Genomic DNA, 60,318 nt, shown 5'->3' on the forward strand with positions numbered 1-60,318 from the left:
TGTTCTTAACTGACTTGATTAGTTAAATAAATAAAAACCTTGACTAGCCTGCACAGAGCTCTGACCTCAACTCCATCAAGCACCTTTGCGATGAATTGGAAGGTTGACTGTGAGCCAAACTCACTTATGATCTTATGGCTTAATGGAAGAACATTTTCAACATCTAGTGGAAAGCTTTCCCAGAAGAGTGGAGGCTGTTGTAGCAGCAAAGAGGGGACCAACTCCATATGCCCATGATTTTAGAATGAGATGTTCGACAAGCAGGTGTCCACATACTTTGTCATGTAGTGTAACTCAATATACTGCAGACTGTCCTGACAGCCACAGTTAATGGTCCCTCCCTGTGCCAGATGGATCACGTGTGAATTCCAGAAGGCAGCTTGACTCGGAACTGGTTGGGATAGAATTATAACTGAACAACAGGATCGGCCTTGTCCCACTGAAGGCTTCATTTAGAAGTGTCAACAGTTTAAACATGCCAGTCCTGTTACAATAATTACCCCTAATAAACACAGTGGGGGTGTCATCTTAACCTTGTGCCTTTCGCTGACATAGTTCAAGCCATCATAGTAGTTTGCCTGTGATTGCTTTGCATCACTTGGTTTGACAAAGAAATGCTGCCTTTGTTCACATCAAATTATGATTTCAAGTGAGGTCAGGTGAGGTGAGTGCATTCAAATATATGCATGCTGCTAGGGTCCAGTCACTCTCATTGTTGTTGGTCATACTAATGTACGTAAATAATGGCTGTGGCTAGGTATGCAAACTCAGTGTGGATCACAATCTATACTGGTACATAGACCTTCCATAGACAATATCCAGCCTGGTCAGTATCCCATGTCAAAGTATATTGATATAGTTCACAGTAAATAGTCAATGGCTTTTTATTTTGCTAATTTAACAATTCAGAGCAAACTCTGGCACTGGAGAGCATGCAGGCTTATATAACAGCCCTATGACTCAGCTAATTATGGCCCAGACTAAATCCCATGCTACATTTTATTTTAACATGGTCTGTTAATGATGCACTGGAATAAAAGCTTGAAGGTCGACACCTCTGGACCTTGAGTTGGAGAAGCCTGAACTAGGGCCTACTGATCCTGGGAAAGGGAAATGCATCAACCAGATTTTCTGCATCATCTTCAGATTACTACAGAGTATTGTTGTTTGGCTGTGTTTGTCACTGACTGCTAATATCAAACTCTTGGTAAATCCTTACTTTTGAGAACATTTCCGGACTACTTCCGTCCAATGAGAGTAGTCCACATACTGAACATGCAAGGGGCAGTGTTGAGGCACTTTTGAACAAAACAGATGAGCACTACAGTGTGTTACCACTGAAGCTGAGAGGGTAGACCAACGCAAACCGAGGGTAGCGCAAGGATTGGACTGGGTGAATGCAGCCCTCAACAGTGGTGATTGCGGCATTCTTTTCCACCATTTTTGGGGAGATAAGAGGACACCCAAAGTAACGTGAACATTCGTCGAAGGGTCATGTTTCGTTCATAAGACTAACAATTTACTATTCGTGTCATCAGGCAGTTATCTGAATGCATATTTCATAGTTGGCAAGCTGTATTTTTTCTTCTGAAATTGTTGACTTTTAAAGAGACTGAGGCGGCTGAGTAACGTTAAACGAAATAAGGAGCCGATAGTCCACCATGGATAACGCTCACACAAAGAGTGTTGAAGAAGTTTATAGCGATTTTTCTGTCAACGAAAGCACAGGACTTGGTTTGGACCAGGTGAAACGTCAGAAGGAGAAATGGGGCTCGAACGGTACGTGATCCTCTAGCTACACTTTTACTACTGGTACCGGTATTTAAGCTAACTATATTTCACTCGCAAGGGAACGAGATCAGGGTTTCCCAAACTCGGTCCTTGGCACTCCCCTGGTACACGTTTTGGTTTTTGTCCAAGCACTACAGTTTGATTCAAATAATTAAAGTTTGGGTAACCCTTGTCTAGATAACGTACGGTCATTTGTTATGGTGCTTTCAAGGCAACGGGGGGAAAAAAATAGGTCAAATTATGACGTCAGTGATCTTCAGGTCTGAAAGTTGGAGCTCTAGAAAGAGGCCCGAGTTCCCGACTTGGAATTCTGTTGGATAACCGTTCAACACGAATTTTCCCAGATGGAGCTCGTTCTTTTCCCGAGTTCCCACTGGTCTGATATTTCCCAGTTCAGTTATTTTGAACGCGTCATTAGCTAAACGTCAGCACACACCCAGCTTGGTCATTGGTAGACGTCATTGTATACTACCTTGTGGGTTTCAATCTTACATTTACACATTTTACTGAACGAAGTAGTTACACGGGATAATTGTCCAATTAGTTCATTTCAAGGGTGTTTAAACCAGGTAGCAAGACCGCTGCGCTGACCTGTGCATTTGGTCAGGATAACCGCCCGCACAGGCCCATGTAGCTAGCTATAACGATGCTGGCTGGCTAACTATCGTTAGCTAAAACGAAAGCTCGTTTGTAGGATCCTGTGGTCTGTCGTTTTTCTAGATGGTTATTTAGTAGTATTCTGGTGGCACCACATATTATGACGTCATGTGTGTATTGTAATGAGGAAACCTTCAGAATAAAAGTCCGTATTGCAATGTGGGTAACTCATTCAAAAAGAATTAGCATTTTAGTCAATGGCAACTTATTTTGCCAACAAAAGAAGAAATAATTTATTAAAACAAATGTTTTAACTTCTTCATTATTGGTGTAAAAAAATAATAATAATATGTTGACACTTTGGGCTATAGAGAATTTTTCTACCTGTCTCAACTAAAGTGTATTGGAAAATGCTCGGTAGGATCTTAACTAACCAAATATATGTAGTTTTTGAAGGGAATGTGTCATACATATCCAGAAGCACTTCGTTCTCCACCCCATCCATAGCTGAGACCTGTTTTCTCTCTACAAGCCAATATGTACCCCATTTAAAGTCTATTACAGTGCATTATGATGGAGGTGGAGAACAAAGTGCTGCTGGATATGTATGACACAGTCCCCCTCCAAAACTACACACATTTGGTTAGCAAAGACCCTACTGAGTATTTTTCACCCCAGTGTATCTGAAACAGTTAGTAATGTTTTTCTCTCTCTCTCCACATCCCAATAAGTATTCCATATAGAGTGTTTTGCATTGCAGTAAATGGAGTTGGTGGAGTAAGGAGTTACCCCCACTCTGTATTATACCTGTTGCCCAGCATGAGACCAATTAAAGTTTTGCAGGCTCTATTAAGTAATTCCAATAACATGTGTTTTATGAAGTGCATTTCTTAAAATGTAGCCAACACAATGGCTTTCAACGTAGTACAATTTTATTTGTTACACGCGCCGAATACAACGGGTGTAGACTTTACCGTGAAATACTTACTTACGAGCCCTTTCCCAACAATACCGAGTTTTTGTAAAAGGAATTTTAACACAAAATAACAAAGCTATATACAAGGGGTATGAGGTAATTGAGATGATATGTACATGTATGTAGGGGTAAAAGTGACTAAGCACTGAGGATGGATAATAAACAGCAGCGTATGTGAAAGTGTGTGTGGGGGTAGAAGCTGTCCAGTAGGCTTGGCACTCTGGTGTAGCTTGCTGTGTGGTAGCCAGGAGAACAGTCTATGACTTGGGTGACTGGAGTCTTTGACAATTTCTAGAGCCTTCCTCTGACACCGCCTGGTATAGAGGTCCTGGATGGCATGGAGCTCGGCCCCAGTGATGTACTGGGCCGTACGTATTATCCTCTATAATGTCTTGCGGTCAGATACCAAACAGTTGCCATACAAAGCGGTGATGCAGCCAGTCAAGATGCTCTCAGTAATGCAGCTGTAGAACTTTTTGATGTGCGGACCCATGACAAATCTTTTCAGTCCCCTGAGGTGAGAACAGTGTTGTCGTGCCATCTTCACGACTGTGTTGGTGTGTTTGGGCAATAATAGGTCCTTAGGGACGTGAACACAGAGGAACCTTCAACCCACTCCACCACAGCCCTGTCGATGTGAATGGGGGTGTGCTCGGCCCTCGGTTTTCTGTAGTCCACATACCTTTAATTTGTGTAAACTTTCAAAATAAAAGTTTTATTTTTACGGTTCCTGACCAATTGTGCTATTTTGTATTTTTTGTTGTTGTTGCTGATCTTAACTAATTTTTTAAAACATGAGCAAAAAGAGCTTCTGGACATCAGAACAGTGATCACTAACCTCGATTTGGATGAAGATTTGTACTTCAATGAGTCAGCGGCGAAGGACATACTGCTCATCCCAGACCAGGCCCAAATCACAGACACTCGTAAAAGGAAGAAGCAGCGTTCTAGAGGTTGACGTGCGGGATACCTGACGAGACTGCGTCGGCAAGTGGATAAACCGCTTCTACCCTCCGTTGTATTGGCGAACGTGCAGTCACTGGAGAATACACTGGGCAAGCTCCATCAAGACTATCCTATCAATGTGAGCTGAAGAACTGTAATATCATGTGTTCTCAGGACATGGTTGGACATGGAAAATATAAATCGAGTAGTTTTTTTCCACAGACGACGCAATCTCTACTGCACTCCACACTGCCCTTTCCCACCTGGACTTCCTGACCCCAGGTGGCGAGGGTAGGCGGCAACAACATCCGCCACGCTGACCCTCAACGCAAGGGCCGCTCAGGGATGCGTGCTTAGTCCCTTACTGTACTCCCTGGCCGGGCACAACCGATGACATGACGGTGGTAGGCCTGATCACCGACGATAATGAGACCGCATATAGGGAGGAGGTCAGAGATATATACACAAGATTATATATTGGATGTCTGACAACTTTCAAGGTGACCTCTGAGAAGATGGGTTAAAAAGAATCCCTACACCACCATGAATTCAAACATTGAGTGGGCAATGTTCTTACCCTCTATGCTTTTGCTACCGTTAATGACTCAGCCAAACTCAAGGCTGTGGTTTCACGCAGTGAATGCAATTAAATGAAGTCCCTGTTTTTCAAATTCCTGGTGGCAATCTAAACCAGGACATAGGGGGTTAGTGGGAGTCATTGGGGTCGGTGGTAGTCAAAGCCGAGGGGAGATCAACAAATTGCAATGCCATGTCATGATTGATTGTCAGAATGTAAGAACATTACTAAGCCATTTTCCCTAATGGTGTGTTCTCTTTTCCCTGATGCACTTTGGATTGGACCATCTCAGAGCTACCTGCTGAAGAAGGTAACACTTGTTAAAAATAGTTGGTTGTAAAAATTAAACCTAATTCTGATGTTTTCTCCAATTATTTGCAAAAGAGCTGATCTGATTGGTCAAAAGGCCAATTTAGTGAAAAAATATCCAGAATGAGCTGCCTGTGTAAACGCAGCCTATGTGATGCATCATTTTTGTATTGATTTCATGTAATTTAACACCTTTCATTCTACAGGGAAGTCTCTATGGGAGCTTGTTGTTGAACAGTTTGAAGATTTACTTGTAAGAATTCTTCTGCTGGCAGCTTGTATATCTTTTGTAAGTATATCACCTGGACAATTAATTTTTCTTCTTCCTGAGACGGGGTTGAGGGCACACTACATTTGGTGCTGCTTCTGCTTGCCATGGGTCAGTTTTCCCCCTTTTAATAGGCTAGCCCTTGATATCAATCAACCAACATTTTACATTAGACAAGTATAGATTGATGTCTGTATTAGAAGCATGTCACTCTGGGGAATTTAGTCACAGTATTCTTGCCGTCACCGTAAAGGTTTAAATTAATATACTTTTGAATGCATTTGATTGCTTTGATTTATTATGTAGCTGTGTCAATCCTCTTATAAGCAAACACCTAAATCATCTGATCTTATGCTTGCTGTCTGGAGTTGCTGAAAAAAGCTAATGAGTAGGAGTGGGCTGTCTAATGGAAAGGGAAAGTTTGTTTGGCCTCTTGGCATGAGGTGTGGACAGCAAGTGCAAATGTCTTCTGTTTTTATGCCTCTGCTGAGGTTACATTCATAGATTAGGTGGCTAAACAGCTGAGAAGGCTAGCTACACCTGAGGAATGGTGACAACAGCAGTTGCTTGAATCGAGTTGCTATCACCATGTGTCTAACAAGACATTTGAGTCGTCTTTAGCGTAATCACTTCTATCAGGGTCCTCACTGGTAGTTTGCCTTTCGCCTCGTGTTTTGACATTTAACATTACATCGTTATTAGTAGTAAGTTGCCTATACACAAGCTAAATGGTTTGCAGTGATCTAGCCTAAATTCCATAGTCCTACAGTATTATCAGTGTACTGCTACATCTGTTTACTATTCATGTTCTTAGGTAGTGGACAGACGGATGTTTTTGCATTGGAAAATATAATGTCAGATACCATGCACATTGATTTGATGAGATGTGGTCTTTTTGAGGCCAATATGGAGGGTTCAAGAGCTGGAATCTATCATCCCTGGTGTGTGTGTGTGTGTGTGTGTTATAGAGGAGCTGGTATGTAGTGTGCCCAGCCGTGCGATATGAAGGTGTCAGTGGCTGCTGTCCGGGAGACAGGGCACCACTGAAGACCAAATTTGGGCTCTTACCTTCAGTGGGAGGGCACACGCCAGATGAATGCACCATGCCCTTCACTCCCATACTTTTGGTCGGTGGTCAGATCTGATTGTGGGAGTAATAGGCTAAAAGACAGTGAAATAAACTGGTGCAGCAGGTTGTTCATGATGGTGTCTGTGTTATGCAGCATTGTCTCATTGAAGTGAATTTGTGTGCTCTTATTCTCAGCAGTTAAGAGGGACATTATTCAAATTAGTCCCACTCCCAGAAGAGTGTTTTTATCTCCTGTTTGTGAGAGAGGAGGAGTGCTGAGTTGGAGAAGAGCTTTACTAAATGCACAATGCGTGGGTTGTGATTGATTACAGAAGCAGTGGTCCTCCTAGTAACTGGTTTAATGTTTGTGGGGGGTTGGTTTGAGGTGGTAAGATGGTTGTCTGTTGGTTTCAACTGCTCATATTTGATATGCATACTGTGTATGATACTGAGGGCCATTGATTAATTTAGCCAAATGTACTGTTATGTGATCTGCTGACAATGATACAGCATTACAAATCCAGGCCATCTTTTATAAACTTTGTATCCTTACTATATTTTCTGTGTTTGATTGACAGTTTTGTAGTGCAAATGCAATTTATGTGCAAAATTTACCATAAACCTCAATTAAATCTGGCAGCATGATTTAATTAAATTCTGGTTCAATAATCACCTCCTTATATTGCACATTGTTGAAGAAAAGTTTCAAATTAAATCATGTTGCTAGATTAAAATTAGGTTAATGGTTAATTTTGCACTTATTAGCTCAAAGCTTTTACATTTAAAAAAAATAAATGTGACTGCCACTGCTAAGTTAATTAGTCCTTTCAGATTGTGTACTTCTACCATGTTTGGGTCCACTGGCAGGCATGGATGAAGTTTGTCTGTTTTTTTAACAGCTATGCTTTCTCCATGACTTTTAGCACAACCTTATTTCACAACATACTTCAATCATAGCTTTCTTAACACGATTATTTAAATTCATAGTTGTAAGTATCCAGGGGGAATAATGTTGGTACGTGCTCCTGTACTCTGTGCAATAATGGATCATCTCGTTGTCTTGTTTACCGTTAGGTCTTGGCCTTATTCGAGGATGGAGAAGAAACAATCACAGCCTTTGTGGAGCCTTTTGTAATCTTACTCATTCTTATAGCCAATGCCATAGTGGGTGTGTGGCAGGTGAGCAACTCACATTACGTCATTTTGACCTCTTTTACAGTATCTTGAATGTCCGTGTGGAGCTGCAATGACAAGTATTTAGAAACTCTTGTTTTGCTTGTATGCTGCTAGCTAGTGACTATAGGCAAAACAGGCCACCATTAAAAAGTTACAGGTAGGAGTATCCACAAATCTCAAACATTCTGCATGCTGGTCACATGTCCACTTTACGCTTAACTCTTATTAATGTCATGCTTTTCAATAGAAAGTAAATGGGCAGAGGAAGGAAATGGGTCATTGACAACATTTGCGACAGTTTAGATGAGACCAAAGTGACAACCCCCCTCGCCCAGCCTTGACATGTCTGTTGCTTTGTTGATTATACACAATGGTCTCTTAGCCATTCTCTAATCCATATTTGCAGTTTTTGCAAAGAAAACTCAGCCTGTAGCAACACAAAAAGCCTATATGCTGCCTTAGGATTTATTAATTCAGTCTAAACTCATGCATATTTCTGGCCTGCGTGTTTTCGCCCAGGAGAACTAGGCTACATTTCCTCAGCTGTCTGTCAACATAGATGGCATGTTTGTGAGCAAATGACCTTGAACATTTGAATCTAATCCATAAAGCATTTATGCGCAGCCAAAGAATGAGCATAAAATATTGTCAATCACTCTGTTTCAAACAACAAGTTCATAGTTGTCTTTCTTACTCAGTTTTGATGCCCAATTTCTAGTGTCAGTTAGAATGTCTGTCACACTGGTTGACTTTGCCTACACTGTCAGGGAGCTCCTAGGAGGAATTTCCAAACCACTGTGTGCCATGGAGTAGACTCTAACATCTGTCCCTGTAGCCCTAAATTACCATGCTCAATAGACAATTATAGGCTCTTTATTAACTTATATCAATCAGTAAAATGTAATTCATAAATCCCTTTTCACATAAACTGTTTTCACTAAGTGCTATACAGATTCCCAGCCTAAAACTCCAAAGAGCAAGCAATGCAGAAGCACTTATATGTTGAAGCTGGTCAGGAAATTTGGACTTTAGAACCAAGCATTCTATTCCTCCAATTTATTGAGTAAACACAAACGTGACATTGGCACAGTGTGTGGATTTTCTTATTTAGCTGCTGTTCTCATAAATGTGACATTCCCTATGACGCAGTGTTAACAACTTACACTTCTGTTTTCTTAAGCATAATCAGTACAGAAATTGACTATTTTCAGAGTGTAAAATATGCAAAGGGAATCCCCTGGTCCTTGTCATGCACGATCTCTAAAATATTTCGTGCTGTCTATGACTTTGTGGTTACATTTTTACAGCCACATCCATCAGAGTTAATGAAACAAAGTGGCATGGTTAGGCTGTTGAAGTGACATATTGTGCCATTTAAAGAAGTCCCGTATCTGTAGTTTGTGGGATGGTGAAAAGTCAAATAGGCTTATTTGATTTGAATTGGCTTCTAAAATGTCATCAGATCATCTATTTCGGTATGTAATATGTAACCAAACAGTCAACGTTTCTAATCTACACAGGAACGCAATGCTGAGGATGCCATTGAAGCCCTTAAAGAGTACGAGCCTGAGATGGGCAAGGTCTACCGCCAGGACAGGAAGACCGTTCAGAGGATCAAGGCTAAAGAAATCGTGCCTGGAGACATCGTGGAGGTTGCTGGTAAGTTGGCCCTGTCTTTCTCAGTGCTGTAGGATGCATTAAACCCACATCATTTTTGGTGATTCAGTAATTTGGCTTATGAATAACCATTATTTAAGATTGAAGCAAAAACAGTTGTTAGTCTTCGTTAGGAAAAAAAGGACACTCCTTCTAATCTATTTTCACTTAAACCAGCATAGTTTTACACCTCACTCGGGTACATTTAATTTTTAACTGGACTCGTGAATCCAGGCATGGTTAGGCTTCCATTTTAACAGAGAAATCTAATTTAAATTGCCCTCTCCCCCAGTCCCACTGCAGAGGTGACACCCTACATGAGAGGTGTATTTTGGGATGTTTCTATTAACCCATTGTCCCAAAGGACTAGGCACTAGTGGTGCTAAGGACCTCTCGAAACACATGAGCATGTTTCCTAGGGTGCTAAACTCACGAAGGTACACGGCACACCACCTTGACAAGGCTCCCATTGTGTTCAACCATAGCACCATGCTAGCACATTCCCATTGGAGCCGGTAAACTGAACCTCGGAGTGGCTCATCTCTCACGTTTCCTCAATGCAGCTCATGAAAGAGCCTGGTATGACTCACCCAAAGTCGGTGACTTTAGCAGCGAGAGAGACGTTTCTGATTGATTTTCAGAGGAATTGTGTCCTGAAAAAGCATGTGGCAGCAGGGGATGGACATAGATGTAGTCAACTGATGTGCAGTAAAATACTGGAGTCCTTGAAGCGCTAATGTTATCATGATACTTGGTTTAACCCTAAACCACTGAGGTGATACTGGGTTTTTCTGTGCATAGTGGTGGGTTTTATTTTTAGCCTGTCTAGATTATGGAATCATGATTTATTTATAGCAGACAGTGACGGTAGTTCCTTTCTGGGGAAAAGTGATGCTGTGTATGACGTGGGACTCCTAACTCACCTTGAGAAGGGCATCGGCAGCACAGTGCATTTGCTGCTTGCTCGTTTCTATGAAACCTATTGTTTTAGAGTGACGGAACATTTGGTTTGGGGGTTAATGTTTAACAATACCTTCATGATGGTATGGTTATCAAAGTGGATCCTGGATGTATTAGTGTGTGTTCTGTATATTTGCCTTCATTTGTTGCACAGAAATCCTTGGCTGGTCATTGCTGTGTAAAAATATGATTGAGTATAGCCGTCATTAGTTGTGTAGAGTGAAGGTCGTTTATGGTTTTGCTGTATGTTTACTCAGGAAAATGGCTAACAGCCTTGCTTGGAAACCAGACTCTCTTCAAGGGAACAGTTGGCAAAGCAGATATTGTCAGAGTGATGCATTGTGGAGGCTGTCAGGTGGAGATTGAGAATGTCACCTAAGCTTAGAGAGCACATTGGGGAAATCCTGCAGAGCCTTTTCAGATTGGTTTCTGTGAGGCTCCTTTCTGAATGTTTGCCCAAATCCCCAGTGTGACCCCCTGCCATGCAGGAAGGCTGGTCATGACGCAGATGCCAGCTTACTGCTGAGGCAGAGGACGCAGGCTGCGCTGACTGGCTGAGCTGTGAGCAGAATACTAAACGGGCCAATCTCTGGCCCTGCATGTTAGGGTACCGCTGTGTGCCCTGACACAGCCAGCCTCCCGCTCCACTTGTCGATGTGTTTATTACACATAGCTAGTAGTCATCAACATAATGTGTCTATAGCCTGAGTTGTTGCAGTTCCACAGGACTGAGGAGAGTCAGGTCTGGTCTGGTCCCTGGCTGGTGTATGTTCAGTACAGTAAGGGCCCAGATACTGATGGGGCAAGTCTGTGTGGGGTGGGATGGGGGGGGGGGGTCTCAGCTGCTTCTATTGTTTGGACAGCAAGATGACCTTGTAGGGAAGTCTGTGTCAGTGGTGGATCGCGATCTCACCCCCGCCCACCTCCAAGCCCAACACACAGAGACCCTACCCATCACCACTCTCCATGGCCTGGGATTCCAGACACTCAGCATGGCATTTTGTGTGGCCTGCTGTGGGGTCTTTTGGCAAGTGTCTGGTCCAACCAGGTATTTGCTGTCCCCAGCTTGTCTGCAGGCGGCACAATGGCTGTCTGGGACTTAGATGAATAAGGTGGAGGGATCTGTATGTTACTGCATCAGCATCCTCTTTTCAAGTTCAATCTGCTGTTCATTTAGCCCTGGGCCCGGTTTCCCGATAGTGATGGAACTTAGGGAGTGTTTTAACAATGCACCTTTCCTACAAGGGCTGAAGATGTAACATGCATTTCCATAAACACCCCGTAGAGAGTGTTTAATAAGTGAGTCATTGGAGCATGTAGCTACTGATAGTATCGAAAGATCAGATCAGCTTTCTCCATTCAAATCCTACCTTAGCATTAGAATTGTGCCACAATACTGATGACGAATAAGCTCCTAGAGATATTATCACCTATGGCTTCAAATATTGAGGTGGCTTATTCTAATGCTTAGCCTATAATAATGCACTAAATCAAGATTTGGCACAATTTTGCGCGCATGTTACGCATCATGAAATGTATTGAGGCAATTTTTATACAGTAGCCTACAATTAGCAAAATAGAACTCAATTGATTGAACATGAAATGTATTTAAATATTATTTAAATATATAGTGTCTTCAAAGTAATAGATTTTCTCACCAATCTACACACAATACACCATAACGACAAAGTGAAAACGTGTTTTTCAAAATAAAAATGCAAATTTATTAAAAAATAACAAATTTACATACAGTGGGACAAAAAAGTCTTTAGTCAACCACCAATTGTGCAAGTTCTCCCACTTAAAGATGAGAGAGGCCTGTAATTTATCATAGGTACACTTCAACTATGAAATCCAGAGAATCACATTGTAGGATTTTTTTAATGAATTCATTTGCAAATTATGGTGGAAAACTATTATTCACCAAATACTTATTTATCTCAGTACTTTGTTATATACCCTTTGTTGGCAATGACAGAGGTCAAATGTTTTCTGTTAGTCTTCACAAGGTTTTCACACACTTGCTGGTATTTTGGCCCATTCCTCCATGCAGATCTCCTCTAGAGCATTGACGTTTTGGGGCTGTTGCTGGGCAACACGGTCTTTCAACTCCCTCCAAAGATTTTCTATGGGGTTGAGATCTGGAGACTGGCTAGGCCACTCCAGGACCTTGAAATGCTTCTTACGAAGCCACTCCTTCGTTGCCCGGGCGGTGTGTTTGGGATCATTGTCATGCTGAAAGACCCAGCTACATTTCATCTTCAATACCCTTGCTGATGGAATGAGGTTTTCACTCAAAATCTCACGATACATGGCCCCATTCATTCTTTCCTTTACACGGATCAGTCGTCCTGGTCCCTTTGCAGAAAAACAGCCCCAAAGCATGATGTTTCCACCCCCATGCTTCACAGTAGGTATGGTGTTCTTTAGATGCAACTCGGCATTCTTTGTCCTCCAAACACGACGAGTTTTCACCGAGAAGTTATATTTTGGTTTCATTTGACCATATGACATTCTCCCAATCTTCTTCTGGATCATCCAAATGCTCTCTAGCAAACTTCAGACGGGCCTGGACATGTACTGGCTTAAGCAGGGGGACACTGGCGACGTAGAGTCCCTGGCGGCGTAGTGTGTTACTGATGGCAGGCTTTGTTACTTTGGTCCCAGCTCTCTGCGGGTCATTCACTAGGTCCCCCCGTGTGGTTCTGGGATTTTTGCTCACCTTTCTTATGATCATTTTGACCCCACGGGGTGAGATCTTGCGTGGAGCCCCAGATCGAGGGAGATTATCAGTGGTCTTGTATGTCTTCCATTTCCTAATAATTGCTCCCACCGTTGATTTCTTCAAAGCAAGCTGCTTACCTATTGCAGATTCAGTCTTCCCAGCCTGATGCAGGTCTACAATTTTGTTTCTGGTGTCCTTTGACAGCTCTTTGGTCTTGGCCATAGTGGAGTTTGGAGTGTGACTGTTTGAGGTTGTGGACAGGTGTCTTTTATACTGATAACAAGTTCAAACAGGTGCCATTAATACAGGTAACGAGTGGAGGACAAAGCACTGCTTAGAGAAAAAGTTACAGGTCTGTGAGAGCCAGAAATCTTGCTTGTTTGTAGGTGACCAAATACTTATTTTCCACCATAATTTGCAAATAAATTCATAAAAAAATCCTACAATGTGATTTTCTGGATTTTTTTTCTCTCATTTTGTCGGTCATAGTTGAAGTGTACCTATGATGAAAATTACAGGCCTCATCTTTTTAAGTGGGAGAACTTGCACAATTGGTGGCTGACTAAATACTTTTTTGCCCCACTAAGTGTTCACAGCCCTGAGTCAATACATGTTAGAATCCCCTTTTGACAGCGATTACAGCTGTGAGTCTTTGCACACCTGGATTGTACAATATTTGCACATAAATAATTATTCAAGCTGTCAAGTTGATTGTTGATCATTGCTAGACATAGATTTTCAAGCAGATTTAAGTTACAACTAACTCAGCCACTCAGGAACACGTTGAGGCTTCACTGTCTTCTTGGAAAGCAACTCCAATGTAGATTTGGCCTTGTGTTTTAGGTTTTTGTCCAGCTAAAAGGTTAATTTGGTCTGTTTTGAAAGCAGACTGAACCAGGTTTTTCTCTAGGATTTTGCTTAGCTCTATGCGGTTTCTTTTTTAACTCCCTAGTCCTTGCCGATTTACAAGCATACTTATAACATGATGCAGCGACCACTTTGCTTGAAAATATGAAGTGGTACTCGGTGATGTGTTGGATTTACCCCAAGTATAACGGTTTGTATTCAGGACATAGTTCATTTCTTTGTCACATTTTTTGCTGTTTTACTTCAGTGTTTTATTGCAAACAGGATGCATGTTTTGTAATATTTTTATTCTGTACGGGTGTCCTTTTCACTCTGTCATTTAGGTTAGTATTGTGGAGTAACTACAATGTTGGTCCATTCTCAGTTTTCTCCTATCACAGCCATTAAACTCTAAATGTTTTAAAGTCACCATTGGCCTCTGAGTGATTTCCTTCTTCTCTGGCAACTGAGTTAGGAAGGATGCCCGTATCTTTGTAGTGACTGGGTGTATTCATACACCATCCAAAGTGTAATTAATAACTTCACCATGCTCAAAGGGATATTCAATGTCTTGTTTTATTTTTACCCATCTACCAATAGCTGCCCTTTGAGTCATTAAAACCTCCCTGGACTTTGTGGTTGAATCTGTTTGAAATTCACTGCTTAACTGAGGGACCTTAAAGATAATTATGAGTGGGATACAGAGAGTCTACCAAATTGTTTTTACAAACCATTCAAATAAAAGTACTTGACAACAACAAAAAAACACAGATTATTTTAAATACTAGATACTCAAATACACATGTATTTGAACCCAGGTCTGGTATCAACCAACAGTTATTAAGCCACTGCAATTTTCTGAATGTTGTTTTTACATTGTCCTCACGTTCAAGTGGCAGCTAATCCTGAGGCATGTCCTGCATTGACTGCTGGGAATCTGCGCTATGCTGTCTGGTTCTAGAATTGTTGGAAAAGGGGAAGACATGCTGGTCTGACCCTGGAGAGACTCTTAAGCGGAGCCACTAACAAGGAAGAGGCTGACCTCCAGACAACGGGAAACATTAGTACCCTTCAAAGTTTCTTCTTTAAGAAAATTATTACTGTGGTCAGACTGTAGCATTGTACACAGCTTCTCATGGCCACATGTGGAACAGTGCATTAGAATATTAAGAAGACTGCTGTGTGGAGAGGGAAGGCAGGACGAGTTATCATCACCCTTTTCATGAAGCTACATAGAGGGTTTAATTACAACCTTTTCATGGTGTTAATGGCAACAGAACGCATTGGGACCGGACATCCAGAGAGGTCTTTAGCGATCCATTTCAACATCTGAATAAAAATCTTTGTCTCGTGTATGTGTCCCAGCATATAGAGGCCATAGAGAGTTTGAAGGCATGTTGACCCCTGACCTCTGTTCTTCCTTCCTATCTCCCAGCAGAACGCTGTTTGTCGGGCAGCATCTGGTCTACATCTCACACAGCATAAGCCGCTGGTCTTAATCTAGGTGTCACGTGGCTCCGTCGCAGTGTCCTGTTGCCACCGCAACCAAACCTGGCCCAGGACAGGACATGGTGGTCTGTTTGTAGTGTACTGTACTGTCCTACACACAGCCCTGTTCTGTTGGTTATGAGAGGAGACTGGAGATCTCAGTACACCCACTGAAAACAGGAAGTAGAGATTAAAGCCAGACACATCGTTGTTACTCCAACTAGCTTTAGGCTAGTGTTCATGGTCTCACATACTCTTTTTTTTTTTTTCCTTTTCTAATTTTCTCTGATTCATCTAATTCTTTGGCCTTTTGAATTGTTAGTGTACTGTACACTTGGTTAGTGGTGAACGCTTTCTAGACAAGAACAGCTGTTTAAGAGCACTTGGACAGTTCTAGGACGTAGTTCGCCGTCAAGTGCTTCTAAAATAGCCTAATCAGAATGAGCTATTTAAACCTTTTGTTGTAGCTGCCATAAGCACCTGCACCCTCAGGATTGTCCACAGAGAACCTGCCGTGTCATGCAGTCATACACAGCAGGGCCTGTGTCAGTCTGTCAGCGAAAGCAGTTGCTCTGTCTTCCTGGTGTGGCAGCCTGGCTTGGACCCACTCCACAGTTGTAAAGAAGGGCACCCCTGGAAGTCATGTCTGGCACCGGTTCACAGACTCTTGTGTCTGTGCCGCTTGTTGCTACGCGGCCTGTCTCAATCTCCTCGGCGTGGAGAATCACTTGTTGGCAAGCCTTGGGGTGAAAAGGTGTTCATGTTTGAGGAGACCTTTGGCCTGGTACCAAGTAGGATGTTGACTTAAAGGGATAGCTGATGTATTCACACACACTTCATCCAGAGCAGGCCTGCAGACCTGGCTAACTGCACCAGGACAATCTTACGTGTTTTGTACCCCCATAAGGACATCAAGTGTTATTGTAATTGGCTTTACTCCCTGTAGTCACCAGCGTTTCTTAAAACATTTGAATGTGTCTTGGGACAGGAAGTGTTGCGCAACCCTAAGGATGTGGCCGTTATGGGGGGAAACGTTTGACTGTGGTCATGTTTTCTTTCAGTTCAGCTTGGCGTCAGATTGTATTTTGAAACTCCTCCCAAATGTGTTATCTTTCTTTGGCCTGTAGATAATATTCTGTAACTGTTTGCCTTTGTCTGAATAGCTTTCAAGTGAGCCTGATGATAATTTGATGTTGCATCCCATCCAAGGCCAATCCATTGCATACTTCCCTCTGTGAGTTAGGTCTCCCGACCTTTTCAGAAGTGAAACGCATTGTTCCACATTTAGACAGTTGAAAGATGCCATTGAGCTCTCCACAATTATTTATGAGAAAAGTGGTCTGTCTCTCTCTCTCTCTCTCATGATTGGCCCATGTCCACTGATGGTCCAGAACTCCTGGCACCAGTGTCAGCATTAATACGGCCTGACACACACACCCAACTGCTCGCATCTCTCTCTTTCTCTCTCTCTGAGCCAAGGCCTTGTTGGTGTTGAGGCTTGTGTGTCTAGCTTTAATATGTGACAGCTTAGGGACACCCGCTTGTTAATTTGAAGGTTTGAAAACAAGGAGTTTGAGGTTAAAGCGTGTGCTAAGCGCCACTCCTGTTGCGTCAATGAGTTTTGGAAAATGGGGCTCCATGTCTGAGTGACAGCAGCTGGTATTATCTCCTCCACCTCTTCCTGTGCAGTAGGGAGGACAGGAAAGTAGCTGGCATTTAAACCAATCAATCAAATATTTTATAAAGCCTTTTTACATCAGCAGTTGTCACAAAGTGCTGAAACAGATACCCAGCCTAAACCCCCAAGAAGCAAGTAGTGCAGAAGCACAGTGGCTTGGAAAAACTCCCTAGAAAGGCAGGAGCCTAGAGGAACCAGGCTCTGATAGGTGGCCAGTCCTCTTCTGGCTGTGCCAGGTGGAGATTAGAACAATACATGGCCATTAAGGCCAGATCGTTTGGACAGCTCATTGGAGGAACATATTTAAATAGTTTTCCCATTTTTGGCTGTGCGTATTGTTCATCCCATGCTATTTTTCTCTCCTCTCAAGGGCACAGGGGGATCGGATTAGTTTACTGTCTGTTCAGTCCTGAAAAGGAATTCTGACATTCATGAACATGTTTCTCTTCCCTGGCTTCCACCAGTCTCCCTCAATCACCCAGATTGGCCATATTATTCCAATACTCACTGTGTGTCTTGAAAAGAAAGGGCATGATTGAAGGACATTGAATACATTTTAATACCATGTTAAGTCTCCAGGTCTGTGAGAGCCAATATATGTGTTTTTCAGTAGAACTGTGCCCTGCAGCGTTTATGTACTAATAGGTTGCAGAATCAGGTCACCACAATTCAGATGTGGCCCAAATTGTCTGTCTCTTTTGGGAAGGGCCTTTTTATGGCTCACCGGTCCTCTGTTTCCTCATGCTGCTCTGGCTCTCCTCTCTCCGCTACAATAGAAGCCCAGTACTCTGCCTCTGTGTGGCACAGCAACCAACCCTGAAATGAGCTATAGTCTGTCAGTTAACACTGATGCTGAATAAATGACTTGTCTATTTCAGAGAACGGCTGGGTGGTTTTCAAGGTCCAATAATCTAAGCACTCTGCAGGATCGGTATTTTTTTATAATGTTCTGCTTTTATTATTGGCTTTGACTTGAATATGACTTTGCACATCCACAACCAGTTTACTTGTCTTGAGACCTGTAACTGTATAGTATCTGTTGTGTGCTGCTACAATGACTCAACGTAATGGGCAGAAGTTATGGAGGTCATGTGAATTATCTGTCTAGTTTTCCCTGCTTGCAAAATGTGCAATGCATAATTGTCCGTCTATGATGTTTTTTTAATCTGTGTGCCTCTAATTCTGTCTTTATGTCTGGTTTCCCCTGCGCTAGTTGGAGACAAGGTTCCTGCAGACATCCGTCTTACATCCATCAAATCTACAACCCTGAGAGTAGATCAGTCCATCCTGACCGGTAAGACACACTGCTGTTTGCTGCACTGTGTTTTTCTATACCGAACAAACTTAGGCTACTCTACATCTCTAGTCAAAATAGACAAACTGTCTTACTCCAAAAGCATAACAAAACTCTCTTCCTGTGTAATGACATTGTATGCTAATTTCAGGTGTTCTACAGCTGTCTTTGCTGACAGTATGAGCTCCTCAGAGCCTGCAAGCATATTGTATGACTCACTTTTAATTGTCGTCTGCCACATGTTTATTTGCCTGTATTCCATGTAGGCAAACTTGAACTGTTTATTCCTCCTCCAGAACCAAGTTATTCCAAACTTCATATTGTGGGTCCTGTGTGGCTCAGTCGGTAGAGCATGGCGCTTGCAACGCTTGCAACGCCAAGCATCGTGGGTTCGATTCCCGCTGGGACCACCCATATGTAAAAGTAGTGGCCCCAGCCGACTTGTAAGTCGCTTTGGACAAAAGCGTCTGCTAAATGGGATATATTATATTTATATATTATTTGATTGGAGAGTCGTGTCCCTAACACATCACCTCCATAGACTGGTAATATTGTAATACGCGAGGAATGTAGGAGTCAGTTCAAACCCAACTGCTCAGCCCCATCTCACAACAAAAGTTTGTTTTACTTTAGCTTATCAAAATAAGACTTATTAATAATTGAATATCATGACACCGGTTAATTAACCGAGTTCATCTCCTCTGAGCCTAGAGCCAGGGTTTCCACTTGATCCACATTCTGATCAGAGGCTGTGCCCTGCACCATGCGCACCAAGAGCCATGAATGTTACACATTGATTGTGGAGTGGGAGTCTATGATTTGAAGTTGATAGAGTTTTTCCCCGAGGCTTTAGACACAGCCAAAGGGAAATCAGTGTGATACGTGACCTGCGCTGCTCTCTGCTGTGATTCCAGGTGAGTCTGTCTCTGTCATCAAGCACACGGACCCAGTGCCTGACCCTCGAGCTGTCAACCAGGACAAGAAGAACATGCTCTTCTCTGTAAGCAACACTCTTCTCTCTTCACTCCTTACTGCTCCTTGTAGCGGCTGTGTGATAATTGAACTCTCCAACATCAGCTCGTAGTTTGAGATTCTCCTTCAAGTAACTTGTTTCAGTCAAGCTCAATGGAGTTGAAGAACATGCTTGATGCAGGTATCCCTTAACTTTCCTAAACGTCATTAACAAATTATGCCAGCATCACTCAATATCAAAAATGTACTTAAAAATACAGACCCTGCTATTTTATTTTGGTTTGTAAATATAGTTAGAATATTCTATCTAGTCGGCTCCCCTCAAGCGTGTGTGATTTGTGTGGCCATAACGTTCAACCTTTGTGTTTTCAGGGCACCAACATCTCGTCTGGCAAGGCTATTGGTGTGGTGGTGGCCACGGGCGTGAACACTGAGATTGGTAAGATCCGTGATGAGATGGCAGCCACTGAGCAGGAGAAGACCCCCCTGCAGCAGAAGCTGGATGAGTTCGGGGAGCAGCTGTCCAAGGTCATCTCCCTGATCTGCATCGCTGTGTGGATGATCAACATCGGCCACTTCAACGACCCCGTCCACGGAGGCTCCTGGATCCGCGGCGCCGTCTACTACTTCAAGATCGCCGTGGCCCTGGCTGTGGCCGCCATCCCCGAGGGTCTGCCTGCTGTCATCACCACCTGCCTGGCCTTGGGCACCCGCCGCATGGCCAAGAAGAACGCCATCGTCCGCAGCCTACCCTCTGTGGAGACCCTGGGCTGCACCTCTGTCATCTGCTCCGACAAGACCGGCACCCTCACCACCAACCAGATGTCTGTCTGCAGGGTGAGTCTGGTTGGTTGTTTTACATGCTGACTGGACAGGGAAGTCTGCCTCTGTTGCGTTACCTTGCTGTGATACTGTTTCAGAATATGTGTATGTGTGCAGAAGGCTCTTTTGTAGTGGATAATCAAGAGTGAGATGTGTTACAAAGAGGTGGTGAGGCAGCGATGCGCTGCGGCTTTGATAGACAGTCAGCCATTAGGTGTTCATCCGCGGTGCTCTTGCATAACTGATCTTGCGTCAGCGCTCTGCGGAGCATCCAGTCCCTCCCACTTTCTGAGTGGCACCCCAACACACCTACAGCTCTTTCCCAGAGCAGAGAGACATTTCATTATTCATGAGCATGTTTATTCTCTTTTTGGTGAATATGCACAGATCTTTGGAACTGCTGACTCCACTCCTTTAAACTTTGACCTGTTGCATTATTTAGTAGGTCTATCAAATGTTTCTGGATGGGAGGTTCTTTATTTGGTAGCGGCCATTTATTTCCCATAATACATTTAGTTTGAACTAGCATTCCATGGGTCTCTGGTCTGTTTTAATGTATGTCCCTCTGTAGTCACTTCCTTTCACCTCTGGTGCAGACTGAAATTATTAGGGAAAATGGGATGTCTAGTTCGTTGCGCAACTAAATGCATTCAACTGAAATTTGTCTTCTAATTTTTAACCCAACCCTTCTGAATCAGAAACTTCAGGATTTTGACAACGAGGCTTTTTAAAAATCTACTTCCCTGGAGTCTGAACTCGTGGATACCATTTTTATGTCTCCGTGTCCAGTATGAAGTTAGAGTTAGCTCAATGGCTGGAAGTTTATGGGTATCTGGTAGCACAGGACTCTCCAACCCTGGTCCTAGAGAGCTTCCATCCTGTAGGTTTTCACTCCAACCCTAATCTATCAGACCTGACTCTAATAATTAGCTGGTTGATAAACTGAATCGGGTTAGTTACAACTGGGGTTGGACCTACAGGATGGTAGCACTCCCAGGAGCAGGGTTGGAGAGCCCTGTGCTAGCGGATACCCATAGACGTCCAGCCATTGTGCTAACGTACATTAGCATTGGATCACAAAACTACAACTTCCTTCATACTGGATGCATAACATAAAAATGGTATCATGAGTTCATCTGACTCTGGGGAAGAAAAAATAAAGTAATTTAAGTAATTAAAGTATCCCTTTAATCGATGTCCATGTCATCGGCGCCCAGGGAGCAGTTGTTGTTAGGATGCATGATGCCATAATACACTAGTAAATTATATCATATCCTACTGTACCTATCTCATTGTTTCCATGAAGTGATGATGACATTTGTTTAAGTAACACATGTTTTAGGCTGTGACGAGTTCTCCACTTTGCTTTCATCTATCCCAGTAGTTTGAGAATGGGATCTCTGGTGTAGAGGCTCGGAGCTGAAAGAGAACCATGCCTTTTTCAGGTTACTACCCAGTGTCCACCAATCAACCCCCATCTCCCATTTCATCTGTCAGTGATGCTTGGAAAATCTTCCACAAAATAGTTTGTGTTGAATTCACGGCTTAAGCCTAATGTATTCAGCGAGAGGATGTAATGCTATTTTCTAATCATGTGACGTCAGCAGGTTTCTCTGAAGTGTGGCCTCCAGCTGAAAAAGGACATGAATGATTTCCATCACTCTTCCTTCCTCCTTTCTCTCTGTCCGAGACTGCTGGCGTGTCCCAGCAGACTGGCTGTTGTGACGTGGTATTAGTTTGCACGTGCCTACTACTAGGCTTGGACCAGTCCAGTTCTTCCTGTGGGAAAAGGCCCAGCCCTCCAGGCTTCAGTGCACTCTTCTCTTTATGCTGGCTCCCTGACAGATGGCCTCCACTATTTACTTATGGACTAAACCAAACAAGCACTGCTCACTGCTAGACTCCTGCCTTAGCCCCCACACAGCCATAGGGCATCTAAATCCCTCCAGCCCAGAGAGTATGACACACACACACACAGTATAAGGGGTCTACTGCAGTGTTTCCTAACTCCAGTCCTCCAGAACCCCCAACAGCACACGTTTTTGTTGTAGCCCAGGACAAACTCTCATGATTCAGCTCATCCAGGGCTTGATTAGTTGACAAGTTTGTCTGGGGCTACAACAAAAATGTGTGCTGTCGGGGGTTCTGGAGTATAGTTGTGAGAGCTGATCTACAGCTATTATGTGGTGTTTGCTGCCATCTACAGTGTAAGTTAATAAACGGCCTCTAATGTAATGTTGTAACCATACATCTCTTATGACTGAAAATAACTTCTAGACATCAGGACTGCGATTACTCACCACAGACGAGCAGAATCCTCTTTTTCCTTCCACGACTCTGACAAGCCCGATGAAAAAGATACGCTGCTTCCTCGGGAACAGGCCCCGATCCACGTGAAGAGGAGGCTGAGAAAGAGGGGTCGAAGGTGCGCCTGCCTTCTGAGAATTCGCAGGCAATCAAATAAACCCCCACTTCTCTCCATTCTGCTAGCAAACGTGCAATCTTTGGACAATAAAATCAATGTGTTACACAGAAGATTGAACTACCAACGGGACATTAAAAACAAACATCTTATGCTTCACGGAGTAGTGGCTGAATGATGATGACAACATCAACATACAGCTGGCTGGTTATATGATGTAACAGCAGGACAGAACAGCGGCGTCTGGTAAGACGAGGGGCGGCGGTCTATGCATTTCTGTAAACAACAGCTGGTGCACGATGTCTAAAGGAAGTCTCGAGCTATTGCTCACCTGAGGTAGAGTATCTCATGATAAGCTGTAAACCACACTACCTACCGAGATAATTCTCATCTATATTCTTTAACTGTTTACATGCCACCACAGTCAGAGGCTGGCACTAAGACAGCATTGAATGAGCTGTATTCCGCCATAAGCAAACAAGAAAACACTCACCCAGAGGCGGCGCTCCTAGTAGCCTGGGGACTATAATGCAGGGAAACTTAAATCCGTTTGACCAAATTTCTATCAGCCTGTTAAATGTGCAACCAGAGGAAAAAGAACTCTGGACCACCTTTACTCCACACCCAGAGGTGCATACAAAGCTGGATCCTGGACTTCTTGATGGGCCGCCCCCAGATGGTAAGGGTAGGTAACAACACATCTGCCACGGTGATCCTCAACACGGGAGCCCCTCAGGGGTGTGCGTGCTCAGTCCCTTCCTGTACTCCCTGTTCACTCATGACTGCACGACTCCAACACCATCATTATATTTGCCGATGACACAGTAGTGGTAGGCCTGATCAACGATGAGACAGCCTATAGGGAGGAGAGCAGAGACCTGGCCGTGTGGTGCCAGGACAACAACCTCTCCCTCAACGTGATCAAGACAAAGGAGATGATTGTGGACTACAGGAAAGAGCACACACCCGTTTTCATTGACGGGGCTGCAGTGGAGCAGGTTGAGAGCTTCAAGTTCCTTGGTGTCTTCATCACCAACAAACTAACATGGTCCAAGCACACCAAGACAGTCGTGAAGAGGGCACAACAAAACCTATTCCCAATCAGAAGGTTCTACAGCTGCACCATCGAGAGCATCCTGGTTGCATCACTGCCTGATATGCCAACTGATCGGCCTCCGACTGCAAGGCACTACGGAGCGTAGTGCGAACGGCCCAGTATATCACTGGGGCCACGCTTCCTGCCATCCGGGACCTCTGTACCAGGCGGTGTCAGAGGAAGGCCCTAAAAATTGTCAGACTCCACCCTAGTCATAGTCTGTTATCTCTGCTTCCGCATGGCACGATGTACCAGAGCGCCAAGTCTAGGTCCAAGAGGCTTCTAAACAGCTTCTACCCCCAAGCAATAAGACTCTTGAACATCTAGTCAAATGGCTACCCAGACTATTTGCAGTGCCCCCCACCCCATCTGTTGTCATCTATGCACAGTCACTTTAATAACTCTACCTACATGTACATACTACCTCAAATAACCAGTGCCCCCGCACATTGACTCTGTATCGGTACCCCCCTGTATATAGTCTTGCTATTATTATTTCACTGCTGCTCTTTAATTACTTGTTACTTTTATCTCTTATTCTTATCTGTATTTTTTTAAACTGCATTGTTGGTTAGGGGCTCGTAAGTAAGCATTTGACTAATACAATTTGGTGTGAGATGATTAGTTTGTGTGTGAGTCAGCCCTAACTTTCCTTGTCTGTGTTGTGGCCTCCAGATGTTCATCATTGACCAGGCCGACGGGAACAGTTGCTCTCTGAATGAGTTCACCATCACTGGCTCTACTTACGCACCTGAAGGAGAAGTGTAAGTACCAAATACTCTCTTAACGCCAGTCCGTTTAACATACAATTATTTATTTACTTCCAATTACATGAAACGTTGGAGGGAGTTAATCTTGTCTCCTGGCCTGTGTGTCTCCCTCCAGGTACCAGGATGGCAGACTAGTGAAGTCCTCTGCGTATGATGGTCTAGTGGAGATTGCCACCATCTGTGCCCTGTGCAATGACTCCTCTCTGGACTTCAATGAGGTCTGTGTGCATACCTGACTGCCTATCTCCTCGTTAATATGGATGTTGAGTAGCGTTGACTGATTGGCTTATGTTTGTGTTGTCAGGCCAAAGGTGTGTATGAGAAGGTTGGCGAGGCTACAGAGACGGCTCTCACCTGCCTGGTGGAGAAGATGAATGCGTTTGACACCGATGTCAAAGGCCTGACCAAGATCGACAGGGCCAACGCCTGCAACTCTGTATGTACACTAACTTCAACCATTGAACAATTAAATGGTGTGGTACTCCACAGCTGGTTGTCAGCAGGTTTTCTGAGTGGTGTGTTGTCTGTCAGGTGATCATGCAACTGATGAAGAAGGAATTCACCCTGGAGTTCTCCAGAGACAGGAAGTCCATGTCTGTGTACTGCACCCCCAACAAGGCCCGCTCCTCACTTGGAAAGATGTTTGTCAAGGTATCCACACATTTTTATAAACTGCTATGTTTGACTCACATTGAACCGAGTGTTAGTGTTTTTAAGTCACCCATGTTTTGAATGTGTGTGTCAACCTTTGAAACACTTTAATCCCCACAGGGTGCCCCCGAGGGAGTTATTGACAGATGTACTCATGTCAGAGTGGGCACCTGCAAGGTTGCCATGACCCCGGGAATCAAAGAGAGGATCATGTCTACGATCCGTGGGTACGGGACTGGGCGTGACACCCTGCGCTGCCTGGCTCTGGCCACCCGGGACACCCCACCCAGGAAGGAGGACATGGTGCTGGTTGATTGTGCCCGCTTCGTTGATTATGAGGTGAGCACTACTCATCACCACTGCATAGAGTAGGAGTTGACAGGCATTTTGCTAAAAGGCATTTGTTATGTGTAGATACCATATCTAACTTATACTGCTGGATCCTATTAATATCATATGAAGACAAATATAAACGCAACATGTAAAGTGGTCCCATGTTTCTTGAGCAGAAATAAGAGGCCAGAAGTTTCCCATACACATAAAAAGCTTATTTCTTTCAAATTTTGTGCTCAAACTTGTTTACCTCCCTGTTGGTGAGAATTTCACCTTTGCCAAGATAATCCATCCACCTGACAGGTGTGGCATATCAAGAAGCTGATTAAACAGCATGATCATTACACAGGTGCACTTTGTGCTGGGGACAATAAAAGGCCACTTTAAAATGTGCAGTTTTGGCACACAACACAATGCCACAGAAATCTCAAGTTTTGAGAGTATGTAATTGGCATGCTGACTGCAGGAATGTCCACCATAGCTGTTGCCAGAGAATTTCATGTTAATTTCACTACCATAAGCCGCCTCCAACGTCATTTTAGAGAATTTGGCAGAACGTCCAGCCGGCCTCACAACCGCAGACCATATGTAACCTCGTCAGCCCAGGACCTCGTCAGCCCAGGACCTCGTCAGCCCAGGACCTCCACATCCGGCTTCGTCACCAGCGGTGTTGTCTGAGACCAGCCACCCGATGAAACTGGGTTTGCACAACCAAAGTATTTCTGTCAAAAACCGTCTGAAGGAATCTCAACTGCATGCTCGTCATCCTCACCAGGTTCTTAACCCAACTGTAGTTCGGCGTCACAACCGACCTCAGCGGCCAAATGCTCACTTTCGATGGAGAAGTGTGCTCTTCAAGTATTAATCCCGGTTTCAACTGTACCAGGCAGATAGCATGTATGGTGTCGTGTGGGCAAGCCGTTTGCTGATGTGAACAGAGTGCCCCGTAGTGGTGGTGGGGTTATGGTAAGGGCAGGCATAAGCTACAGACAATGAACACAATTGCATTTTATTGATGGTAATTTGAATGCACAGAGATATCGTGATGAGATCCTAAGGCCCATTGTCGTGCCATTCATCCGCCACCATTTCAGCATGATAAAGCACAGTTCAATGCCGCAAGGTTCTGTACACAATTCCTGGAAGCTGAAAATGTCCCAGTTCTTCCATGGCCTGTATACTCACCATTGAGTACGTTTGGAATGCTCTGGTTCGACATGTTCGACAGCGTATTCCAGTTCTCGCCAATATCCAGCAACTTCGCACAGCCATTTCATAGGCCACAATCAACAGCCTGATCAACTGTATTCGAAGGAGATGTGTTGTGCTGCGTGAGGCAAATGGTGGTCACACCAGATACTGACTGGTTTTCTGATCTGGGCCCTTACTTCTTTTTCAAACGGATCTGTGACCAACAGATATCTGTATTCCCAGTCATGTAAAATCCATAGATTAGGGCCTAATGAATTTATTTAAATTGACTGATTTCCTTAAATGAACTGTAACTCTATAAATCTTGTGGCATGTTTCTGTTTTTATATTTTTGTTCAGTGTAGCATAACTTTTGGATGTATTGTGCAAAGTTCTAGTAGGAAACCTGATGGTGACTCTGTTTTTGTGTTTCTCTGCCCAGTCTGACCTGACCTTCGTGGGCTGCGTTGGCATGCTGGACCCTCCCAGGACCGAGGTGGCTGCCTCCATCAAGCTGTGTCGCCTAGCCGGCATCCGCGTCATCATGATCACCGGCGACAACAAGGGCACTGCCGTGGCCATCTGCCGCCGTATCGGCATCCTGGGTGAGGAAGACGACGTGGACAAAATGGCGTTCACTGGCCGCGAGTTTGACGACCTGTCCCTTCAGGCCCAACGCGATGCTGTTATCAACGCCCGCTGCTTCGCCCGTGTCGAGCCCTCCCACAAGTCCAAGATCGTTGAGTTCCTGCAGGCCATGGACGAGATCACAGCCATGGTACACTGACCCCCCCCCACTCACATCCTTACTGTACATGCAAAGCTGTTATATCTATTACTGCTGTCTTGTAGCCTCCCATCCACCCTTAAGTATCTGTTGTTTCTCCCACAGACTGGTGATGGAGTGAACGATGCTCCTGCCTTGAAGAAGGCAGAGATTGGCATCGCCATGGGCTCTGGCACTGCCGTGGCCAAGTCGGCCTCTGAGATGGTCCTGGCCGATGACAACTTTTCTTCCATTGTGGCGGCTGTGGAGGAGGGCAGAGCCATCTACAACAACATGAAGCAGTTCATCCGCTACCTCATCTCCTCCAACGTGGGAGAGGTCGTCTGGTGAGTCTGTCATTTACGTACCTCCTCCTGCCAAAGTGATGTCTCTAGTGGTTTTATGGTGCTCCTGTGGAGGTTAATGATGTTTCTCTATGGGGGCAGTATCTTCCTGACGGCTGCTCTGGGCTTCCCTGAGGCTCTGATCCCCGTTCAGCTGCTGTGGGTCAACCTGGTGACAGATGGTCTCCCTGCCACCGCACTGGGCTTCAACCCCCCAGACCTGGACATCATGAACAAGCCCCCCCGCAGTGCCAAGGAGCCCCTCATCTCTGGATGGCTCTTCTTCAGATACCTGGCCATCGGCTGTGAGTTAATGGGACTGTTGTGCTTTGTTTCCAATTCTATATCAGATAGCTCAATCTTAACATTTTCTCAAGCTCACTGCTACTGGCATACCCTGCCACATACTGTTCTTGTACACATCTCTGCCTGTCCATTGTCTTCCAAGTTATAGAACTAGTCTGTCCCAGTCAGTCAGCTGTGTCTCTGTCCTCAGGCTATGTGGGAGCTGCCACAGTGGGAGCCGCTACCTGGTGGTTCGTGGCTGCTGAGGATGGCCCTATGATTTCTCTGTACCAGCTGGTGAGACTAACGCCTAGATGTCATCTTTACTGTCCAAATGGTGTTTTACCTCCCAGCCTTTCTTATGTCTCTCGTGTCTGACTCCTCCCCCCACAGAGCCACTTCCTGCAGTGTTCCCCTGACAACCCTGACTTCTCAGACCTGGAGTGTCATGTGTTTGAGTCCCCCTACCCCATGACCATGGCCCTGTCTGTGCTTGTAACCATTGAGATGTGCAATGCCCTTAACAGGTGAGTCTCCTGCAGTGACATGAGCTTTCTTTCATCCTCAAAAATCATTTGCATTCAGTGGAGGACAGCTCCAACTTTTGTAAGTACAAGAATAGAATATATAGTTTTGACTAATCTGATCCACAATGTGACCTTCTCCCAGCCTGTCAGAGAACCAGTCCCTGCTGCGTATGCCTCCCTGGGAGAACATCTGGCTGCTGGGGGCCATCTGCCTCTCCATGTCCCTCCACTTCCTCATCCTCTATGTGGAGCCACTGCCCGTAAGTCAGCTTTACTTATATCAACCAGGTCAATCTATAGGTTCCCCATGTTCACTCTCTTTCCATCCCTCATTCTCCTCCTCTATCTCTCCAGGTCATCTTCCAGATCACCCCTCTGGACCTGACCCAGTGGCTGGTGGTGCTGAAGATCTCCCTGCCCGTCATCCTGCTGGATGAGCTGCTAAAGTTCGTGGCCAGGAACTACCTGGAACCCGGTAACCAGCCAGAGTCTAAGTCAGCCAGCAAAGGCTGGTCCCTCTCTGCATGCACAGAGGGCATCTCCTGGCCCTTTGTGGGCATCACCCTCCCCCTGGTGCTGTGGCTCTACAGCATCGACACTAACGTGTCTGCCCTGTTCTGGTCCTGACTACACCACACAACCCTCTAAGTGCACCAGTGTGAGTGGAGATTAACACACGTCTAACAAAATCCCCCATTAACCAGGATCAACTACAACAACCACATCAACTGCAGTGAGAGCTCAAGTCAACATTTGTACCTGTGTTGATGACAGATGTAATCTGTGAGCCCTCTGCTGGTTCGTCTCCAGGACATTTTCACCATTCCGCTTTTTTATTCATATTTTTAATGCTTTTTGTTTGTCATTTGGCCATGTCTTTTAATTTAATATCAAGCTTTTGGTTGTTGTTTTTTTTGCTCCCCATTCTTTTTGAACGGGCATAAATAAAATCTGCTATTTAGGAGCTGTTCTGTGTACAGAGAATTAACACTATTTTATCAAAATTAAGATTTTTGTAGCTTTGGGAAGGCGGGGGGGGCAGCGCACAGAACTCAAAACGTTTCACTTGTTTTCAGTGTGAACTTTGACCTCTGAAGAACTTGTAGATAACTATGCTGTGCCATAACTGTAAGGACCATCATTTGCACTGAATCAGAAGTCTGTACCAAAACTGCATGTATTCTGCCCAGGCATGAATAACGGGGATTTCTTCACCAAATTAATGATTGTTCGTTCCCCTGTTTGCTTTTTGTTGTGTTTATTTCTGCTCTAGTCAGAGCACAGCTACCTCAATACTATTGATATCACAATTGATTACTACGTTTTCCTCAGTAAGCTTTTCATAAACATTGTCATATTGAGTGTTGAGGTATGTGCCATTTCGCTTGTGAATAAGGAAATCTAGAGCCCTCATTTGCCTTTTTATGTTGCTTTTTTAAAGTTAATCTGTGTTCTTTTGATGTTCCTTGAGGGCGGTTAGGAGAAATATGTAAATGTTACCTTAGTTCAATTCAAAGCAGTTTTTTGTAATATAGACAAGCCTGTCGTTAAACACGTTTACTTGAACACAATATATTCTGTCTTTTCATTAAGGTGAACTTTTTTATGTTTGGTCTTCATTTATGGACACTGTAGTGTCTTATTACAATAATTCTATAGATTAAATATTGTGCATATACTGTACTTTAATATGTATAAACACACCAAGTGGTGGATTTTCTTATCAGTTTAGCACAAGATGGATGCTTTGATGGGATTGTTGTGGTCAGCACTCCCTATTGGGGTGGATCACTAAGCAGACTGCTTTGGCCATAGTATATAGGCCCAATGCTAAAATGACTGGCTTGTAGAAGAGTCTGTACATATAACACAATAGTATCTATGTGTATAGAGTTTTAAAGATGCTCCATAACTTTTACACTAGTTTTACTTGAGCGTGTTTTAGAAACACTGTAGGTAATGGGTATTCCTAGAAAGCATGCTTTTCCCAATACCATGCCAGTAAATGCTTGAGTGTTCTTAAACTTAACGGCTATTTCTTTCAATCAGTGGTGCAAAGAATACCCAATTGTCATACTTGAGTAAAAGTGAAATACTACTTGAGTAAAGTCTTTTTGATTTTAAATACTCTTACTTTTGATATGTAAGTATCATTTAAAATGGCTTATTATGCAAACCAGATGGTACACTTGTTTTTATTTACAGATAGCCAGGGTCACACTCCAACACTCATTTACAAATGAAGCGTTTGTGTTTAGTGAGTCTGCCAGATCAGAGGCAGTAGGGTGTGTGAATTGGACCATTTTCTGTCCTACTAAGCTATCAAAACTTTAACGAGTATTTTGGGGTGTCAAGGAAAATGTATCGAGTAAAAAGTACATCATTTTCTTTAGGGATGTAGTGAAGTAAAAGTTGACAAATATAAATAGTAAAGTACAGATATATATATACACACACACACAAAAAAAAATGACTTTAGTACTTTAAAGTAATTTTGCTTAAGTACTTTACACCACTGAATGTCTTACTGCATTTATTCCCATCTTTTTGTTTGCACGTGGCATGGCCCTAGGTCATCTACTGCTTCATTTCCTACAGTCATGTCTAATGGCTTTCTGTTCACCATGCCTTTTTAAATTCCCAGTGAGAGAGACATGTCTGTTTGCATCTTTGCTTTTTTGACCTATGCCTTGTTTCTGTCTGTCCTATGATTGATTTGGTTTCTCCCTGTCTTTCTCTCTCCTCTCTCTGCAGCTAGTGCCGTGTAAGCCCGCTCCTCCTAGAAATCCCTTGTAGGAACTGCTTTAGTGTTGTGCATGTGTTTTGAGCAGCACATCTTCCAAGATCTGCATGTCAATAAAGAAGAGCTATCAAGACATGATTGATACATTTCATAAGCAATTACATGACAAAAAAAGGAATCAAATGGTATATATTTTTTAACTGAATGGGTATAAATGTTTTTGGAATCAAATGAACCAATCCCAGTTCCCTCCATCCTTACAACATGAAGAGCCATAGGCTGCGTTTACACATGACAGCCCATTTCTGGTCTTTTGCCCAATTATTGGCAAAAGTAGAAAAATATCAGAATTGGGTTGCCTGTGTAAATGCAGCCTTCAAACTAGACACAGAGTTCCTCTTATCTTAATGTACACTTCCATGATGCATGTCCTCTGAAGCAGCCATTTGATCAGATGTGTAATTAATGTATTGATAAATTAAATGGACAAAAGTACAAATGTTATCTTTTCCTAAGGAACTTTTTGGGGGGATGTGTAAAATAACCAAATAGACTTTTCTTTTCGCTGTAATGTGCAACATTTTTGAAGCATCTGGGAAGGCGAAGGTGTGGCGATAGATCCATTACCCTGAAAGGAAGTCAGTCGCTTCAATGGCACACGTGTGCCAAACTCATTTCAGAGCTGACGATTGTATAGTCATGACTTGTGGTTTCAGGTAAATAAAGCAATTCTACATTAATATGTTGCCGATCTTCTATATGCCAGATTGGAGATGTGTATTCATTTGAAGCTACCTTGCTTCTAGCCTAAATACAAGGCTGTTTTAGAGCAGTATTTCCCAACTCCAGTCCTTGTACCCTCAACGGTACACATTTTAGCCCCAGACAAGCAAACTTGATTCAACTTGTCAACTAATCATCAAGCCCTCAATTAATTGAATCACATGCGTTTGTCTGGGGGTACTGGAGGACAAGTTGACTAGAACTGTTACTCAAATCACTAATACACCACAAACTTCAATAAAATGTCAAGGCATGAGACCAGACGTCATGATTTTATATCTCCTACACACACACACACACACACACAGTTAAACATCTGCATTGGAAAACTAACATTACTTTGCAAAGAATGTGTCAAATTAAATGACCCCATGATTGACACATAGGTCTTAAGTTACCTGATTATTCAGAAGGGAAAGTATGTCACAAGTTTCACACCAATGTGTGTTAATACATGCAAATATTACAAACACAAAAAAACAATTTCAATGATTACTGGCTTCAGATTATCTTGTGTTAACCCAACAAACAAGGAAACTCCGGGGCCATGGCCCAACAATCCTAAATAACCTCATCCCCTTTACCCTTGGACCCCTGATGGGTATGAAATAGGTTAGTAACGTTCATTTTCACCTACCAACTAATCAGTGATCGCAAAGGGAAGGAGACGTGGAATGGCAGGTTATAATTTTGGGCTGCTGGGTTGTAAAATGCATCCTCCCCAAACCTCAGTGGCTGCTATGATGACGTCAATAACCCTGAGATGGGGGTTTATACACCTGTATCTTGTATACACCCATATAGAGTCCACCGGAACATTACATCAGGAACCCATGATGCCCATGTGTGGCATATTCCCCCAGCCCCCCGCTGTGCACCTGGCGTCTCTGCAGTGGGCCTGGGTCACTGCATGCCAAACCACTGCTCCTGGTCTGCCCACTGGGCTGCCTCACTGTCACTGCCTTCCAGCTCTCCATCCTCCCCGCTGCCCTCCATGTCATCTCCATCCAGCTCCACAGTGGCATCAGCAGGGCTCTCCTCCTTCTCCATCTTCTGCATTCCTTCCAGAGACTTCTGGTCATTCGGGTCCAGGCTGAAAGACAGATGGAGTCAGATGATAGAGAAGCATGTGCAGTCTCAAGATCGAAGTGCACCATTTACATATTTGAGAAAAGGTAGGCCTAAGAGCGACACTGCATTAACATTTCATGAGTTCTGTAAAACCCTGGACTTTGGTGTAACATTACCTAAGTGCTATGCTGTATTGGTCCATAGCCTCTTGGTAATCGTTGACCGCCACCAAGAAATCCCCCAGCATCCTGTGCAGCACACAGTCGCTCTGATTGGCCAAGGCATTACGGAGAAGAGCAATCCCTTCCTCGTATTTCTGTTCCCGACCTTAAATGGGAAAACAAAACACAATATCAACTCTTGTCCCCAACATCTTCGGTAAAAGAAAAATGACAAAATACAATGGTTATAAATCTCTACAGCAAAACAACTAATAGAACTTCAGGGTTTGCAACCAAGCCACATACTTAGCAGTTCTGCCTTCTTGACCACAGCCTTGGTGTAGTCAGGCCTCTGGGCTAGCGCCTTGTCCAGCAGGGTTTTGGCCTTTTCCTGGGTCACAGGGTCCTCCAGGCAGACTGTAGCCAGGATGGTCAGAGTCTGGGCATTCGCTCCCAGGGTCTTATAGATGTTATTGGCCATCCCCATTGCCTCTCGAATCCCATTGGATGCCAGGTAACAGTCAATCAGACCTGGGGACAGAGAAGGCTCATGACTAACTCAATACTAGTAACAAAACAAAAAACAACATCTGATGTTGCAGCTTTATGTGGGGGTTCAAGATGAAAACAGATGTTCATTACAATGATGCGATCAGAACAAGAAGGTCCCCTTGCCTTCATAGCAGTCCAGACGGCAGGGCGCAAGGCGCATGGCCTCTCTGAAGTGGATGATGGCCTCCTGCACTCGGCCCATGTTTCTCAGTGCTGCCCCTTTCAGGAGGAGGGCTTGCACACTGTTGCTGTTCAGCTGGATGGCCTTGGCACCCAGGTAGAGGGCCCGGGAGTAGCGCTTACTGTAGAAGCTGTGACATCTGAGCCACCAAAAACCAGATTGGTAGGAACATGTATTTAGCCACTGTGTTCTTGGGGACCTTCAATGCAGAAATGTTTTGGTACCCTTCCCCAGATCTGTGCCTCGGCACAATCCTGTCTCGTAGCTCTACAAACAATTATTTCGACCTCATGGCTTGGTTTTTGCTCCGACATGCCCTGTCAACTGTGGGACCTTATATAGACAGGTTTGTGCCTTTCCAAATCTTGTCCAATCAATTAAATTTACCACAGGTGGAGTTGTAGAAACATCTCAAGGATGATCAATGGAAACAGGATGCACCCAAGCTCAATTTTGAGTCTCATAGCAAAGGGTCTGAATCCTTATGTAAAACGGTATCTGTTTTTTTTCATACATTTGCAACAATTTCTAAAAACCTGTTTTTGCTTTGTCATTATGGGGGTATTGTGAATTGATGAGGTAAAAAAAATGTTTTTAATCCATTTTAGAATAAGGCTGTAACCTAACAAAATGTAGAAAAAGTCAAGGGGTCTGAATACTTTCCAAATGCACTGTATAGTGAGCAATATGTTTGGAACATCGAATTGCAATACATATACAATCATGAGAATCGCAACAGATATCGTATCAGCACCTAAGTATCGTGATTATCCTGGCAATTCCCAGCCGTATTACCCAGATATGACCCAGGGCTCTGCATGCTGGTCTGAGATGTTGAACAGCCTTCCTCCCAGGACCTCAACATCCTCCAGGTGCCCCTCACGTGCCATAAGGTAGCCATATACATCCATGCCTGACAGTAAGTAAAGACAACATAACTGAATTAGTTCAACTATAAATAAAAACCTAATAGTTAATGTCTTAGATAAGAATCGCTAGACTAGCTTAGTGAGTCCTAGGAAACTGATTTATTTAGTCAGTGATGGGTTTTCTGATGTCTGCTGTCCAGTACCTTTGATCAGATAAGGGTCCAGCATCTGGGCCTGCTCAAACTTCAGGATGGAGTTCTTTGTGTCGCCTGCCCTGAAGTACACATCTGCCAGGCTCACCAGCAGGTCCACATTGTCACGCATTAGAGACTTCTTCTCCAGGGAGCTGAGAAGGAGAATCAGGAAACAGAGAAACACAACACCCAGAATGAGAGCCATAGTTTAACAACACCCCGGAGATTATGATTCATGAAATGAATAACACTCCCATGGTGGGATGAGGAACTGGTCTGCTCACCGGATGGAGTTGATTGCTCTGTGGTTGTCCCCTGCATGTATGAAGGCATAGGATTTGATCCACACAGAGAGCCACTCCAGGTTGGGAAGACTCTGGATCACATCCATAGTCATGGACGCCACCTCAGCACCCTTCACTGACAGAGACAGGAGACCTACAACAGACACGAGTTAAAAGAACCCTTCAAAATGAAGAGCACAACAACATGGGATTTTGGCATGTCTGTGTGACGCACTACAGAAACATCCCAGTAACTAATCCACACCAATGATGGCATCCAGTGCCAAGGGACACTGTCTCAGGACCTCTTTGTAGCTTGTGACAGCAGAGCGTTCGTGTCCAGCCTTCCTGTACAGATTAGCCAGCATCATGTTGATCTGAGGAAAGAAACAAATATGCAATTCGGAAATTCCTCACAAGACTCTGGGCTGCTTTACTTGATTGAAATAGTCATAAAACGACACTGCAAGCTTGGGTGTCATTGAGAGAGGATGGGGCTTTCAGGAGGGGACCTCAAAACAGCAACCTACCTTTGGGGTTCTCTGTCTAGATGGAATCCCATCAAGCACTGCAATTGCATCCTTATCCAGCTTCAGGATGGTGTAGCACTCTGCAATCTTATACTTGACCTCAATCTCTGAGGGAAAACTCTGAAATAAAGAAAAATGGCATTTGGTCAATTCAGAAGGCATTGCACATTGTACACTATTACAAATAGTCTGTAGAGCAGCTCAGTCAAATGTGCATTATTTTTAACGAATGACATGGATGCCTGTTGCTACAGCCAGATATGTTGTAATTGACAGAGTTGGGAGCCTTCCACACCTGTGACTGCAAGGAGGATGCAGTTCCCCCTGTAGATGGCCGCACTTTAGAAGTTTTGCTGAGCACTTTCTTCTGCTGCAGTGCCATGTTGTACTTGCAAGCAGCATTACGGTACTCCTTGTCATGGAAGATGGCATCTGCATGATAAACCAGCAGCTGGTACTTCTGGGATGGTGAGAACAGTTCTCTGAAAGAACAGATGTGGTACATGCATCACCCTCTGGCATAGTATTTGTCTGACAATAACTATATGAAGTGGTCAAGGAAATTAGCAATCAACATACAAAATCTTTTCACAAATAGTCACATTATTAATCCAGATACAACTACACTGAACAAAAATATAAAATGCAACATCTAAAGTGCTGGTCCTATGTCTCATAAGCTGATCCCAGAAATGTTCCATATGCACAAAAAGCTTATTTCCCTCAAATTTTGTGCACAAATGTGTTTAAATCGCAATTGGTGAGCATTTTACCCATTGTCAAGATAATCTATTCACCTGACAGGTGTGGTGTATAAAAAAGAAAATCACTGAAAAACAGCATGATCATTACACAGGTGCACCTTGTGCTGGGCACAAAAGGCCGGTGCTGTTTTGTCATGCAACAATACCACAGATGTCTCAAGTTGAGGGAGCATGGATATGGCATGCTGACTGTAGGACTGTCCACCAGAGCTGTTTCCAGATAATTTAATGTTAATTCCACTACCATAAGCAACCTCCAACGTTGTAATAGAAAATTTGGCAGTCCATCCAACCGGCCTCACAACCACAGACCATGTGTAACCACACCTGCCCAGGATCCTCAGTGAGTTAACCTGGCTCCCAAGTGGGTGGGCCTCTGCCCAGTCATGTAAAATCCATAGATTATGGCCTAATGCATTTTTTTTCCTTCAATTTACTGATTTCCTTATATGAACTGCAACTCAACAAAATCTTTGCGTTCATATTCTTGTTCAGTGTACATTTACACCCATCTTAAGCTAGTTGGCTTGCTAGCTAGATATAAATACTACCAACTGCGTCCTTGTCAGCTTGGCTCGTGACGATAAGCATGCATTGATTAGGACATGTTATCAATTGTACAGAATTATATGCTTTTGAAGATGATCGAACGGAGTGAATAACTAATAACTAGTTAGGTAGCTAATACCTCAGAGAGATGTTCAGTAGCTAGCCAGCCAGCTAGCTAATACTATACTGTTACTTACGGATTGTTATTGCTCATTGTCAGCAGTAAACTACTAATTATCCGAACGTTTGAGTGAAGTCCCGCGGCGGCCATATCCCTCACATGATCTATGACGTTCATTTCGATGTAGTTTGATGGCTTGCTTTAAGATAAAAATCTAAAGTTTACGATTGCAGACAGGTAGTTTACTTGCTAGCTATCATCATAAACTGCGATGTATTAAATATGGCGCCGCAAGTTGAAGGACCATTCAATTATGTTTTTCTTTTATAAAAACATATCATTGCTACGTGTCATAAATATGACCGTTTTTTATCCTCTGTATAAATGACAAAAATGTAAGTAATACGTTTTAAAACCTTAAACGGACACAAAGTTGTCCTGTTCAAGGCGAATAGAGTACCACAGTTGTAATACCCTAGCGGTCAAACAGGAAAATTGTCAGGGTTGTCAGGTCCAACTAAAATGTCTAGCCCAATGAAATCTGAAAACTTGCCCCAAAAAGGGTTTCGCAGAAAGAGAGGTGTTGCCACATTTATCCAATAAATGTTTGTTTCCCCATAACGTTATCGAGCAAATTATGGATTTTTTTAATGACGTAGGCTATTAATTAAGCAAAATTCGGTTTTCTATCAAAATAATAATTCTTGCGAGTTTAAGAATGTCACAAGAGAAAAGATCAATCGCCCTTATTAAACTCTCCAGATCATTTTCCATCAATGGATGTCGATGTAACTTGTTTTGACTGCCATAATTAAGCAATAAGGCACGATGATGTGTGATATATGGCTAACATAGACCCTAGACCCACTCCAAAATACTTGTGCTTCTAGTTCCGACAGTGCAGTAATATCTAACAAGTAATATTTAACAATTACACAACATCAAATCAAATGTTATTGGTCACACACACATGGTTAGCAGATGTTAATGCGAGTGTAGCGAAATGCTTGTGCTTCTAGTTCCGACAGTGCAGTACTATCTAACACGTAAACTAACAATTCCCAACAACTACCTAATACACACAAATCTAAAGGGATGGAATAAGAATATGTACATAGAAATATATGGATGAGTGATGCCGAGCAGCATAGGCAAGGTGCAATAGATGGTATAAGGCACAGTATATACATATGAGTAATGTAAGATATGTTAACATTATTAAAGTGGCATTGTTTAAAGTGACTAGTGATCCATTTATTAGAGTGGCCAGTGATATGAGTCTCTGTGTAGGCAGCAGTCTCTCTGAGTTAGTGATTGCTGTTTCGTCTGATGGCCTTGAGATAGAAGCTGTTTTTCAGTCCCTCGGTCCAAGCTTTGATGCACCTGTACAGACCTCACCTTCTGGATGGTAGCGGGGAGAACAGACAGTGGCTCGGGTGGTTGTTGTCCTTGATGATCTTTTTGGCTTTGTTGTGACATCGGGTGCTGTAGTTGTCTTGGAGGACAGGTCGTTTGCCCCCGGTGATGCGCTGTGCAGACAGCACCACCCTCTGGGAGAGCCTTGCAGTTCAGGGAGGTGCAGTTGCCCTACCAGCTTGTGATACAGCCCAACAGGATGCTCTCGATTGTGCATCTGTAAATGTTTGTGAGGGTTTTGGGTGACAAGACAAATTTCTTCAGCCTTCTTAGGTAGAAGAGGCGCTGTTGCACCTTCACCACACTGTCTGTGTGAGTGGACCATTTCAGTTTGTCAGTGATGTGTACGCAGAGGAACTTGAAGCTTTCCACCGTCTCCACTGAGGTCCCGTCTATGTGGATAGGGGGGTGCACCCTCTGCTGTTTCCTGAAGTCCACGATCATCTCCTTTTGTTTTGTTGCCATTGAATGAGAGGTTATTTTCCTGTAACCAGATTCTCAGAGCCCTCACCCCCTCCCTGTAAGCTGTCTCGTCATTGTTGATAATCAAGTCTACTACTGTTGTGTCATCTGCGAACCACATTCTTACATATGTATTCCTCTCGTCTAGATGGGATAGGGTATAGTGCAGTGTGATGGTGATTGCATCGTCTGTGGATCTATTGGGCAGGTAAAAAATTGAAGTGGGTCTAGGGTGACAGGTAAGGAAGAGGTGATATGATCCTTGACTAGTCTCTCAAAGCACAAAGCACTTCATGATGACAGAAGTAAGTGCTACGAGGCTATAGTCATTTAGTTCAGTTACATTGGCCTTCTTGGGTACAGGAACAACGCTATCAATGTGGTCTGTGGTTGTGAGGCCGGTTGGACGTCTTGCCAAATTCTCTAAAATGACGTTGGAGGATTATGGTGGAGAAATTAACATTCAATTGTTTGGCAACAGCTCTGGTGGACATTCCTGCAGTCAGCTTGCAAAATGTATACTCATCTGTGGCATTGTGTTGTGTGACAAAACTGCACATTTTAGCTTTTTGTGCATATGGAACATTTCTGGAATCTTCTATTTCAGCTCATGAAACATGGGACCAACACTTTAAATGTTGCCTTTATATTTTGTTCAGAATAATATTTTTTTTTTCAAAAAGCAACACAGGCCTAATACCTGTAAAGTCACAAGTGACCATTTTTTGAAAATCATGGGACATATAATCTTTGGTTGCATGCTATTTTGGCCAGTCAGGTAGGTCTGGTCGGCCAAGCAGCTAGGTCTGGCGGCCAGGTAGTTAGGTTGGTCCGACTGGCCAAGATAGGAGAAAAATAATTTTCTGAAATGTCATTCGTGGTCTTATGCTTCCATCTATTGGAATTATTTAGCAATTGCATTTTTTGAACAATGTGTTGATCAGATCAAAAAGTTTCTTTACCTAAGGTCACTGAATAAAGTGTATTCCCTACTGAAGTAGTAATTGCCAAATATGAAATATTTGCTAGTTCATTTGATCACTTAAACCATAAAATAACAATTTATAGCATAATGGCATTTATAGCATAACAGCTTTGGTGAAGGAGGTTACGGATGTTCACATAACGAAGAAACAGGTGTCCCTTCCAGTAATGTGGAGTTGACATTGGACTTGATGCCAGTAAGGATGGTCTTTACGGAGACTGTAATACACTCCCTCCTTGATATAGAAATCCTTAGACTTCACTGCCTCTTCAATGGTAAGGTCCCTTGCACCATAGGGACACTTAACCTCCACCACTGCTGTGGTGCCCATCCGACACTCTGGTGAGGTACCCAGGATCCCAGACCCTGTGACCCAAAGCCCTGACTACTGCACATCCATCCCTGTAGCCATTTCGAATTCCTTGATGCCCTCCTCTTCGTTATCTGTGCCCCACTTTACAGACAACGCCCCATCCAAAGACAGTGAACACCTTGAAATGAATTTGTTGTAAGAAATGTCCTATATAAATCAAGTTTGATTTGATTGATGACATTACAGCTGTAGAATATTTAATCAACTGTAATTTTCACGAGGACAATTGCAGTTTTTCCATAAACTTAATTGAGAATTTAGGATTTTATCACTTGACATATTAATCATACAGTGGGAAGGATCCTATAAATCAAGACTGTGTGAACGCATGTACCACTCAGGATAAATAAATACTGTGCCTTTGAAGATCTGTCTCTGGTCATGAAAATACAATACAGGCTGGATGTCTAAACAAAGTCAATTTTGAATATATATATTTTTTATTCATTCTCATCAGACAGCATTCTAGTACTGAGTTATCACTCGTCAGTCTGGTATCTGGTTAATGATTATATAATTGATTAAGTGGCTCTTTCCTTTGTAGAATGTTGACCGCTGTATAGAAAACATTATTGCTATGACGCTCAAACTTAACTTAATAGCTAGACTCACTGACACAATAAACTTTATCCCTCATGCTGGCCCTGACCAAACGCAAACCGGTAAATTGCCCCTCTCCACATGGCCAGACTTTTAGTGGTCTTCTCCCCTTTTAATGTTCTTATGCTCATCCATGAAAAATGCCATAAGGTCTGGAAGACACCAACGTCACATACGGTGCAAACAATTATCTAGGCTAAGTAAAACAACCATTTGTTGATCTACTGCTCTGCTAACTAGCTAGCTAAAGTGTAGTTAGTGGCTAGCTAAAACAGAGAAAGGGGAGCAAATTCATGGCTTGGGCTAGATATGACATGCAGTAGCTTTCTGCAAGAATGTGTAGTCTTGCTGAGGTCTTTTCTGTTGCTTATTAGCATTTAGATTTTTGGGGGAGTAAATTGAGGCCAATCTATTGAGAATATTCTACCTGTTCGATAGAGAAATGCATGGCATTCAAAACGTCCGCCAGGGTAAATCTACACGAAACACAGACCTTATATGAAGTAGTTCTAAAATTCCCGATGCAAAAAATGAATGGGGAAAAAACGATTGGAACCATTACCGGGTTTTACCGCTAGGTTTTTATGGGTAGTATGACGCGTCCACTGTGCCGGTCTATTTGGCGAAGCATTTATTTTTGTTGAAGCCCACATACCATGACTGAACAATCAGCACTACTTCTTCGAAAGCAATTGGCAGGTAAACCAAAGATTAAAAGAAAGAAATAACTCCTAAGCTAGCCTAGCTAACTTTCCATGGCCGGGCTTCCTCGACGGCAGTCATGATTGTTTGTTTACATTACATTAGCGCTCCAATTATCTCGGCTGTAAAACACATTCTAGATATTTTTCCGCTAATTTATCATATTTGTTAAGATGACTGAATTCAACTTCACTAGCCCCATCTAACGTTATGCATTGAACAAGTCTAAACTGGCGAACTAAGGTTAGCTATCATTAGCATTTTGACTGTTAGTGAGAACGTCACCAGGCAGCGTTAGCTGGCTAATTTAGCTAGAAAATCAACCTTTTGTTACTGATTCGAGTTATGGTGGAAATAACTAGCGTTATCTAGCCTTAATCTAATCTTACACAAACCTCTGCTGTAAATAACAACCCGAGTTAGCGATTCACATGATCTGGCTTGCTATAGGCTACTACCTAGCTGACAAGATAACAAAGGAATAATCAGCCCCATACCCATTTGTCAGTGATGGGAAAATCACATAATTATTAGCCAGTTCACTGGTTCTGGCAATGGCATCACTGTAGCAAACTCCATGAGCTGTTAACAGCTAGCATATACACCAGGGATCATCAACTAGATTCAGCAGCGGGCCGATTTTTTTCTTGAGTGTATGTGGACACCCCTTCAAATTAGTGGATTCGGCTATTTCAGTCACACCCTTTGCTGACAGGTGTATAAAATCGAGCACACAGCCATGCAATCTCCATAGACAAACACTGGCAGTAGAATGGCAGAGCTCAGTGACTGTCAATGTGGCACCTGGAGCAGCACAGGTCAACTGTAAGTGCTGTTGTTGTGAAGTGGAAAGTCTAGGAGCAACAACGGCTCAGCCGCAAAGTGGTAGGTCACACAAGCTCACTGCGGGACCGCTGAAGGGCGTAAAAATCATCTGTCCTCAGTTGCAACACTCACTTCCGAGTACCAAATTGCCTATGGAAGCAACAACAACACAAGAACTGATCGTTGGGAGCTTCATGAAATGGGTTTCCATTGTTGAGCAACTGCACACAAGCCTAAGTTCACCATGCGCAATGTCAACAGGTCCCCGCCATTGGTCTCTGAAGCAGTGGAAACGTGTTCTCTGGAGTGATGAATCACACTTCACCATCTGGCAGTCCAACAGACAAATCTGGATTTGGCAGATGCCAGGAGAACGCTACTTACCCCAATGCATAGTGCCAACTGTAAAGTTTGGTGGCGGAGTAATAATGGTCTGGGGCTGTTTTTCATAGTTCGGGCAAGGCCCCTTAGTTCCAGTGAAGGGAAATCTTAATGCTACAGCATACACTGACATTCTAGACGATTCTGTGCTTCCAACTTTGTGGCAACAGTTTGGGGAAGGCCCTTTCCTGTTTCAGCATGACAATGCCCCCGTGGACAAAGTGAGGTCCATATAGAAATGGTTTGTTGAGATCGGTGTGGAAGAACTTGACTGGCTTGCACAGAGCCCTGACCTCAACCCCATCAAACATCTTTGGGATGAATTGGAACACCGACTGCGAGCCAAGCCTAATCGCCCAACATCAGTACCCGACCTCACTAATGCTCTTGTGACTGAATGGAAGCAAGTCTTCCCAGAAGAGTGGAGACTGTTATATCAGCAAAGGGGGGGACCAACTCCATATTAATGCCCATGATTTTGGAATGAGATGTTCAACAAGCAGATGTCCAAATACTTTTGGTCATGTAGTGTAATTACAAATAATTTGTAGACTGCAAATTGACAGCAAGTAGCCCAAATAGATATATTTGACATAAACATGATAATTTCAAACCCTGCTTACATTTGTATACGATCACATATGTCTTTCTATTATGTGTGGGAATATTTGGAACTGATTTCCTGGTGTGTTTATTTTTTTTGAGGGGGGGGCTCAAATAAAACCAACTCAGGGGGCACCAGTTGGGGATGCCTGATATACACGTTTTTAATTAAATTGTACACTAACCCCCTCCCTTTCTGTATTTTAGAAAACAGGTTGAACTTTTCTTTTCTTAGACATCATGCACATTATTTCAGCCAATGGATAGTCATGTGCACCTGATGTGGGCAACATACAGGCCACTTTTTCAATTGGCACCACAGACAATTAGGTACCTGTCACTCATTGTCTACACAGCATTCCACTTTTCTGTGTTTTTGTTACCTTGTGTCTTTCTATTTCAGAACTCAATAAGAACCCAGTGGAGGGCTTTTCAGCTGGCCTAATAGACGATGACGATATATACAAATGGGAGGTTGTCATCATAGGGCCACAAGACACCCTTTTGTAAGTTAAGACACAGGTTGCTATTCTGAAGAGGAGGAGTACATATTTTAAATGTACTCTCAGATGGGGATGACTGCTTTGCTTTCTCTGTTCTCTCTATTACAGCGAAGGAGGTTTTTTTAAAGCATACTTGACCTTTCCCTATGATTATCCTCTACGGCCTCCCAAGTTGAAGTTCATCACTGAAATCTGGCATCCTAATGGTAAACACACTGTTAACACTTTGAGCCCTACTAAACCTAGCACTGTAATATTTTATAATCATTAGTGGGATTTATGTGTCTCCTACCATGTTTGCTAATGTATATAATGACTTTTCATCTCTTTCTTAGTGGCAAAGAATGGCGATGTATGTATCTCAATTCTGCATGAGCCAGGAGAGGACAAGTTTGGCTATGAGAAGCCAGAGGAACGTTGGCTTCCAATCCACACTGTAGAGACGATTATGATCAGTGTCATTTCCATGCTGGCCGACCCAAACAGTGAATCGCCTGCTAATGTGGATGCTGCGGTGAGTTGTAATAATACATGTATTTAACACAGACTGTGTGTTACAGTAGCCAAGTACGTCCAGAACCTTTGTCAAAGTGACAAGGACAACTGTGCTCTTGAGATTTTTAAATGGAGTTTGCGCTGGTCCCACAGAAAGAGTGGAGGGAGGATCCAAATGGTGAATTCAAGAGGAAGGTGGCTTGCTGTGTACGGAAAAGCCAGGAGATGGCATTTGACTAGAACCCATACTCAATGGGTGAGTAAGCAACATACACCTAGAATCTGTGTTTCACCCAGTCTTGTTGCTATTGGAAGAAATGCAGTCAGTATTTTGTAATGTTCTGTTTTTCCTCTCTTCCATCCAGCTAAAGGACATGGGTTCAGAAGGAAAATAGTCCGTTCAGCAAAAGGCTTTAGCACCCCTTCTTTTGCCATTGAAGGGATTTGGTTGGTCAGACACTTTTTCTTTTCTTTCTTTTTTCTGAGAGGTCGTTGTTTTTCGTAAGAGGAATGAATTTGAGAAACCTACCAGTGAAAATTTCCCTCCATTTCCTAACTGGAATTCTAAATGTAAGTGAATTTATTTTGGAAAAAAATATAGATTAGATTTCAAGTTTAATAGTCACATGTACAGGGTTGCAATGATGTAAGATGTCACTACTGTAAATTAACATGCTTTTTTATCTGCTGCTTAACAGTTTTCTACTTCGTATCAGGTTTCTTATGCAATTTGTTTGTTGTGCTTGAAGAATTTAGAAGACGTGAAATTTCTTCTCGTTATTAGGTCCTCACCAAGTGTCCCATCCTCACAATCACCTTTACATAATGTCGGCCTGCCTGCAAAACCTTGTCAAACATGTTTTGGTCGTTCCACAGTCATTTGATCCCTCTTACCTAATGTTAGTTCTACTCTCTCGTGGTGGTTTTTCTCTCCCTGGAGGGTTTGTGAATGTGCTTGTTGACTGGGTCCTTTACCCAGATAATCACAATGTCTGCTACCAATCATGTCCCAGTCAAGTCTCTGAGGTCCTACTCACTCTGTTTTAATGAAACTTTCCGAACCAACCAAAAAGTTATGTTAAGACTTAAGCTATGATTATTCAGTGGATATACCGGTTTGCTGGTATCTGAATTTACCTCAATTTAAAAGGATTACACATTTGTTTTCAGGTTTTATGGATGTTTTATTTGTTCTTAGTCTAGTGTTATATGGGAGCTGTAAGTGACATAGAACTTGACCCTCTGAGGTTGTTTCTGGGTGATGGGTGGCACATTTGGCTTCTTGGTGCATGTGTATTTGATCAGATCTTGTACAATTCACAATTACCCCAATATTTATATTCTGATTTGTGTATTCAGATGATATGATTACAAAAGTCTCAAACTAAGGCAGTCTAATTTTTAGTTATGGGTGCAGCCTCTTGTGGACAACCTGTTTTTCTTTGCTCTAAGAACTATCAAAAGTCTCATAATAACTGCCATATACCATCTGTTTACTCTTGGTGAAACCAGGTGGTACATCACTGGGAGGCATGCAATTACACCATTCGTTAAAACAGTTCACAATATGCAGAAGGCATCTAGAGTTGTTTTGTCTTATTATATGGGATTTTGCTGTTGGTTTGTTGATCAAATCAAATTTTGTCACATGCGCCAAATACAACAGGTGTAGACCTGAAATGCTTACTTACAAACCCTTAACCAACAATGCAGTTAAGAAAAAGTGTTAAAGTATTTACTAAAATAAACTGAAGTAAATAAATAAAAATAACAAATAATTAAAGAGCAACAATAAAATAAAAGTAGCGAGGTTATATACAGGGGGTACCGGTACAGAGTCAATGTGAGGGGGCACAGGTTAGTCAAGGTAATTGAGGTAATATGTACATGTAGTTAGAGGTAAAGTGACTATGCATAGATAATAAGCAGAGAGTAGCAGCAGTGTAAAAATGGGGTGGGTTAGCTGTCCAAGAGTCTTATGGCTTGGGGGTAGAAGCTGTTAAGAAGCCTTTTGGACCTAGACTTGGTGCTCTGGTACCGCTTGCCCTGCGGTAGCGAGAGAACAGTCTATGGCTAGGGTGGCTGGAGTCTTTGGCAATTTTTAGGGCCTTCCTCTGACACTGTCTGGTATAGAGGTCCTGGGTGGCAGGAAGCTTTGACCTTCTATATCGCTTTGTGGTTGGGGCCCGAGCAGTTGCCATACAAGGTGGTGTTGCTCTCGATGGTGCAGCTGTAGAACTTTTTGAGGATCTTAGGACCCATGCCAAATCGTTTCAGTCTCCTGAGGGGGAATAGGCATTGTCGTGCCCTCTTCACGACTGTCTTGGTGTGTTTGGAGCATGACAGTTCATTAGTGATGTGGACACCAAGGAAGTGTCAACCTGCTCCACTACAGCCCTGTCGATGAGAATGGGGGCATGCTCAGTCCTCCTTTTCCTGTAGTCCACGATCATCTCCTTTGTCTTGATCACGTTGAGGGAGAGGTTGTTGTCCTGGCACCACACTGCCAGGTCTCTCACCTCCTCCCTATAGGCTGTCTCATCGTTGTCGGTGATCAGGCCTACCAATGTTGTGTCGTCGGCTAACTTAATGATGGAGTTGGAGTCGTGCTTAGCCATGCAGTCATGGGTGAAAAGGGAGTACAGGAAGGGACTGAGCACGCACACCCCTGAGGGGCACCGTGTTGAGGGTCACTGTGGCGGATGTGTTGTTACCTCCCCTTGCCACCTAGGGGCTGCCTGTCAGGAAGTCCAGAATCCAGTTGCAGAAGAGGTGTTTAGTCCCGGGGTCCTTAGCATAGTGATGAGCTTTGAGGGCACTATTGTGTTGAACTGTAGTCAATAAATAGCATTCTCACATAGGTTATCCTTTTTGTCCAGGTGGGAAAGAGCAGTGTGGAGTGCAATAGTGCGTCATCTGGGAGTTTTTCCTAGCCACCGTGCTTCTACACCTGCATTGCTTGTTGTTTGGGGTTTTAGGCTGGGTTTCTGTACAGCACTTTGTGACATCAGCTGATGTAAGAAGGGCTTTATTAATACATTTGATTGGTTGATCTGTTGGGGCGGTATGCAAATTTGAGTGGGTCTATGGTTTCTGGGATAATGGTGTTTATGTGAGCCACGACCAGCCTTTCAAAGCCCTTCATGACTACAGACGTGAGTGCTGCGGGTCGGTTGTCATTTAGGCAGGTTAAGTTGGTGTTCTTCGGCACAGGGACTATGGTGGTCTGCTTGAAACATATTGGTATTACATGTCAGTAAAGATACCTGCCAGTTGGTCAGTGCAAGTTCGCAGTACACGTCCTGGTAATCCATCTGACCCTGCGGCCTTGTGAATGCTGACCTGTTTAATGATCTTACGCACATCGGCTACGAAGAGTGTGATCACACAGTCATCCGGAACAGCGGGTACTCTCATGCATGCTTCAGTGTTGCTTGCCTCGAAGTGTGCATAAAAGTTATTTAGCTTGTCTGGTAGGCTTGTTTAACGGCTGTGCTTCCCTTCTGTAGTCCATAGTAGTTTGCAAGCCCTGCCACATCCGATGAGTGTCGGAGCCGGTGTAGTACGATTCGATCTTAGTCCTGTATTGACACTTTGCCTGTTTGATGGTTCGTCGGAGGGCACAGCGGGATTTCTTACAAGTGTCCGGGTTAGAGTCTCGCTCCTTGAATGTGGTAGCCTTTAGCTCAGTGTGAATGTTGCCTGTAATCCATGACTTCTGATTGGGGTATGTACGTACGGTCGCCGTGGGAACGACATCATCGATGCATTTATTAATTTAGCCAGTGACTGATGTGGTGTACTCCTCATGCCACCGGAAGAATCCCGGAACTGGTCAGATTTGCTAAATGGAGGGCGAGTCAGAGCTTTGTGCGCGTCTCTGTGTGTGGAAAAAGTTGGTCCAGAGGTTTTTTTTCCTCTGGTTGCACATGTGATATGCTGGTAGAAATTAGGTAAAACGGATTTAAGTTTCCCTGCATTAAAGTCTGCGGCCACTCGGAGTGCCACCACTGGATGAGCATTTTCTTGTTTGCTTATGGCCTAATACAGCTCGTTGAGGGCAGTCTTAGTGCCAGCATCGGTTTGTGGTGGTAAATAGGCAGCTACGAAAAATATAGATTAAAATTCTCTTGGTAAATAGTGTGGTCTACAGCTTATCATGAGATACTCTACCTCAGGGGAGCAAAACCTCAAGACTTCATTAATATTAGATCTCATGTACCAGCTGTTATTGACAAATAGACACAAACCGCTACACCTTCTCTAACCCAGAGGCAGCTGTTCTATCTTGCAAATGCACGGAAAACCCAGACAGCTATATGTTTTCCATGTCCTCATTGATATGTGAAAAGGAATGAAAATTCAAAGTAATCTGGAATCAGGTGTTATTGTGAATTAATATGGACAATTATGGTGCATGTTGATTTAAGATTATGCACAACAATCAATGTTTAAATTGTGTTGGGGGGCTTTGCCATATAGGCTTGATAATCCTACTTTGCTTTGATAGTGTTCTTTTCATTAGAGCCACCATAAAACCTACACCAAATCATCATCATCAATGTCATAGCCTTGACCAATACCTAAACTAACAACTAATGACACATACAATCATGTTTGCAGGTTTACTTGCTAACAAATTAGCTATGCTGGGATTGCATACAAATGCAGATATTCATATGATTGGATGTGACAAATGATGTAAAATGTATGGTACTGTGTAGGCTTTATGACTCATAAATGACCTTTTCCCTCTAGTTTTGCTAACATGACCACCTCAGACTGTTAATCACTGTATTTACAAAAGAGACTCAGTGCATTTAAAACATTGAAGCAATACACTCAGATAATCTCAATGGTGTTTATCCAAGTAATCCTGATATCTCACCTTATCCCTCATTTGTTGTTTTTACCACTTTGTTTATCCAATGTGTATTTGACATGAGCTCAATAAAATGTATTAACTGTCATATACTCTTGGTCTTTTTGTATTTTTGTTTGACCTATTTAGTTGTATTTATCTCGTGATAATCTAATCGGATGGCAAGATTACTTTATATAACCTCTTGTCAAGGCTGCTCTGAATCCGCCCAAAGGATTGAAATTCTCTCCTGGTCATGCGACCATGGCTCTGTCAGCTTGATACTTGTAACCGCTAATATTAAAATTGACCTTGATTTGTTACAGTGACCAGGAGAGAATGTCAGTACAAAGTCATGAAAAACAGGTTACATTTGTCTGATAAAACGCAGTGTTAGCTGCATTTTAGCAACAAGGTAGGCTTACAAAAATAGCTAATTTTATGCTTCTGTAATGAATGGTAATTAATTTAATTTATATGTATAGACCTGTTTTTAATGACTTATTCCAACTTTTGTAATATTGCCTTCAATGTAAACATCTCAGGTCAAGTTTCTATTATTTCATTGTTCTAGGTCTGCAGAGTCCAATAACATGTAGTATCATAGATATAGGTATGTATAGCCTACTGGTTGTTCAACTTATGCATTGCATGTTTGCATTGTCTGAAACTATAGGGTGTTTTGTGTGTCAAATACAGTGTAAAACCGAGACCTGAAATGCAATAGCCTGCATGTGGTGTATTAGACGCCACAAGCCAGGAGGTAGGCCTATAGGAGTCCATATATTTTCTAATTGTTGTTTGTGGCATAACTACATGTTAATATGGTGAATAAATCTAACACTTGATGATTGAGCTAATAGCCTAACCATTAACATGTTACTCAATCAAAAATGAAAACAAACATTGTGATTCATTCAGATCAAGGCTTCATTATCACACCCATCTATAGTGGATTCGGAAAGTATTCAGATCCCTTGACTTTCTCCACATTTTGTTACGTTAAAGGCTTATTCTAAAATTGATTAAATTGTTTTTCTCCCTCATCTACACACAACACCCCATAATGACAAAGACAAAACAGGCTATTAGACATTTTTGCAAGTTAATTAAAAATAAAAATATATATTATATATATACAGTGGGGAGAACATGTATTTGATACACTGACGATTTTGCAGGTTTTCCTACTTACAAAGCATGTAGAGATCTGTAATTTTTTATCATAGGTACACTTCAACTGTGAGAGATGGAATCTATAACAAAAATCCAGAAATCACATTGTATGATTTCTAAGTAATTAATTTGCATTTTATTGCATGACATAAGTATTTGATCACCTACCAACCAGTAAGAATTCCAGCTCTCACAGACCTGTTAGTTTTTCTTTAAGAAGCCCTCCTGTTCTCCACTCATTACCTGTATTAACTGCATCTGTTTAAACTTGTTACCTGTATAAAAGACACCTGTCCACACACTCAATCAAACAGACTCCAACCTCTCCACAATGGCCAAGACCAGAGAGCTGTGTAAGGACATCAGCGATAAAATTGTAGACCTGCACAAGGCTGGGATGGGCTACAGGACAATAGGCAAGCAGCTTGGTGAGAAGGCAACAACTGTTGTCGCAATTATTAGAAAATGGAAGAAGTTCAAGATGACGGTCAATCACCCACGGTCTGGGGCTCTATGCAAAATCTCACCTCGTGGGGCATCAATGATCATGAGGAAGGTGAGGGATCAGCCTAGAACTATACGGCAGGACCTGGTCAATGACCTGAAGAGAGCTGGGACCACAGTCTCAAAGAAAACCATTAGTAACACACTACGCCGTCATGGATTAAAATCCTGCAGCGCACGCAAGGTCCCCCTGCTCAAGCCAGCGCATATCCAGGCCCGTCTGAAGTTTGCCAATGACCATCTGGAGGATCCAGAGGAGGAATGGGAGAAGGTCATGTGGTCTGATGAGACAAAAATAGAGCTTTTTGGTCTAAACTCCACTCGCCGTGTTTGGAGGAAGAAGGATGAGTTTAATCCCCAAGAACACCATCCCAACCGTGAATCTCTGCATGTCTGGCAGCATGGAGGTGGAAACATCATTCTTTGGGGATGCTTTTCTGCAAAGGGGCCCTACACCCAAGCAAGGGCACTGCGTTCATCCACCTCTGGCCTGCTCGCCTCCCTACCACTGAGGAAGTACAGTTCCCGCTCAGCCCAGTCAAAACTGTTCGCTGCTCTGGCCTCCCAATGGTGGAACAAACTCCCTCACGACGCCAGGACAGCGGAGACGACTGCACAACCCCAAGAACACCATCCCAACCATGAAGCATGGAGGTGGAAACATCATTCTTTGGGGATGCTTTTCTGCAAATGGGACGTATTGAGAGGAGGATGGATGGGGCCATGAATCGCGAGATCTTGGCCAACAACCTCCTTCCCAGAGTAAGAGCATTGAAGATGGGTCGTGGCTGGGTTTTCCAGCATGACAACGACTCGAAACACACAGCCAGGGAAACTAAGGAGTGGCTCCGTAAGAAGCATCTCAAGGTCCTGGAGTGGCCTAGCCAGTCTCCAGACCTGAACCCAATAGAAAATCTTTGGAGGGAGATGAAAGTCTGTGTGCCTAGCGACAGCCCCAAAATCTGAAAGATCTGGAGGAGGAGTGGGCCAAAATCCCTGCTGCAGTGTGTGCAGACCTGGTCAAGAACTACAGGAAAAGTATGATCTCTGTAATTGCAAACAGGTTTCTGTACCAAATATTATGTTCTGCTTTTCTGATGTATAAAATACTTATGTCATGCAATAAAATGCAAATGAATTACTTAAAAATCATACAATGTGATTTTCTGGATTTTTGTTTTAGATTCCGTCTGTTCTGCTTTTCTGATGTATAAAATACTTATGTCATGCAATAAAATGCAAATGAATTACTTAAAAATCATACTCTGGATTTTTGTTTTAGACAGTTGAAGTGTACCTATGATAAAATTACAGACCTCTACATGCTTTGTAAGTAGGAAAACCTGCAAAATCGTCAGTCTATCAAATACTTGTTCTCCCCACTGTATGTCCACCAGAGCTGTTGCCAGAGAATTGAAAGTTAATTTCTCTATATATGCCACCCCAAACGTTTTTTTTTTTTTAGAGAATTTGGCAGTACGTCTCACAACAACAGCCCAGTAATAAAGCCCTTTTGTGGGGAAAACCTCATTCTGATTGAGTGTGCCTGACTCCCCAGTGGCCTGGCTCCCAAGTGGGTTGGCCTATGCCCTCCCAGACCCACCCATGGCTGCGCCCCTGCCCACTCATGTAAAATCCATAGATTAGGGTCTAATGAATTTATTTCAATTGTCTGATTGAACTTAAACTCAGTAACTTTTTTGAAATTGTTGCATTGTTGCATTTTATAATTTTGGTCAGTAAATATGTTAAGGACTTGTGTGTTGGTGAGCAACATCCAGTAGGTACTCAATAATGATTTTGGAACAAAGTGGATTTCTCATCATCAGAATTTTCAGATTGCATTGCATAGTATTAACACTAGATGGCGGTGTTTTCCAACAGCGGTGTGTATAATACTTCTTGTGACAGATATCACCAAAACACATAAGCTGTGTTTCCAGGAGAGTGAAGCTCTGCAAGCAGTGTTTCCTTCTCACCTCAGCCTCCAACGTACTGAAGACCCAGGCCAGGTGAGCTGCCATAACATACCCCAATCTATCTCCTCATATGACGTTTATGAAGAGTGATTCAGATACCGTCTAGGAATTACTACAGGGTATATGATGATTATTTATTTAATGAACATTTGTATAATATATTTGTATTATTATTGTATTACATTTCTATTATTATTTTGGGCCAGACATCGAGGCAGCATGGTGATGCACTTCCCAGTGTCTCAGGAGGAGATCACTCTGTCCATGTCTTGTCTGAGAGTCAATCTGAAAAACTACTATGAAGAGGAAAGTGGTGAGATTCTGTACTGTCTACACAGTATGAAAAACATACGAACATCAGAAACATATTGTTCCTAACTCCTCATTGTTCTTGGTGCAGATGGAATGAAAGCTATGCACACTGAGATGTCTTTAGATCCCAGTGAGTTTGACTACTTCCAGGTTGGAGTTGACTAAGACATAACCTTCTGCCTGAAGGAGCTGAGTATAAGGGGGTTATTTTGAGAAGGTCCTACATTTTCTGTCACATGAGCTTGTAAATATATGGGTGAGTCACTGTCTGTTCTTGCAGACCCAGGGTTAATTCATTTTTAAGGAGTCTTATTTACTGCACTAGACCCAAGTGTCCAGGAGACTCTGTACCCTATAATTTTCAGTAGAATTGACCCCTTGTTTTATGACACAAATGAATCAAGTTATAATATGATATGTTTTTTTTCTGCACGTGTAGATTTTTTGTGAACAGACAGTAATAAGTAGTAGAGCACATGCATTAATTACCTAACTATCATGCATGCTCCAGATAAACCCAAGTCCTCAGAGGACAAGTATACATAAACATTGATCCAATAGCAAAATAAATAATATGGAGCCCCCCCCCCCAGAAATTCTGCCATTTGGGATCATGTGTTAACTTGAAATATAATTGTTTGTGTCATTATAAAGTACAAATAATGAGTTTCAATCTGTGGTTTGACCCACAACCTTTGACCCGACCCTAACATCCTGGAATGTTGTTGGGGTACCCTATTGTGAAGTCCCTTCATTACACATCAAAGCCATGCTTAGCTGTTTCTATGGACTGCTAGCCTGCTGGACAGTGAGCCAGTCTCTACATTGCTGCTAGTCTTACCTGTCACAGTGTGTTAGAGGGGCTAGTGTCACACACAGGGGCTCTAGTTTCTGGGCTTGGGAAACAGCGAGTCCACTGAAAACATGATTACCCCTTTCACTGTGATTGACCTCTACAACTTCAAAGGTCATGGCTAGCATACACAGCAACAAATCAAATCCAATTTTATTGGTCACATACACATATTTAGCAGATGCAAGTGAGGATGTAGTGAAATGCTTGTGTTCCTAGCTCCAACAGTGCAGTAGTAGCTAACAATTCACAACAATACACAAATGTAAAAGTGAAAGAATTTAATTAAGAAATATATAAATATTAGGACGAGCAATGTCGGTGTGGCATTGACTAAAATACAGTCGAATAGAATACAGTATATAAACATTACTAAAGTGACTAGTGTTCCATTATTAAAGTGACCAGTGATTCCATGTCTATGTATATAGGGCAACAGCCTCTAAGGTGCAGGGTTGAGTAACCGGGGGGTATCCGCCTAGTGATGGCTATTTAACAGTCTGATGGCCTTGAGATAGAAGCTGTTTTTCAGTCTTTCGGTCCCAGCTTTGATGCACCTGTACTGACCTTGCCTTCTGGATGATAGCGGGGGGAACAGGCCATTGCTCAGGTGGTTGTTGTCCTTGATGATCTTTTTGGCCTTCCTGTGACATTGGGTGCTGTAGGTGTCCTGGAGGGAAGGTTGTTTGCCCCAGGGATGCATTAGGCAGACCATACCACCCTCTGGAGAGCCCTACGGTTGCGTGCGGTGCAGTTGTCGTACCAGGTGGTGATGAAGCCCGACAGCACGCTCTCAATTGTTCATCTGTAAAAGTTTGTGAGGATCTTAGGGGCCAAGACATATTTCTTCAGCCTAATGAGGTTGAAGAGGCATGACATTGATAAAATTTGCCCTGTCACCTAATGTACATTGCTGTCTAGCAGAGTAGCAGAATGTTGTGATACACCATGACCTGTTATTTTCATGTGTGGTGAATGATCAAACTTTGAGACATCAGTTAATGATGCACATTAGTTGTCTCCAAACATGCATGTGTTTAATGTATTAACCTCTTCTTTAGGGATTTCTGTCATTTTCTTAGTCACATGGTCTACGGGGGTCTGCCCACTTTGACGCTGCATGAAAGTAAGTATCCTGGTCCTTGTGATTATACCTCTTTTTACTTAGATCCTAAATAAGGTCCAGAGTTCTTCCCGGTCTGGTCACATGATTGGAGAAATCTCAGTGCCCTGATTACAGGTATGCTGATGCTGTGCTCTGCTGTCTGTCAGGCCTGTGTCCTTCAGTGTGGAAGATATGGTGCTGGAGGTCAGTGTGGTGTTGGCTACTTTTGTCCACCCAGAGAGCAGGACCCCTCCCAGGCTACAGAGGCCCAGGCTCCTGCTGCACTAAGGTAGCCATCACCATTTATTATACAGTAATTACACCACCACCAATCGGGGAGGTTCTGTATTTGGTGCATCATTGTGTAATACACAACATCACCAGTATCACTTGCTGCTCTTAATCTGCTTCTATCTGCATCGTCTATTATGTCGTCACCAGGGAAACCATAAGGGTAAATTAAATTATGTTTTATGTAGAAGTGGCCGAGTTATTTCAAATAGACATTGGCCAAATTATTTCAAATAGATAGGGAAGCCCTTGTTAGGGAGCATGTTGTGGAAAAATGGAGGACATTTTGTCCTAGAGAGAAGCAGTTTCTCAATAGCATATAAAAAAGCAAACAGCCGTAAATAGCCTTAAAGCGCTTGTCCAATCATGTGACAGTCACAGTAGAGTATATTTGAATCCTAGAACTAGCTGTGTCAGTGATGCCTTACTGGAGGCAGTTTGCCATCGTGTGCTTTTTTTGGTGCCTCAGTGGGTGTTGTGTTACAGAACAGTGTCGTGGTAGTTTAACAGAGCCTGGCTATCTGGGGCAAGGACGTACTGGCTGGGTTAGAGGCCTGACAGACTGACAGGCTGTAATCCCTACATCCCCTACAGTCACTAACCTGTTACGTTGCTGTGGCGATGATGTCACTCAGTGTGGCTCTCCTTGCCCGCCTCTATCTATTTCTCTTTAAGTGTCTGCTCTAAGCTGCCTGAGGTGGGTTTTGCACCAGTCCCAGTCAGACCATGTTGACCATGTAGTGTCCACGCCTGTCAGGGCTCCCTCTCTCTCTCCCCAAGCTTAAACATGTCCTGTGTTATGTACCCACAGCTTTCAAATGAATTGTACATATAGTTCTGGCCAAATATAGTGACACTTTTGCACTTTTCTTAGATAATTCCCTATTTCTCTTAAAATACGTTGAAACTGAAAAACACTTTTGGTCTCCACACCTTGTTATTGGATTTTCAACATTGCAGAACCAATTTTATTTTGTAAACTTATGTTTACAATTTATTTTTAATTTTTAAATGAAGACAAAATGGCATAGACACCCTTGAGCTAGTACTTGGTTGCACAGCCTTTGACCAAGATAACTGCAGACAAATGTTTCTTGTAACCATAAACGATCTTGCTACACCTTTCTACTGGTAATTTGGCCCACTCTCCAGCAGCATACTGCTCTAATTCTTCAATGTTTGACGGGTTCCCTCCACCAACTGCTGTTTTCAGATCTCGCCATAGGTTTAAAATGGGATTCAGATCTGGACTCTATGCTGGCCACTCCAGAACAGTCCAGCATTTCTTTTTGAACCATTCCTGGGTGCTTTTTGATGTGTGTTTGGGGTCGTTGTCCTGCTGGAAGACCCACAACCTTCAACGGAGACCCAGTTTTTGGACACTGGGTTGAGCATTGGACTCCAAAACACACAAATATCTCCTGATTTTATGATGCCTTGTGCACTTCAAGGCCCCCAGTACCAAAAGTGGCAAAGAAACCCCACAGCATTGTCAAACCTCACCCGTGTTTGATTGTAGGGAGGGTGTTCTTTTCATTGATTGGTTCATTTGGTCACCGTGCATGAAAATTGGCAAGCCACCCCGAGTCCTCTCCAAATACTACCGCTGCACCATCGAGAGCGTCCTGACCAGTTGTATTACGGCCTAGTAAGGGAATTACTCCATCCACGACCGCAAGACCCTCCAGCGTAGGGTGAAAACGGCCCAGTACATCACCGGGCCCGTGTTTCCCACCCATCCAGGACATCCACCAGACATTGCACGCTATCTCATCTAACTTCTATTGGGTATCTACTGTATGTCTATTAGAATACAGTAGACCTATTGCTTTAGTTTGTTGACAATCACAAATGTAGTTAGTTCATTTATATTGATTTAAGACTGACAGGCATTATCTGTTTTAAATCTTAAGCTGTATATAAAGATAGGCAGGTCACTAGAGGGAAATGCTAAAGGCAGACTTAGAGTAATGGTCCTTATATGCTCTCGGGTGTGGAGGTTCTGCAGAGCTTCCAGAGGGTGAGGCAGATGCTGGTCCCCACCTGGCCCAGGGGTTTCCCTCTGCAGGCAAGTTGCTAGTATCCAGCCAGGGAAGCCCAGTATTCAGTGGAGCAGCCTTCATGAAAGAAGATTTTGACAGTCAGAACACCACATTACACACACAGAGGTCTTGGCATCACAACTCCTGCTTCCTCCAAGGTCAACTGTTCTGCCTGCGGCTATGGAATCCTGACCTGTTCACCGGACGTGCTACCTGTCCCAGACCTATTATTTGACCATGCTGGTCATTTATGAACATTTGAACATCTTGGCCATGTTCTGTTATAATCTCCACCCGGCACTGGCCACCCCTCATAGCCTGGTTCCTCTCTAGGTTTCTTCCTAGGTTTTGGCCTTTCTAGGGAGTTTTTCCTAGCCAACGTGCTTCAACACCTGCATTGCTTGCTGTTTGGGGTTTTAGGCTGGGTTTCTGTACAGCACTTTGAGATATCAACTGATGTACGAAGGGCTATATAAATGTTATTTGATTTAATAGAAATGTTCCCCAAAGATAAATTAGAACAGAGTTTGAACTTTGGTGGACCTCCGCTTGTGCCCTCAAGCCACTGTGTTCTGGTATTTTGGCAGGCTCTGACTGGTACTATACTTTGGTAAGTGCCAAATTATGGATAATGTCTTACTTCAACCTTTAAATTAGAAAGACATTTGCAATAATGTCTCACCATGTGAGGTGTGATTGCCCTCAGACAGACAGGATGAAGGTGCATTTTGATGGATGCAAGGTGTCTGGTGGGCTGCACAGTCTTAATATTCTCAGCAATTTGACCTAAGAACTGCCAGACCATATGTTGAAAACTGTTTTACAGCTTGGTGATTGTTTTTCTCATAGTCTGCTCAGCTGTCTATTAACAGTGTTTTGGTTCCTTTTTTTTACCTTTATTTAACCAGGCAAGTCAGTTAAGAACAAATTCTTATTTTCAATGACGGCCTGGGAACAGTGGGTTAACTGCCTGTTCAAGGGCAGAACGACAGATTTGTACCTTGTCAGCTCGGGGGTTTGAACTCACAACCTTTCGGTTACTAGTCCAACGCTCTAACCACTAGGCTACCCTGCCGCCCCTTAGGTTCGCTCCCTCCTCTTTGGGGCCTTGTCCTGTGAGCAGGGTGATGGTTGTACCTTTGTGCTGCCCAGTCTGGTGTGTTCCAGTGATACAGAAGATGGGGGATATGACAGTGTCAGTGGTGCACTGTAAGTTACCATAGAACAATGAACCAGCCAATAACTATTTTTGTACCCTGCAATTGTTTTCAGCAGACCATATTTTGTCTTTTTCCATTGTGTAGTGTCTTGACTTTACTTTCATTAATCTGATGACTGTTATTTATTTAATCAACTAACTATGTTTAATTGTTACCCAATTAAATTAACCATGTAACAATTAACTCATTAGGATTTGGGGCACCATGGAAGAGGTTATTTAAAGAATTACCATCTCCTGAATTAAACTCTAAAGAGCTTTAACTATCACATCAATCTTCTACTGTTGTTCACTCTGGAAGATGGCCAGCCATGTCGGTGGTTCCCATTGGTGGTGAGGGCAGCTAACCAGCCGCACCAGTGATTGTCTGGGAGGCGAGCCTATCTGCCACGCCTCGTGCCGATTACTCAGGGTTCAGGACTCAGACCCCTTCACATGAACAGCTATAACCCGGCAATGTTCCGGTCCAAAGGAAGGTGAGTTTATTTCTTCACCTTGTGTTGAGGTTCAAAGTTCCAACCATTTCAAATGTGTAGCCCCCGTTTCCTGGTCTCTGAGATTCTGCGTTTAAACCACTTTAGACGTGGCTGCAACTCCCCGTCTTTCTTGATCTAATGTTATTTTTGTGGCAATCCTTTTATGCACTCTGGCCGAAGGGGACGGTTCCATCAGGCTGACATGCTCTCTGACCTCAATCGGGGCGTGGCTACTTACTGTGCACAAAGTTATGTAAAACTAACTCTCTCTTACGGCTCAAAAATCACATTCATATTATATGGAAACTTGATAAAGGGGATATACTGTCCAAGTTACAGTATTTCATCCATACTGCTTTTCATTTTGTGATGTCATAAAAAAATTGTATGAGTTTTTTTTATAGCTCCCCACATTATGTTAGAATTATTGTTCCAGTTTCCACTTTTGACTTTCAGCGCGACACGCCTATTAACAAAGACATTCCTCTGGTGGATTTTACTGGAGGGGGAGAAGGAGCCCTCTTCTCCTGTAATTTACAACAGGGTGTGAACTGTCAAACCGGCCCAGTTCCCTCTTCTGTGGGTGAGAGAAGGTCTGGTTATTGTAACCGTTGCCAAGCTGATCTGACCCATTGTGATCCTCACAGGACAGTCATGACAAATGTAATTGTATTTAATATTTAAATTTGAGTGCTTTAAATGATAGTTCATAAAATATGGCCATTTATTTTTACTTACAAATAAGTTATTCCAATGGTATATGTGCATCTTTTGCAATGAGGAGAGTAGATTTGAAAGTCAGACATCAAAAACAAAGAC

At 43.1% G+C, this 60,318-nt stretch overlaps 3 protein-coding genes across 5 annotated transcripts; 2 read left to right on the forward strand and 1 right to left on the reverse strand.

The window, feature by feature from the left end:
* The first annotated feature begins 1,264 nt into the window (after positions 1 to 1,264).
* LOC135539890 (sarcoplasmic/endoplasmic reticulum calcium ATPase 2-like) lies at positions 1,265 to 30,132 on the forward strand. 2 transcript variants are annotated; one of them, XM_064966121.1, is made up of 20 exons: positions 1,265 to 1,779; positions 5,179 to 5,196; positions 5,402 to 5,484; positions 7,607 to 7,711; positions 9,229 to 9,367; positions 18,275 to 18,355; positions 19,270 to 19,355; positions 19,700 to 20,164; positions 24,343 to 24,431; positions 24,553 to 24,655; positions 24,742 to 24,873; positions 24,969 to 25,088; positions 25,209 to 25,427; positions 27,055 to 27,390; positions 27,505 to 27,725; positions 27,825 to 28,027; positions 28,219 to 28,304; positions 28,401 to 28,534; positions 28,677 to 28,794; positions 28,889 to 30,132. In XM_064966121.1, exons 1-20 carry the CDS (start codon positions 1,662 to 1,664, stop codon positions 29,159 to 29,161), a joined length of 3,129 nt encoding a protein of 1,042 aa, XP_064822193.1. In that variant the 5' UTR covers positions 1,265 to 1,661; the 3' UTR covers positions 29,162 to 30,132. The 2 variants fall into 2 exon arrangements, with proteins under 2 accessions (XP_064822193.1, XP_064822202.1); XM_064966130.1 differs by lacking the exons at positions 1,265 to 1,779; positions 5,179 to 5,196; positions 5,402 to 5,484 and adding an exon at positions 6,539 to 6,920.
* Positions 30,133 to 32,313: 2,181 nt separating this feature from the next.
* On the reverse strand, positions 32,314 to 37,812 carry LOC135539902 (anaphase-promoting complex subunit 7-like). The gene is made up of 11 exons (XM_064966143.1): positions 37,413 to 37,812; positions 36,198 to 36,384; positions 35,903 to 36,022; positions 35,638 to 35,749; positions 35,373 to 35,526; positions 35,098 to 35,240; positions 34,821 to 34,938; positions 33,968 to 34,164; positions 33,599 to 33,823; positions 33,308 to 33,458; positions 32,314 to 33,153 (listed from the first exon to the last, which is right to left on the reverse strand). Exons 1-11 carry the CDS (start codon positions 37,511 to 37,513, stop codon positions 32,964 to 32,966), a joined length of 1,698 nt encoding a protein of 565 aa, XP_064822215.1. The 5' UTR covers positions 37,514 to 37,812; the 3' UTR covers positions 32,314 to 32,963.
* A 3,932-nt stretch (positions 37,813 to 41,744) lies between these two features.
* On the forward strand, positions 41,745 to 49,655 carry LOC135539918 (ubiquitin-conjugating enzyme E2 G1-like). Of its 2 annotated transcripts, XR_010455681.1 has the most exons (7): positions 41,745 to 41,871; positions 44,087 to 44,189; positions 44,295 to 44,392; positions 44,522 to 44,700; positions 44,835 to 44,937; positions 45,047 to 45,251; positions 45,466 to 49,655. XR_010455681.1 is itself a non-coding variant. In XM_064966175.1 (6 exons), exons 1-5 carry the CDS (start codon positions 41,829 to 41,831, stop codon positions 44,919 to 44,921), a joined length of 510 nt encoding a protein of 169 aa, XP_064822247.1. In that variant the 5' UTR covers positions 41,745 to 41,828; the 3' UTR covers positions 44,922 to 44,937; positions 45,047 to 49,655. The 2 variants fall into 2 exon arrangements, 1 of the variants encoding a protein (XP_064822247.1); XM_064966175.1 differs by having other exon boundaries at positions 45,047 to 49,655.
* Positions 49,656 to 60,318: the final 10,663 nt, after the last annotated feature.

This window comes from Oncorhynchus masou, chromosome 1 (genome assembly GCF_036934945.1).
Source record: "Oncorhynchus masou masou isolate Uvic2021 chromosome 1, UVic_Omas_1.1, whole genome shotgun sequence".
Lineage (NCBI taxonomy): Eukaryota > Metazoa > Chordata > Actinopteri > Salmoniformes > Salmonidae > Oncorhynchus > Oncorhynchus masou.

Excerpts from the sequence above, each read along its gene's own strand:
- LOC135539890 (XM_064966121.1), top strand. The coding sequence starts at position 1,662 with ATGGATAACGCTCACACAAAGAGTGTTGAAGAAGTTTATAGCGATTTT. Across the intron at positions 24,432-24,552 it reads TACGCACCTGAAGGAGAAGT|GTACCAGGATGGCAGACTAG; the intron begins GTAAGTACCAAA and ends GTCTCCCTCCAG. Across the intron at positions 25,089-25,208 it reads TTGGAAAGATGTTTGTCAAG|GGTGCCCCCGAGGGAGTTAT; the intron begins GTATCCACACAT and ends TAATCCCCACAG.
- LOC135539902 (XM_064966143.1), bottom strand. The coding sequence starts at position 37,513 with ATGAACGTCATAGATCATGTGAGGGATATGGCCGCCGCGGGACTTCAC. Across the intron at positions 36,023-36,197 it reads CATCCTCCTTGCAGTCACAG|AGTTTTCCCTCAGAGATTGA; the intron begins GTGTGGAAGGCT and ends TCTTTATTTCAG. Across the intron at positions 33,824-33,967 it reads CCGTCTGGACTGCTATGAAG|GTCTGATTGACTGTTACCTG; the intron begins GCAAGGGGACCT and ends CTCTGTCCCCAG.
- LOC135539918 (XM_064966175.1), top strand. The coding sequence starts at position 41,829 with ATGACTGAACAATCAGCACTACTTCTTCGAAAGCAATTGGCAG. Across the intron at positions 41,872-44,086 it reads TCTTCGAAAGCAATTGGCAG|AACTCAATAAGAACCCAGTG; the intron begins GTAAACCAAAGA and ends TTTCTATTTCAG. Across the intron at positions 44,701-44,834 it reads CTGCTAATGTGGATGCTGCG|AAAGAGTGGAGGGAGGATCC; the intron begins GTGAGTTGTAAT and ends CTGGTCCCACAG.